Source organism: Cynocephalus volans, chromosome 11, assembly GCF_027409185.1.
Source record: "Cynocephalus volans isolate mCynVol1 chromosome 11, mCynVol1.pri, whole genome shotgun sequence".
In the NCBI taxonomy this organism is placed as follows: Eukaryota; Metazoa; Chordata; class Mammalia; order Dermoptera; family Cynocephalidae; genus Cynocephalus; species Cynocephalus volans.
In genome coordinates, this window is record NC_084470.1 from 103831602 (window position 1) to 103902152 (window position 70551).

General features: G+C 52.4%; 2 pseudogenes; one reads left to right on the top strand and one right to left on the bottom strand.

Moving 5' to 3' along the window:
- Positions 1–22760: 22760 nt before the first annotated feature.
- Positions 22761–58447, top strand: LOC134390532 (ski oncogene-like; annotated as a pseudogene).
- A 10040-nt stretch (positions 58448–68487) lies between these two features.
- LOC134390204 (mortality factor 4-like protein 2) lies at positions 68488–69295 on the bottom strand (annotated as a pseudogene).
- Positions 69296–70551: the final 1256 nt, after the last annotated feature.

Below are 70551 nucleotides of genomic sequence, written 5' to 3' on the forward strand. Positions count from 1 at the left end.
AACACCGGGCTCTTAAGGGCTTGGTTCCGATAAAATGTCACATTTTGGAGGAGCCTAATTGACTTGTCTGGGGATTTCATCTCTACAGGTGAACATGGTTAAACATCTTCCTGTACTAGTTTGATCGTTTTGTGTTTTTGTTTTGATTTTCTTTATGCTGTCCTTAGCTGCTGGTTTTGGAATCCATCCCCTTCTCCCTCCCGGGCTGTTTTGGCCACAAGACCAGGGATTTAGGGCATGACTTAGGTACACAGCCTCCTGGCCTTGTGAAATCTGAAACCTGCTGCCCGTTAATTGATGACATGTTGAGAACTGACCCCTTCATTCATGATGTCCTGACCCCCACGCCCATGTCCTTGGCTGTGTCTCCCAGCAAGAAGGCCTCAGCAGGAGGGTCAACAACTCATGGAACCAGGTGGCCCAGCAAGCCACGAGGTCCACACTCTGGGCATTTGGGTTTAACTTCTTAGCAAAATTGGGTTCTGTCCCCCTTACTTAAAAAAAATATATATATTGGATTTTAAAGCCATTCATTTTGAAAACCTACAACCCACCACCCGGAAGGTGTTTGTGTGGCCACTTAAACAGCAACCGGAGCAGGGAACCCCAGCCTGCCTTGGCACGGCAGGCCATCTCTGGGCCTCGGATGCTGGACACCACCAGCTACCTGGAGTGTCAGGGCGGTCCAGGTTTAGAGCTCCCTGCCCTCCTCCTGTGGGTGTGCTGGCCCCAGATGGTGGAAAGCAGGTAGACCCCCAAACCTGTGACAGCAGGAGCCACCCGGACAATCGCATGGTCAGTGCACTCTGCCAGCTTTCTACATGTGAAATATGACTTTAAAAGTCCAAAGTTGAGCTTGGACACCCTCTTTGCCTTCTACACTCGGATGTATGTGGTTTCCAAACAGGGCTGGGGTGGTTCTGGCACATGGGGCAGCTCTGCAGGGCCGGTGCCCCCTCCTCAGAAGGCTGCTCCTTGGCACTGGGGGTCCCACAGGGATCTAGCATGGGGAGTCGTTCTGGGGACCAGGCAGGGGACCCCGGACACCCCTTGGCCCTGCAGAGTAGCCGGTAAGAACTTCCCATGGTGCCCGGGCCGGTGGAAAAGGCATCCAGGGAAAGGTCTTGGGTCCGACGGTGAAGACCTCAGGGGGCACTGCTGGCTCCTAGCCTCGTCCCGGCTCCTGCGAAGCAGGGGGTCGTAGGGTGGTGCCCAGCAGCACCCCGCTCCTCCCCGGCCTGAAGACCCACCCAGGCCACCCCAGGGGCCCCAGAGGATGCACCTGGCCGGGGAAGGCGGGCAACGGCTGGTCGTCCAGGGTCAGATCTGCGCCCACCAAGCGCAGCAGCCCGGCCCACGGGTGCTCACGCTCGCCGCCGCCCTCCTGGAGGAACCAGGGCCCGCGGCGCCAGGGGACCTGGGGCTGCATGGAGGGATCGAGCCGGGGCGGATGTCAGCAGGGCGGGAGCGCGCTGGGGGGGGGGGGTGTCAGGGCGTCGGGTGCGCGCTCGGGGGCGGAGCGCGCCGGGGCGGTCAGGGAGGCGGGGGCGGGCACGGCGCGCTGCGGGAAGCGGGTGGGAGCGTGAAGCGCTCGGCCGGTGTCGCCTACTCCCCGTACCCGGAGGCCCCTCCAGCGGCGCCGCCGCCCCACCCGGCCCGAGGGCAGCCTCCGGCGGCTCAGCCTCCGCCGCCTGCATCCGCCTGAGCGCGTCCGGCGAAGTGGGGCCCCCGACCCCGCCCGCCACACGCGATGCCATAACCCCGCCCACAGGGGGACCCGCCTCCCGCTTTGGGGACACCGTGTCAGGTGTCCTGACTCCAGCCTTTGGGGAAACTGAGGACGGGGTTTCTTCCTCCTACGCAGAGGTGGACGCGGGTGCGGGAGCCCCATCTTCCAGCTGAGGGGGAGGGTGGTGGGACAGGCCTGAGCCCGCTGTGTCACCTCATTAATCCCGGGTGTTGGGCTCACCCGGCCCTGCTGCCCCTGGCTGCGCTGCACAGTTCCGTGCCTCAGTTTCCAGCTCTGTAGACGGGGCTGTCCTTCCCAGGAGGACTCCACCAGCAGGCAAAGCACCTAAATCACTTAGGGTCGCCTTTGCCACCACATTTCCCTACACAGTTCCTTACACAGTTCCCTTAAATAAGAAAGTAAAGGGACAGAGTGGACGTGACTAACCAGGGCCCAGGGGTCCTGCCTAGGAGAGGGGACGGGACCTTGGGGGCTGGGAAGCGGCTTCCCTGAAATCCCATTTCCTGCCTGGGCCCCAGCGCTCTGCCAAGCCACTTCACAGTCGACCACTTGGTGGCAGCAGATGCCCAGGCACCCTCCTGCAGCTCTGGGCTGTGTCCAGTACCCCAGGGCCCACCATCCCCACTCCCCTGCAGGCACGCTTGGTCCCTGGGTGACCCCCACCCCCACTGGGACTGGGGTCTGCAGGGCACGGATGGTAGCCAGCTCCTCTCCATGGGCCCCCTCACCTCCCTTGCCCCAGCAGCTCCTGCAGGACACCCCACCAACCTTGGCCCCTTTCCCCGCCTCCCTCACCAAGCCCGGGGTCATGCACGCGCGTTCTTTCCAGCACTCTAGCATGGGCCAGACCCTGAGCCAAGGCCTCTTGAGTGGCCCGCCATCCTACAAGGGGCCCCGGCTTGGAGGTGGGAGGTCGGTGTCCAGGGTAGGGGGCAGGGCAGGGTGCGGACTGATGGGGTCGTTTGTTCCCCGGAGACCTCAAGAGTGTGAGCAGGTTTAATCACCAAACATTGCCTGAGTGTCTACCTGTGCTGTGGAGACCCCTAGCAGGATGAGATGGCTTCTCCATCCCCAGAACCCACCCAACTAAGCTCCACCAAGTAAGTGCTGCCCAGGCAGATCAGAAAGGGCTGCCGTGGCCAAGGTGGCCTGGAGGGACCTAGAGGAGGCAACCTGAGACTAGGCCTGCTCCGAGGTGAGGGAAGCCCAGGTGGGGGTCTCCAGGTCCCTGCAGTGTCAGCCCCGTGTCTGGCACATTGTAGGTGCCAGCTGACCAAGGACTCCCCAATGGCCTGTGTCCAGGTTTCCCTACACAACCCCTGCTGGCCCTGGATTCAGCCTCGAAGCTTCAGGGCCTCTCCTGGGAATGTCACCATGCTTCTGCAAGGTGGCCTTGGGACGTCCGAGAGCACTGGCACCCACCTTCCAAGGCAGGAGGAAAGCTCGCAAGGACTGGAGTGTTTGCTCGGCTCCCAGGGCCGTGCTGGGGAGCTGTGTCCTTGCCCCTTGCTCTTCTTTTCTCCCTCTGCTGCCCCCCACCCACTTTCCTGTCCCTCACATGGCCTCATGATCCTGTGCCAGCCCATCAGGCCACAAGATGCAATGCCAGCCTGCCATGGACTGGCCTCTGGAGATGGGCTCCAAGTCCCTGGCCCTGCTCTTGCGCTGTGCTGTGTCTCCCCGGCAGGGCTTGGCAGCCCCTGGAGGAGAGATGGACGGTGCCCAGCAGGAACGTAGGAGGGACACCTCTGTGTGCAGCTGCTGCTCCTGAACAGGGGCTTTTCTGGATGGGAGGACCCAACCCCTTCCCTGCACTGGGAACCTGAACACAGGAGCTTTCCTGGAGTCTTCAGCATCCTGGCCCTTCCCATCCCCCAATCCCCCACACAAGTGTCCCAGCCACTTGGCCCAAGAGGGGCAGAGCGAGGTGGGAGCAGGGAGGAGTCTCAAGTGGCCAGGACCCAGGACGACCAGGCTGACCCGAAGGCTGACCCAGAAAGGCTGAGGGCTCCTTAGGGAGCTCTCACCACAGGGGCCCCGAGGCCAGGGAGGCGGGGCATGGACGGTGGGGCACCCCACTCTCCTTGAGCCTTAGCCACCAGGGGAGAGGGGCCCAGACCCCAGGCCAGGTCTACACCAGCCGGCAGAACAGAAGGCCTGTGGGCCTATGTTCTGGAGACACAGAGCCAGCAAAATGTGTAAAAGTCATCCTTTTGGGAGCTGGTTTCATCTGCTGCTCAGGATTAATCCCCCTTCCTCCCCCATCACCACTGGAGAGAGTGGGGGTGGGGGCCCCTGTAACCTACAGCCTGGAACGCTCACACAGAGAATGGCGCTGGGGTGACCCCTGCTCCAGGCACGAGGCAGGTGCCCACACTTGTCAGGGAGCCTCTGCCCAAGCCCCCCCTGCGGGTGATTTCCATGATGGCTGCCCGCCTGGGTCTGCACAGGACTGTCCACTCTGAGCCCCCCAGGAAGGGGACACAGGAGCACATGGACCTCCGACAAACCCACCGTCTCCCAGTTGTGCTGTGTTATCAGCAAGACAAGGTCACGGTCACGGTGGTGGAGGTTTAAAAGCTGAACTTGCTGAAAGGCCTTGCTCTTTCCAAACTATCTGCTGAGGTGACGGAGCATTTAGCTGTATTGGAAAATACTTTCTGGTTGGGACTGATGCTTGCATTGTGGAAACCAGTTTTTTATGAGCCAAAATTGATGTTTACAAAAGAATATTTCAGCCTTTTGGAGGAGGCACCCCTCGGGCGAAGGTGAAAGTGCTCAGGTGGCCAGGGTGTCAGAGCCCCTGCACCTGCAGACTGGCCCAGCTGCGAGGCCACCTTACTCTCCTCGGTTTCATCCACCATTAGATGTTTGTGGGTGACGAATCGGACCTGCCCCTCCCCCCAAGGACCCAGTTGCAGAAATGAAGTGAGGTCTGCCAGCCAGCAGATCAAGGTCCATCGTCTCCCATACCTTCCACTGCCAGGGAACAACCGTCTCATTAACGGCGTCCTTGGAGTGGTGTTAGTGGGCTCCTCGCTGCCACAGGGGCACGGTTTGTCTCTGTCCAGTGCTGATTCCCTGGGGTCCCTGCGAGGGTCCTGATCGGCCTCCATACAGGGCAAGGGCCGGTCAGTCACCCATCTGGCAAAACCTGTCAGCCAGACTCCAGCCCAGAGCTATCAGAAGTATCAAGCCCCCTGTGGTTTCCCCACATCCTCCTTTGGTTTCCCGGGGCTTGGTTCTGCCATTGGGCCACCCTGCAAATTGGGTCAGGAAAGCAGCGGAGCCCTAAGGCTGGCAGCGCAGACTTCCAGCTTCCACGTGAACCTATGGTGGGCAGGCATGCTCGCAACACTGGGCTACCGCCACTGTCATCCTGTGGCAGAATGGCACAGCATCCATGCGGGGTGCCCTGGTGGTGCCCGCTTGCTGGGCACGACCGGCCTCCGCCAGAGCGGCTCCTGACACAGCCAGACCGTGGGCTGTGCGCAGCCACACCTGCCGCCTGTGTGTGCCAAGCGGAGAGGCTGCCTGGAGCCAGGTGCGGGGGCATTTACAGGGTGTGGGAGTGCCAGGCAGATGGACTGTGTTGAGACAGTTGCCTAGGAGACCACAGCATCCCCCAGGCATCAGAGTGGGCATCCGGGGGCAGGAGTGAGGGCACACTACGGCATCCCCGGGCATCCAAAGCCTCCTCGTGGCCTGGGGGCAGTCGTGGCCTGGACCTGCCAGTGGTCAGCAGGCTAGAGCTAGCAGTGGGGCACAGCCTCCAGCCCCAACTTCAAGAGCCCAGAAGCAAAGGGACAGCCGGGGTGGGTGACTGGCCTGGTAGAGACAGTGGCTCCATTTCCATGCCCCTGTCCCAGCCACAGCACCCCTCCTGGACACATCCCAATGTGACCACCTCTCTCAGTGGTCCTCACACAGTCCAGGAGTCCCATCACTCCTGCTCAGACCCTCCCACACCCATTCTCCATCCCAGTGTCTCCAGCTCAGGACCTCTGTCCTTGTAGCCCCCCCCCACCGAGTGGCAGGCTCTGACCCTCGGCCCTGCTCTGATGTCCACTCCCCAGCCTCTCTCTGCATCTGCTGCCCTGCTGGGTTCTCCTCCAGCACGTGTGGGACCTGCAGGGCTTGGATGTCAGTTTACCTTTCTAGGAGGGCAGTTCCCAGAGCCACATGGGGTTCCTGGCACAGAAAAGCCAGTGGCCAATCCTCGGGGTGAACGGGACAGGGGAGGACATGGAGACCCCTCAGGATGCCTCTCTTGTGGGAAAATAAGTGAAGCAGAAACCAAGCTTTGGTATTGTTGTGGGTTGAATAGTCAAAATGTCAAAACACTTCCCAAAGTTCATGTCCGCCACGCACCTGTGAGAGTGACCATATCCGGAAATAGGGTCTTTCCAGATGTCATCAAATTAAGATGAGGCCATACTGGGATAGGTTTGCCCCTAAATTTAATATGACATTAAAAAATGGAAATTTGGATAGAGAGACATGGTGAGGAGGCCACGTGAAGATGGAGGCAGAGATTGGAGCGATGCGACCACAAGCCAGGAAATGCCACATGCCACCAGAAGCTGGAAGAGGCAGGAAGTGTCCTCCCTTAGAGCCTTTGGAGGGAGCACGGCCCTCCCAACACGTTGAACTCAGACTTCTAGCTACCAGAACTGTGAGAGAATAAATTTCTGTTGCTTTAAGCCCCCCAGGTTGTGGTCACTTGTTACAGCAGCCCCAGGAGACTCATACGGTGGGCCCTTGGGCCTTTCTGAGCTATCCTGCAACTTGAAAACACTGAACAGTTTGGGTGGGTGGAGCTGAGCATCGTGAGCCCTGGGGTCTCATCCTGCTAACCCCCTCATCACCCCCCCCCAAAAAAGCTGAGAAAGCCTCTACCATCACCACAAAGCTCTGGCCTCAGAGCTGGGAGGGGATGGCAGATCCTTGACCATCCAGGAAATCCTCTGTGGGTCAAGAGGGTGGTCAGGAGCCCTCCTCTGGACTTGCTAAGGAAAGTGGTTTCTCGGCTCCAGTGGAGTCAGCTTTGCCCCCAATCCAGTGCCTTTTTACAGGGAATTTTCTGGCTGGAGGAGGCCCTTGAAGTCCTGAGATGCCAGCTGGTCCCTGCACCTTGTAGGCCCCGACCAGCCAGGCAGGGCACAGGTTTCCCACAGCACTTGTAGCAGAAGAACCGTGTGTGGCTTACCATGCAGGTGGCATAGCCGGCTGGGAGCTTCGGGCTCCGTCCCTGCTGCGCTGTGTTCACCTTTTGGAACGTCCTGCAGAGAGCTTCACACAGGAGTTGGCACCGTCAAAACGGCCCCATCACAGCTCCCCGCAAGGCGGGCAGCTGGACTCTGTACATGGCTTGGAGGGTCAGGGACACTCGCACAATCAGCACCCTATCAGGCTTGAAGGCACATTCCAGAAGGATCCAGAACACCCATGGGTAGAGAAGCGAGAAGGCGTGCCTGGGGACTGTGACTTGTGTTTGTTCATCTGGTAGAATTGTTAAGTTTTAGAGAAAATGACCTGAAAGATACCCACTCTGTTTCTCTTTCCCGCCCACGTGCTCCCTTGTGAACTGTCTGGAGAGCCAGGCTCAGGGACGTGTCAGCGAGCCTGGGCCTGCATAAGCCCTTTGACCTTGGCCTGTTCACCCTCCTGCACACCCTCGTCACCTCTTTCTTCCCTGGCGTCGAGAAGGAGGTGCCCTCTGTTCCTCCAGCTATGCCCCTCACCTGTGCCACTCTGGACCCCCATCACCAGAAGCCCAGCAGAGTGTCACCCCCACTTCTGTGTGAGCAATTTCTGACCTTGTGGCAAGCGGGAGGGCTGAAGTGGAAGGCACTCACCCTCTGTCCTGGGGCCATACTCCGGGCTGGCTGGTGACTGGCCCACAGCACTGGGTGTCTCCCTGGAGCGAGACCCTGGGCCTCAAAGCCCTCCCCCAGCCCTTTCCCCCAGGTCAGAGGGCAGCCCAGAGTCCTGAGGCCTTCAGGCCCACTGGAGCAGTGACTGATGCCTGGCCGAATCTCTGAACAGGCCTCATGCTGCTGCCCACCTGCAGCCCAAGGTGGGGCCAATACGTGGATGGAATCAGGACAGGCCAGAGGGCAGTGTCCACCACAGGAAGCTGCCCCAAGTCCCCTCGGGCCACTGCACCTCCCCTCCTGCTGCCTCCTTCTCCCCAGGCTTCTCCTTAGCACAGACTCTCCTAACTCATCTCCCCAGTGAGGCCCACACCACACTCATGGCCGCCCTGCCCAGGCCTGGTCACGGCTGAGCTGGGTGTCCCTGGCAGTGACCATATGTGCAAGTCACCCTGGCTGCAGCCAGCTCGGCCCAGCATGGTCACACTCTCTCTGGTCAGCCTGAGGCTGATCTGTCCACCCCTTCAGGGAGGGTGGGCACCTGGGGTCTGAGCAGCCCCTCACTCCCCAGCTGGCTGGTGCCCCCAATGGCCCTACCAGGGGTAGTGGTGGAAGCAGGTCCCTGATCTCAGAACCACAGCAGATGCAGGCTGTGTCTGCCGCCTGAGCAGCTGGACAATGCCAGGACAGGGCTGGCGGCTGGGCCTGTCCTCTCTGAGCTACCTCCCGAATGCCCTGTCCTGTGGGTAGCCCTGGTGCCAACCATCTGTAGAGAGGCCAGCTGAGGCCCAAGGCACCTGCCCACTTGCCATAAGTCACATGACAGTGAGTGGCCAAGCTGGACTTGAACCCCAGACTTCTGTGTTGCTGCCAGAGCTGGAGGGCTTGCCAACTTAGTGGCAACCAGTGGCCTCCTGCTGGGGATTGGGTCAGAGAGTAAAGTAAGTGCCTGGCTCTCTGAACACGCTGGGGTGACTTCTCCAGCCTGGGAGTCCCAGCCCAAGGTTGGGCAGCTGGTGAGGCCGACTCGTGACATCCAGGGTCCCCATGTACCCCACAGGCTGCCTCCCAAGCTGTGGAAAGGCCCTTGCTGTCCCCTGGAGATCCTTAGGCAGAAAGCTGTCCTCGCCTTTACTCTGCTCCCATGCCTCACCACTCCCACAGACAGCCACCCAGCAACCCCAACTCTCCATGGTCCATCAGCCCTGTGGCCAGCATGTGTGGTCAGTGTCCCTTGGTGTCTCCAGGACTGGGTGTCTGACATGCCACCTGTCCTGCCAGCAGCTCTGGCTGCAGCTGCAGTCCTGGCACAGCCTGAATAGGCTCCCAGAGGCCGCCCTTGAATCTCCCCCACCCACCTCCTTTGAGGGTTCTGTCCCCCTTGTGACCGTGCCCTGGGTACAGTCAGTTCCCCCACATAGCAGCTTCTCTTCTCACACAGCGATCCCCCACATAGCAGCTTCTCTTCTCACACAGTGAAAGTGTCTGGCTGCAGCGGGAGGGGAGGACCAGGAAAAAGCACCCCCCGCCAAATGGACAGGGGCGTGGAGATCCGGGTTCACCCAGGGAGGGCTTCAGTCGGGCCCCCAGCCCCCCACCCCAGCCCAGCGGCTGCCCACCCTCCCGTGCATCAGGGAGGTGCTAGGCACTTGGCAGGGTGACAGCTGGGGTGAGTGCCCTTGTCCGCACTGCCCAGCGCTTCCGGAGCAGTGGGCGATGGACGGTGCTAAACATCCCCGAGGATGCCCTGCGGGGTGGGGTCCTGCGGGAAGGGGCGCTGAGCTGCGCGGCCTCAGCTTTTCCGCGCAGGTCCCCTGCGGGCGCTGCTTTCTGTCAGCTGCTCAGGGTCAGAGCTGCGCCCTGACGCACCCTCCGCCCCGACATGCCCTCACTCCCAGCCTTTGTCCCTTTGCCGCCCCGTCCTCCCGGGCGCCCCCACGCCCCGCCCCCTCCTCCCTGCTGTCCCCCACGCCCCGCCCCCTCCTCCCTGTTGTCCCCCCACTCCCCGCCCCCTCCTCCCTGTTGTCCCCACGCCCCGCCCGTCCTCTCCTCCCTCTGTCCTCGCCCCTGCCGCTCACAACCTCTCCGCCTGCGTCCGGGGCCACCCGCCTGCCTCGCGCCCTTCTCTGCACCCCCCCCCCCGCCCCCGTCCTTGCACCGCGACCTCGGGCCTCTAATCCGTCCAGGTCCCCAGAGCAGAGCCTGACGAGCTCTCTCCCTCTGCGACTTCCATGCGGGAAGTGCTTCTGGGGCGCCGGCCCAGTGGAGGCAGGAAGCCACAGAAGTCGTTTTGAACATATAGCAGCCTCCTAGGAAAGGTGGAGGGAAGGAGGTGAGACTAATCCCAACGATCCGCATTTCGTTTTAACCAGCTTGTCCGACGTGGTACGTCCCTGTGCAAATTTCGAGCGTGTGATCGCGCGCTCTTTGGTTCACACTAGGCCTCTGCGATCCAGTGCGTGTCTTGCAGGGAGAGCACATTTCAGGTCCTCGGTGGCTGTGTGGCCATGAACTGGGTGGTGCTGGGGGACCAGAAAGGACGAGCGGACTCCGGCCTCTGTGTCTCCTGCAGCGCGTTGTCTTCCATGGGGACACTTTCTGCCACATCGAGTCTGCGGAATGCAGGGAGTCTTTCCTTGACTGTCCCAAAAAATGCCACGTTAACGATCATGGGGATTCTGTGAAGGGCAGCAGGAGACCCGGAGGCCTGCCGCCGTCCTACCCTGAGCCCCAGCCTTTTGCGCCTCACCTGTCAGTACACCTGGTCCCTAGGACCTGAAAAGGCTTTCCTGCAGGGACGATGAGAGGCGCCTGGCTCTGGTTTCTCTCTTCCTTTCCATCCTGACCTGAGAGCCAGTGCTCAGAGGCAGGGTCAGAAACTCAGGGCTTGGCCTACAGGTGCTCTGCCAGTCACGCTCCAGTTGGGAGCAGGGTGTCCCTGGATCAGGGCACTTTCATCCCAATTGTCTGTGGAAGGCAATTAATGGCTGATTTTCCCCTTGAGAAACACAGTGTGAGGGGGCAGGAGAGGCCACAAGAGGTATCCCATCCCAGAGACCCTGTCTCTAAAGGGCCACAGTCTGGGGTCCCCCTGAGTCTCCTGCCACACTGCACGGCCCCAATCAAAGGCACCTTTTGGAGGGAATAGACTTACTTTGTCCTGGCCCTTTGCCCAGCCCATGAAAGCATCACTCTTGTGGGTTCATGAATTCAAAAGCTGTGACACAGACACTGCCTGTCCTGGCTGGGAAGTTTAAAATGAAGTTTAACTCTAGAGAAAGAAGAGTTATAGAGCACAGATAGCAGATGTGGGAAAGCCTTCCTCTGAGCATCTTCCATCCAGTGCCTGTGCCTCGGTGAGTCTGAGGCTCTCAAGCCCCGAGTATCCCCTCCCCTGGGTGAGGACCCCCACTCCGCCAGCTGCTGGGCCCCAGGCTCGTACCCGAGAGTCCCAGCTAGCCAACTTCTGCCCTTCCTTCAGTGCAGATGATATGCGCCCCACCTCCCAGCCCAGAAGTGGTGGTAGATTGTTTTGCCCAAGAGCAAATCAGGAAAAACCTGCAAGGTTAGGGGAGGGGTGGGTGGGATTTTTTCCTGGCCTGATGGAGTCGGAGGCACAGGTTCCAGGGCTAGGTTCTGTGCGGTAACTGGGCAGGCTCCAGGTGGCATGGGGACCCAGGGCTGCCTTTCCCCCTTGGTCCTTTAGAGCAGGCCTGCCCCACTGATCCCTTTGGCCTTCTCGGGCGTGGTCTGGTCAACTCCTGGAGCTGGAGGGAGGAGGTGCTGGAAGACAGTCGAAGCTCTCCTCTTATTCCAGAAAGCTGCTCACAGGTCATCCAGGGAGTCAGGGATGGAGGCAGAAGGGCTCAGTGCTCCTGCCTCGGCTCAGCTTCCTCCTCCCTCTGCGCTGCATGGTGGCTGCCCCACCTGGCGCCCACATATGCCAAGATGGGCCAGCACTGGAGATGCCCGGGGAAGCAGACACTGCCCCAGAAGTGGCCGTGCTTCCCACAGTGGGTGAGGCACACTGGCCAGGGCACCGCACAGTAGGCACGTGGTGGTCGACCCTGCAGGCACTGACCCCCTGGGGGGCAGGGGCTTGTGCATCCTACAGCATCTGTGTGGGGACAGCCCTGTTCTGGCTCCAGTCCTGGACTCCCCCCACCCTGCTGGGCTGGGACCTCATCCCTGCTCCAGCCTCATGGGTTTTTCCTGCCTTGGAGCTGCAGGCGGGGCCGTTCAGTTAACAACCATGTGTGTACGTGTGTGTACGCGTGCGTGCGTGTGTATGTGTGTGGGTCGTGTTCTCTGACCCATAGCTGGCTCCCAAGGCTCCTCCTTCACCGAGGGTGGTTCCTGCAGGGGAAACCAAGGCTTGGGGTCTCAGCCACATGCTCGCTGTGTGCCTGCCAGCTGGTCAGCCTAGGGGATCCCTCTCCTGGGATGTGGGAGTCCTGTGGCCCTAGGCCCAGGCTTCTTGGGCATCCAGGAGCTTGGCTACACAGGGACCATGGCCCTGAGGTCCCAGGCCTGATCCATCCCTCGAGCCCCGCCTCTGTGCAGTGCCCCGCCCCACCTTTCTTCCTCTCAACTTTGCCCGCTCCCCCTTCCTCCCCCTGCCCCCCTTCTGGCAAGCAGATTGCAATCCAAGCTCGCTGTGAACTTCTCCCCTGCAGTTGTCCGCCAGCCCTTCCAAGTTAAATATTACTTGTGGAGAGGGAGCCCGTGGCAGCGCCCGGCCCGGAGGTGGACCGTTCTGTGGAAGGTGCGGGCTGGGGGAGGAGGCCGAGCCTGCAGCCACCAAGGATGCTCCCTGTCGTGTCTGTGGGTGCGGGGCAACCTGGGCACCTGGAGCCCAGACGGGGATCCTCCAGCCTCTCCCCTTGTCCTTTGAAGTCGTCACTGTGCCTGTTTACTTAACCCCCATGCTTTGGCCAGAGTGGACAGGGCCGTGGGCAGCAGGTTCCTGGGCAGGGTGGGAAGGGGCCAGCCAGGATCCCCAGAGGGGCTTGGGCTGGGCCAGGTGACGCCCCCCTCAGCCAGTCACTCCAGCCCTGTGCCAGGCTGGGGGCGGGACTGGGAACAAAATGTTCAGAAAAATAGCCTTGTCTGTTTTGAATCGATTCCTCTTATCTGGCTCTCAGTTTTCCTGGCAGGGAAGTGGAGGCATGGGGAAACAGTCTGTGCACCTACCTCAGGGAAGCCCCTACAGCTGGGGGAGGCATGAGGGCCCTGCCTCCACTCGCCCCACCCGGCAGCTGCTCGACTCCAGCCTATCAGCAATGGGCTGAAGCTTATGGGGTTTCTGAGGTTTAGAGCTGTGCCCACCCAAGCCCTGGTCCCCCAGGGGAGCAAAGCTGGGGATTAATGACAAACAGGCCTGTGTCATCTGTCCACCCTCCTGCCACCCCCCCAGCACCTTGTCCCCCACCCCGCTGCATGGGCCCTGAAGGGACCCAGATGTGCTCCTGCCTTAGGAGCTTTGCACCTGTGGTTGGTTCCTTCTGCTGGGAATGCTCACCCCTCACCTATTTTGGGACTTTCCTCAAGTGGACCTTGTAGGGAGATACCCCCCACTCGGCACCCCACCTGCCTCACCCTGGTCTATTCCTCTTAAGAGCACAGACCCCGCACAACATGGAACACGTGAAAATGTAATTTTTCATTGTCTCCTGTGAAACTGTAAGCTCTTAAGAACCGGAACACTTTTCTGCTTCTCTTTGTGCTTGCCGTAGGCAGGCACTCCATAAACTCGGTGGTGGAAATCATGTCCTCATTCATGCCTGCAGTGGGGTGTCACACCCACAGGCACCCACTGCCCCTCAGGCCACAACCCCTCAGCCTGCACCAGGACCCCTGCCTGGTCAGGACACACCTGGCTGACCAGAGCTCAGGCCAGGGGCTTCCTGAGGGGACCAGTGGGGACTTAAGGTCAGGAGGGCAGAGCTAGGCAGGGGCGGGGGCAGTACCAGGAGCCTGAGCCAGCCCACGAAACCCTGGGTAGAAGGGCAGGAGCACAGAGGCACACAGAGTCCAAGGGGGCTGCCTGTAGGTGATGCTGTGCGGCGGCCACCCACTCCCTCTTGGGCTGTGAGCCCATTCATCCATGAACTTCACACCCTCAAGGGGCAGCCTCCCTCCCACTCCCGTTCACAGTACATGGGACCCTGGAGCCTCCCTCCCGCCTTCTGTCCAGACAGAGCTTGTTGGAGTAGGTACTTAATTGGACAAGCCATTTCCACATCCCTGCTATAGCCACATTCACTTCAGGGGGCACAGCCGCCTGCCCTGGGCACCAGACTCTCACAGGGCCTCTGTCCAGCTGGGCCCTCTCTGGAGGGGCCTCTCCCAGCACTTCACACCTGAAACACAGCCTTAGGCCAGGGGGCTCCTGGGGCAGGGCTGGCCAGAAAGGCCCCTTGCACACCTGGTGTGTGGCTGGGTCTGCATGGGGCTCTGGAGATGGGCCGCCCACCTGCCTGCCCCGTGCCCAGACCTGCATGCATGGCTGCCAGTTTCAGACAGGGGCAAGTTGGGGCTTTGTACCTGAAATCAAGTGGGGGGCAGGAATGTGAGCTGCGAAGCCACCTTCATTCCATATCATTTCAGGAGTACAGGCATCGGCCAGTCGGCAGCTAGGGAGGATTGCTGAGCGCCCTCTTTTCCCACATGGGTGCTGACAGGACAGAGTGGGACCTTGGCCTTGTCCCGGCCTGCGCCAGGGGCTGCAGCCCCTCCCAGGGCCCCCACAGCCCTGCCTGTCCCCCTGCTCTCCTACCCCAGTGCCTGTTTTCAGCGCTGAGGCTGGGTGGAGGAGGGGCTAAGGTTTATTTAGTCCCAGGCCCTGCAGGGCGATTGGGAGGAGCAAGCCCTGCTTAGGGAGCAGGACCCAGCATCCTACCAGGCAAGGCGGCAGGTCTCAGCAAGCCCAGGGGCTGGGGGGTGCTGGCTCCAAGGGGCTCCTCAGCTGCCGGCCACAGTGAGGGATGCAGAGTGTTCTAAGCAGCCTTGTCCATCCTGCGAGGCACTGCCAAGTCTCCTTGTTCATTTCGGCACATGTCTGAGTCCACAGCAAAATATGCACTGGGGGTGGGGTACTTTTCCTGGAGGGGGACTCAGGGAGCAGGTAGCTCACCCTCCCTCCCCCTTGTGGTCACAGGTGGCCTTTCAGCCCTGAGTATCCCCATTCTTGGTTTGGGCTGAGGGCAGACCTGAGGCTGCCCTTATGGGAACAGCTGGGTAAAATGTGGTTCCAGTGGAGACACAGGCTGGTGATCACTGCAGGAGGCCTGGACATGGGCTTAGGGGCTACGGCCCCATGTCAGTTCCAGATGCCTCATCAGGACCAAGGTGTGGCACAGGGCCCTGCAGAGACCCCTTGCCCAAGCTGGGGACTAGAGCCACGTGACCTGTGGCAGGCCTAGGCCCTGTGGCTGGGGTGTTCTGACAGCCTCACCTGAGGGGGTTGGGTGCCCACAGCTGCTGCAGCAGGTGCCTAGGCAGACCCCACATCAGCTGCGTCCTCCAGGTCCTTGGGCCCCTTTCACTGTCATTGCCTCTCTTGGGAATGAGTTTCTGATGCGGGGGAAACATGGGGTTTCCCAGGCCAGACAGGTGCTGGCCTGTACCTTCCTTCTCCGGCGCTGTGGTCTGTGGCGGCTCTAAAGGGCCACCGGCATGGCAGGGATCCCGGAGGGGGAGGATGGTCACTTGGCCCCTAGAAACACCGTGTATATAACTGTGTACATGTCCCTTCAGCTGCATCCCATGTGGGTCTTCTGTGTCTTCATGGGTCCCCCCTCAGTTCCAGGCCACAGAAATGGAGCAGGAGATCTGAGGGTCCTGGGCTGCTTTCCCTAGATGGTCAAGTCCTTGGAGGAGCCCCACAGCCAGGAGGGGCCCTCTGGGCTGGTGCCGCTTCTGGGAAACAAGATACTGTTCCAGCATCTGTGGGGGCTCCTCTCCCCCAAGTAGGAACTTCACGGGGAAGGGAGACCTCTGTTCTGACCAGAGTGAGGTCTACTTGCTTCTTTCTCTAGAGAGCACAAGTCCTGAGTGAAATGTCCCCGGGCTCAGGACCCAAGTATGACCCAGGTGCCCTCAGATGGGCCTAGAGCATGGAGGGCAGTGGGGGGGAGCACCAATCAATCCAAGAGGCAATAAAAGCCCATCCAGGGGAGGGCGGCTGTCTCCAGGACAGCAGCAAGCATTGCCTTGGGCAGCATGGGAGCCCCTTACTTCCTTCATGCCTGTGGCAAGGTGGGGCTGGGTCTCTGCTCCTGCTCCCACAGTACTGAGACCTGGGATATCTGCAAAGAGCTGCGGTCCCTCCTCTTCTGCAGACACCATTGTCCTTGGGGCAGGGGGAGCACTGGGGTCTCTCCTCTCGTGCCCAGGCCTCCCTTGGCTTGCGGTGGTCTGTGGTTAAAGAGGGGAAAGGGAGCTCCATGTAAGGGAGCTCACTCCCCCAAGAAATAGCTCTCATGCCTTATGTAATGACTGAGCTCACTCGAGGGCCTGCCAGAAATGACTCGGAGAGCAGGAGGGGGCCTGCTCGGGAAACCAAGTGCGGCTCAGATTTACAAGCCAGCTGGGCCCTGCCTTGAAGCAAGAGGGGCCCGGGGCCGTACAGCGGTGCAAGGCGATCAGAGCACACACCTGGGTCCTCATGGGGGCAGGGGGACAAGGAGGGGCATGAGGGCAGCGAGGGCCGGTGGGGCTGTGCTGTGGCTGAGCCTGGGGAGTGGGCATGGCTGGCTGCTGGGCAGTTCATTCAGCACGCGTGTGTCTGGCCAAGCAGGCCACAGTCCTGGGTCCATCCTTGCCTCCCAAGCCAGGCACCACAGGACCAGGATGCCACAGAAAGGGTCCCCTCCTGAGTCACCCAAGACCCTCTGGGAGCAGCTCTGCGGTGGGCTGGCAGAGCGCCCTTTCCCCGCAGCGCCCACTGCCTGCTGCCCGCTGCCCCTCCATTCACCGGACGCCCAGCTGGGAACCAGACTGAGGCCCGTGGCTGCCTGGACTCCCCTTCCTCTCTTCCTTCATTGGAGACCCAGCCCCAACCACTGCTCCACCTCTGCTTCCCTGGGGCACATGCAGTGTCCCCCGCCACCATGCCAGGCCCCAACCCCAGGGCCAACCCAGAACCCCCGTCTCCTGGGAAGACCACAGGTTCAAAGAGTGGAAGGTGCTCCAGAGAGGCTGTGTCAGGGGCTGCGGGGCAGTTCTTGGGGCCTGAGTGCGCAGTGGGGGGTCCTTAGGGTAGTACCCACAGCCATGTGGGCACCATCCTGCCAATGCTGTGTGGGTGGGCTGCCCAGCCTGAAGATACCTGGCTGGCCAGTGGCTGGGCCTGGGGGATGTGCCTCACCTCGTCCATCTATTCACACAGATTTAATGAGACTCTACTTGGTGCTCGCCACCAGGCAGGCCAGCCCACCCTGACAGGCAGAGTGAGGAGGCCACCAGGCAGGAGGAGGCCAGCCCCATGCCTGGGTCACTGGCCCGGGCAGTGAGCATGGCCAGAGGCCAGATCTGCAGAGGTCAGCAGCCTCTGGGAAGGGTCTTGGACTATGCTCTAAAGGCTCAGGCAGGAGAGAGAGAAGCCCGCTGCCCCTCCATCCACTGGACGCCCAGCCGGGAACTGGATTGAGGCCTGTGGCCACCTGAGGGGGTCAAGCATTGTGCTCGGAGCCCAGCATGGGGCAGACCCTGTGCTCAGGAAGTGTGGCTGGAGGAGCTGTGGGTCCAGGAGAGGGGAGGTGGACCATGTCCTGCTGACAAGGGGGAGGGGTGAGCATGGGAGAGTGGTAGGTAGCAGGGGACGAGGGGCAGAGGCTTCCACAGAGGGCTTGTCTGGGAGTGGAAGGTTGGATTCCCTCCGGATAACAGGAAGGTGGATGTCACTGGCTCCTGAGAGATAAAGTGGGTGTCTGGAGGGCAGGACCTGCATGGAGGGGACCACCAAGCCACTGGGGTCTGGCCCTCACAGCTCACCCTGCCCTGTGCCCTCTCAGCAGAGCCCACCTGTCTGTGCCCTGCAGCAGGTTGTTGGGCCTCACCTGGGCTCCCACTGCCTACCATCCAGTGACGTGGGCAGGTCCCGGGTGCCCTGAGCCTTGGCATGCTCTGGTATGACACAGGGACAGTGATACCACCTGCCTCAGTACCGTGAGGGGGAAATAAGCCCTAGCACTGATGCTCGTGACACACGAATTTCTCCTCTTCTTACCAACAGCGTCACAGCCTCCGGCCTCCGGAAGGTGCTGTGGGCAGTGGCACTCCACTTTTAATGGCGCTGGCTGAAACCCTCATGTGGGCAGGGACAGTGCTGTGCTCAGCGCTGTGTGCTGTGCTTGGAGGATACTAGTGATGACCAGGCCCTGGCTGGGTCCCCAGCTCCCCTCCCCCACTGAAGCCTCCATGGCCCCCCATCCCTTGCGTTTTTCCATGTGATCTCTTTAGCCAAGTCAGGACTAGACCCCATGGGGACGAGGCGGCCTCCCTGTTAAAGGCATGGTATGGCCGCGGCCCCAGGTGGGCCATGGCCAGCACAGTGCACATTCCAGAGCAGCACAGGATGCTTTGGGGGACAGGGTCCGGTGGGCAGGGGTGGGACCTCAGGGCAGGGCGCCCACACAGGCTCTCTTCTCAGCTCAGCATGCAGCTAGCTCCTCCAGGCTGGGCCTGGAGGGAGTGTCCCACCCACCATCTACAGGTGGGGGCAAGTCCTAAGGGACAGACTGTGGGCTGCTCAGGAGGGACCCCTGGGGGGATCAGGGCCATGTGCCCCTCCCTCACTCCTGCTCATTCCTGCTGCTGCGGCACCCTCAGCCCTCAAGGTCCCCTGTGCTGGCAGGGCAGGTGTCTCCTGCAGGGGAAGGGGTCCAAGAGCCAGCCTTGCCTCCCCAGCCTGGGGCCTGGGCCAGGCCACATTGCACCCTGGGAGTGGGCCTGGAGGTAGGGTTGGGTGACCATCTGGCTCCCAGGACTGCCCAATGTGATGCCCAGGCCCTCAGATGCCAGGTGGCTTCATCGCTACCCCACCCAGCTTTGTCCAGCAGCTGAGGCCGGGCCTGGGTCCTTTGGACACATCTTGTCATTCTCTGAGCCCTTCCTTATTTCACGTCCTATACTCTCTCTCCCTGCCCCAGCCCTGGGATCAGCTTTTTCTCCAAAGGTTTCTTTCAGAAGAGAATGGAATTCAGAAGCCAAAATCTGGGTTTTTGCTGTGCTCACTGCTGTTAGGGGTCCCTCCTCTCAGGGCCTCTCTGTGACAGAGCTAGGTACACACATCTGTGCAACACACACATTTACATCTGTAGTTCTGTTTATAAAACCTAACATTTCTGAGATCACATAGGTATTGCTAATTCTAATCCAACACCGCACGGTCCTTTCCATATTTTAAATTCTCACCTCTAACAGTGAGAAACCTGACTCTTGTTGCCCTAAAACACTTCCTGGTTTGGTCAAACCTCCCTCCACGCACCACACACACATAATCCATCTCCCTGCTCCAGTGGATGTCCCCTCACCCCCTTGGGCTCTGACCTCTTGCTCAGGGCTGCCCCCTGGGGATGGCTCTGAGCCTGTCTCCAGGTGCCTGGGGAGGTAAGAGGCTTTGCATCTTACCCCAGAGGGCCTGGCTTCCCTTCCCGTCCCTCCCTCACTCCCTCAGACCCTACCTCTACTTACTGGGACTGCCTCGCAGATAATTTACTTGCACTCAGATCTGTCTCGGTCTGCTTTGCAGGGAACCTAAAACAAGGCAAAAGTCTTTTCTAGGTTTCATCAAGTTTATGTTTCTTGAGTAACTTTTTTTTCAAATTTGAAGTTTTAAAACAGTCACTCAGCACTTTCCTGACAATGGAAGTTCATCCGTGACTGCTACTAGGCTTTTCTTTCTGATCCCCAATGAAGGAGGGGTGGCATGGCAGCGCGGGGACAGCAGGACAGGGTGGAGCAGAGCTGGTCTGCGGTGGGGAAGCTGTGTGTGTTGGGGCTGGTCTGATGCCCATAGTACATTTCTCCAGCTGGGCCTCTGAGCTCCCTGACAAGTAGGGGTACCTCTTTGAGTGCTGGCACCCTCATCTCTCGGTCCTGAGGGCTGTCCATCCCATCTCCAGGCTGCTGGCTTCTTGAGGTTGGAGTCTCAACTACAAGGCCAGCCCCCAGGGGTCCTTCCCTGCCTAAAGCCAGCTCCAGACCACTCTTGCCTCCCCAGGGATGGGATGGTACTGCTCCTACACTAGCGTCATCAGTCTCCCACACAGGAATGGAAGCCGCACAGGGCAGGGCTCGTCTCCTTCTGCTGTTCTGGCGCCCAGCTCAGAGCCTGCAGGGGTAGGAGCTCCACACATGCATGCTTATCCAACAAGGGGACAACCATGCCCAGCTGCCCAACCCATCTGTGTGCCAAGGGCCAGGGAGTGAGCAGGAGGGCCTGGCACGGGGGTCCCTACCCCTGCCTAAATGTGGGGGCTCCTCTGGATAGGCACCAAGCCCATCCCACCCCACTCCCTGAAGTGGCTGTGCCTGTGGCCTGGACCCTCCACGGACTGGCATGGTAGCCTGGCCCAGTGGGCTGGCCCATGGCATGAGTGGGCGACTGGCCAGACCAGCTGTTGGAAGGGGGTGGGAGGGAGGAAGGCCAGCAGGTGGGAACCCCCACTGGGCTCAGGGAGAAAGTAGGGCCCTGCCAGCTCTGCCTAGGCACAGCAGCTCTGGTCTTTGGTGGGGTGGGGTGGCCTACTCTGGAAACTCCATTTTTTGGGGAGGAGGCTTGGAAGTCCAATGAGGGCAGAGGTAGCTTCAGAGGCCAGCCGAAGGCCCTCCCTGCTTCCTAGGGCCCTTCGCCGCCCCTGTCCACAGTACTTTCACCCTCCTTCACACTCCTGCCTGTTTTGCTGGGGAAAGTGTTGTCACCTCATCTGGGCCCTGCAAAGCCAGAGGCACAGATGGAAGCGGAGCATCTGAGTGGACACTGCCCATGCTGGGGGCCATGCTCGGAGCCCTGTCCAGAACTCCTGCTTGGCCAGAAAAGCAAGAGAAATTCCTCCCTTGATTGGAGACACTTCTCAGCTGTCTTAGGTTCTCCAGACACCTTCTTTGGTTGTACAGAATTCAAATCCAGATGGAAGGAAATGACTCCTTCAGGTGCAATCTTACCTTTTTCTGGGTTCCAAAATGTGGGCCAATAAGACCATCTCTAGGAAATCAAATAAGTCCTTTTTCTTTGTTTTTTAAGCATTTGTTTTAAGGTAATACTCTTCTTGGCCTGTCTTCTTACGTGGGAACAAATACAGACGCTCCTGGTGGGGGCTGCCGATGGTGGGGGCCAGCGAGTGAAAGGAAGAGTGGGCGGGACAGCAGGGGCTGTGATCACAAAGAGGGACAACCCCCCAGGGCACTGGCCAGTAGGGACCAGGGAGAGGGCTCACGTGTCTGTGGCGGGAGCAATCATGTTTTCAAACACCCTGAACCTCAAGCCCTTCCTGGGGTGGTCGCTGCCGCTCGACATCTGCCCCTGTCTCGGGGGCGACCCGAGGCCTGCACAGACTGGCTCCCCAGGGCAGGAGCTGTGCACCAGGGGTGCTGGTTTGGGGCCGGTTCCAGCCTCCACTGGGGAAGAAAGGAACAGAAGGTCACGAGATGAAGGTCACCCAGGACAGCTTCAACACCCCTGTCCTGTGAGAAAGTGCCATGCCCAGCTCGCTGGACTGCCCACCTGCATCAGGTTGAGCCAGCTGGGGCTGTGCCCCCCATTTGAGTCCCCACTCCCTGGGCGTCTGCTGAGTGCTGCCTTTCTCTGGGGGCCCCTGGTCTTCTCCCGCCGGCCCTTCCGGGCGCGTGTCTCACCCACAACACAGCCAGTGTCCAAGGGACAGACAGTGGCCTCTCAGTCCGGCCACGAGCCCAGCAGACGTGCAAGCGGCTCCCGGCCCTGGAGACTGCGAGGTGAGGGCACGCCGCCGCGCCCCGGGCTCGCAGGCCTTCCAGCGAGCTGGCCGGTTGGCGGCTCAGAGAGGTGGGGCCGTCAACCCAAGGCCCGAGCCCCCAGCCCGGGCGGCGGGGAGGGTCACGCCGCGAACAGGCCGCGGGGTCACGGTGTGGTCAGTGCTGCCGGTCAGCAGTGCTGGGGCTGGGGGCTGCGCCTCGCTGCGTCCTGTGGGGGTGTCCCAGGTCACCTGCCTGATGTGTGTCTCCTAACGTGTGGAATCCCCTCGCCGTGGTGCGGGGCGCGCCGGCCCCGGGGACCCTGAGCCGTGGGGCGGAGGCTGCGCTGACCGCCCCGCCCGCCGCTCCGCTGGTCTGCGGTTGTGGCGGGGCCCTATGGGTTTCTGGCCTGGGCTGCGGTGGCGGGACGGGCGCCTTCCCAGCCGCGCAGGAAGCGGCCCCCGTCGGAAGGTGGACCCTGGTCGCCGCCGCCGCAGCTGCCGCCTCCGCCAAGCGGCCTTCGGGCGGGCGGGGCCGAGCGGGGCCGAGCCCGGGCGGGGGAGCGCGCGCTGCTGGAGGAGCGGGGCCGGGAGCGGGACACTTTCTTGGCCGGCGCTTGGCTGAGGCGGACGCGCGGCAACAAACGGCTCAGGCACCGGGCGGCGGCGGCGTGAGCTTAGCGCCGGGCGCTCAGTCCGCCGGAGCGAGCCGCCGGGAGGATGTATGCCGAGCGCACCGAGCCCCGCGCCGCCGCCGAGCTCTGAGGGCCGCGGGCCAGAGGCGCCTCCGCCGCTCCGGAAGCTGCGTGGGCGGGCGGGCGCGGAGCTGGCGGAAGCGACCGCGGCCGGCCAGAGCCGCCGGGACGAGCCGGGCGGGCGCCGCGCGGTTGGAGGAGCGGGGCGGCCGCGGCTGCGGCCCCGCGCCCGCGCCCTCGCTCCTCCCGGACCGCTCGGCCTCGGCCACCGGGGAGATTCGCGCCTCGCGGCGCCGGCACCTGCGCGGCACCCCCTCCACCGCGAGTCCCAGGCCCGCGACCGTTGGCGTTGGCCGTTGGCGGCGCGCGCAGGGTCATGTCCCGCGTCTAGAGCGCGGGGGGCGCGCGGGGTCCGGGCGGCGCCGGCGGCAGGCGCGGCGAGGGGCGTGTGGATGTGGGGCCGGCTCGGGCGGCGGCGGGCTCCAGCGGCGGGACCCTTTCGCCCCGCCCGACCTTCCCCTTCGCGCCCCCGGCGAGGCTGAGGGCACGACCGTGATCGGCCGGAAGCCGGCGGCGGGAGGCGGCTAGGATCGGGGTCGCGGGCGCCGCCGGGGGGCGTGGCACGCGGGAGCAGGAGCGGCCCCGGGAACCGGAGCGCACCATGGAGGCGGCGGCGGGCGGTCGCGGCGGCTTCCAACCGCACCCGGGGGTGCAGAAGACGGTGGAGCAGTTCCTCCTAAGCTCCATGAGCTCGCTGGGCGTCCCGGCTGCCTTCTCGGCGCGCTGTGCCCAGGAGGCCTACAAGAAGGAGAGCGCCAAGGAGGCGGCCGCCGAGCCGCCGCCCGTGCTGCACCTGCCCGCAATCCAGCCGCCGCCGCCCGTGCTGCCCGGGCCCTTTTTCATGCCGTCCAACCGCTCCACCGAGCGCTGCGAGACCATGCTGGAGGGCGAGACCATCTCGTGCTTTGTGGAGGGCGGAGAGAAGCGCCTGTGCCTGCTGCAGATGCTCAACTCTGTGCTGCGCGACTTCTCATTGCAGATCAACTCCGTGTGCGATGAGCTGCACATGTACTGCTCGCGCTGCACGGCTGACCAGCTGGAGATCGTCAAAGTCATGGGCATCCTGCTCTTCTCAGCGCCCTCCTGCGGGCTCATCACCAAGACGGACGCTGAGCGCCTGTGCAACGCGCTGCTCTACATTGGCGCCTACCCGCTGCCCTGCAAGAAGGAGCTGGCCGCCAGCCTGGCTCTGGGCCTGGAGCTCAGCGAGCGCAGCGTCCGCGTATACCATGAGTGCTTCGGCAAGTGCAAGGGGCTGCTGGTGCGTGCACCAGCAGCCCAAGCGCCGCCTGCATTCAGTGCCTCGACTGCCGCCTCGTGTACCCGCCGCACAAGTTCGTGGTGCACTCGCACAAGCCTTGGAGAACCGGACCTGCCACTGGGGCTTCGACTTGGCCAAGTGGCGAGCCTACCTCCTGCTGAGCCAGGAGTACACGGGGAAGGAGGAGCAGGCTCGTCTGGGCCGCTGCCGGGACGACGTGAAGGAGAAGTTCGACTATGGCAACAAGTACAAGCGGAGGGTGCCCCGGGTGAGTGTTCCCAGGCCTGGGAGCTGGGCAGGCCACACCCGGTGTGGGGGGCCCTCCTGCGCCAGGGGCTCCAGTCTCCCAAGGCTGGCACCTGTGTTACTTACTGCCTTACCCCACGTCTTAGGGTTTTGTTTTGTTTTAAGGAGATTCAGGGCAGCACCAGTGTCCCCATCAACAGGGCCAGATGGCCTGGTTGGAAGGCCCTCTTGCCTGACCACCATGACAAGCCTGCGTAGGGGCTGGAGGCCTGGCCTGGTGGGTGGAAAAGCCCCTCTGAGGCCCACAGCCATTGCTTGGATAGGCCGGGAGGGTGCTTGAGAGAGAAGCCTGCCCCATACTCAGCAAATTCGATCTGGCTGGACCCACCCAGGCCTCGAGCCACAGCCCAGGCCTTCTTTGGGGTGTCCAGATGGGTTGGGGTGAAGGTTGCTCCCTCACCCCAGAAGGCTCCCAGATTGCAGACAGAGGGGTGCCTGCCCTTGGTCCCCAGGAGACAGTTTTGGCAAGGCGGTGCCGGGTTTCCCTGTTTGTGCCTTGAAGTCTTGGGACACAGACACAAAAATGAAGCCAGGTGTCCGGGCTGCAGGGGCAGGGGGCCGAGACTTGGTGACTCCAGCCCTGGGCCTGCCAGGGAGCAAGTCCCAGAGTCCCTGGGCAGAGTCGAGGGCGAGGGCCACTGGGCTCCCAGCTTGGGGCCTGATCAGCGGGCAGTGTTGGAGTTACTGGCGCCTGCGATTGGTTTTGGACTTGCCCAAATCGTTTCCTTCTCTGCCTTTCTGAAATGCAAAAGGGCGCCAAGTGGAAGGGTCCTGGCCATGGCTCTGTTGTTTGCCAGGCGGAGGATCTGTGGGATCCGGCTTGGACAGCTTGTGGCCCACTAGATGCTGAAACCGGTCACTGGGGGTCCTCAGGGACTTTCTGTTGCACGCTCCCCCAAAGTATTTGTAACTTTTCTTTTACACGTCTAGGTTTATTAAATTGCACACACACAGTGCTGCATTGGCTCAGCTATTTTGGGGAGGCCTGATTAATTCAGCTATTGCATCAAACTTTTTTTTTCTAAATCTGTGAATAGATGCTCCAGCCTGGTTTTCTCTGGGCGCCCCTCCAGTGGAGTGTCAGAGCTGTGGGAGGAGGGGCTGCAGAAGTGAGGGACTGTCGCCTCTGCTTGGAGGGGGCTGCATGCGTGTGTGCATCTGTGTGTGTGCAGTGGTGTTTCTGTCCTGGGCTAGGCCAGTTCCCCAGTGGCCACTGTGTGCAGACCCATGGGGGATGGGTGAGGATGCTGGTGGCCATTTCTTTCAGGTGGGGAGGTGGTTGTGCGTGGACATGATGGGTGCTCCCAGTGAGCCGAGGGCCTTTCTGTTTGGGGTGCCCACACCCTCGCCAACTCCTGTGGCCAGAGGAAGCCAGTGTGCTCCCCAGGGACTGTGGTGAGGAGCCCGGGCGGACCGTGGCACTGGTCGTCGGCGAGGCCCGAGCTGCTGGGAAACGTTCATGTTACCGATCTCCAGCGTGTTGAACAGGGGATCTTGTCTGAGCAGGGTGTGTTTTGTTTTTGTCCGAGTTTGGGTCATGTGTGTGTTTGTGGTCTTTTTGTCTTCCTGGGCTTTGCAGGGGCCCGGTGGAGTGGCCAGCAGAGCCTTTTTGTCATAGCTGCTGTAGAGTGGAGCCCAGGACTGGCCTCTCCTTCCCTTGCAGCAGGCCCTGTGATTCTGGGTGAGGGGTTCTCCGGCTCAGGGTAGGCCTGGCCAGAGCTTGCGGCCCAGGTGCCCCTTGAGGGGAAGGTAGGACGTCCCCAAGCTATGGTCCTAGAGACAGACCAGGCCTCCACTTGGGTCACCTTGGCAGATGGTTTGGAGAGGCCTTTCTCTCTCAGTGCCTTCTCTAGCACGGCTTTGAAATCCAGTTTACTGATTAAAAAGACATTCCCTGAGTGGTGAGTGTGAGTGACTGGGGTGTCGATGCCTGAGTGGCAGTCCCAGCCCTGCCCTCACAATGGTGGCGTGGACTGGGTCCCTGCACATTTGCCAGGTCCTGCATGCTTTCCTGAGGAGGGACCAGAAGGCCACTGTCCACTCCTTGTGGGGTGCTCGGGCTCCCAGCCTCGCCTCTCTTTAAGTTCTCGATGGTGCAGCAGCTGGGCTCCCCTTGCTCAGTGACCATGCCATTGGGAGTTCTGAGCTGCGTGGTCCCCTTTAAATCTCCCTCTACAGCAGTGTGCTTGTCTCTGTAAATGCCAGGGGCATCACGTGAAAAGGGGGTGGCTCTCTCAAGGTGGGTGTGGACCCATGGCTGCCCAGACCCCACTGGTCCTAGGAGGAGTGGCCTGGGAGAACCCCCCGAGCCCCACCCATAGCCCCACTGCTGATCTCCTTTGGGCCCTCCTAGTTGCCTCTTGACAGCTTAATGGGATATGTTTTGATTTCTTCACTTCTTTTGTAGCTTATTTTAATATTTTTGATCTATGGAGGATGAGGGCAGAAGGAACAAAAAACGTCCTGGAACTCTCTTTGCAGGGGACGCTGCTTCCAGCAGGCCTTTGGGCTCTGCTGAGTGGGAGTGAGCCTTCTGGTTGTTTGTGTGAGGCGAGGTGTGGGCTGGGTCTCCTGCTAGGGTGGACTCGGTGATTTTCCCAGTTTCTCTGGAACCCTGATTACCTCTGCCCACCCTGCTTTGCGGGCAGGCCTGGTTGTGGTGCGGTCGTGGTTCCTGTGGTCATCCCAGTGTGGAACTGGGTGGGAGGCAGGGCTCCAGCTTTGAGCCCTGGGGAGGCCCTGTGCAGGCAGGAGGCTGTGCCCGAGGCCTGGCATGTCAGTGGTGCTGTGACAGTGTGAGGGGTTGGCAGTCTTCCTTGGTCGTGTCTCCCTAATGTCATAGGGGGCTCAGAGGAAGTGTTCACTGATGTCCTGGCTTCCTGCTGGTGTAGCTTGGATGACCATGTGCACTACCTGGGAGTGCCGTAAGTCACCTCTTAGAGATTCCTATGGATGTTGTCATTGGGGGCTATCTGCAGTGAGCCAGCCCAGCTCTGGAACCTGGGGTGTTGGTCTCACATCTCCACTCTGTCCCTTGCTGTGTGACCTTGAGCAAGTTGCCTAGCTTCTCTGTGTTTCAGTTTCCTCATGTGTAATCTGGGGACTAATGTTTTATTGATCTTGGGTGTTTAACGTGTTGAGTGTCAGAGGTGGGGTCTGTACGGGTCATTGCTGCTTGGAACACATGGCAAAGAGACAGGAGCCTTTACCTCTCCATCCTTCCCTTTTCTTTGGCCTGGTCAACTCTGTCCCTTTCTCTTGGGTTGTCTGATGGGTGTTGCAGGAAATTGGACTAAATCTTTTCATTGGCATAGATTGCTGTCAGTCAGAAAAGTAGACAAATGGTGGCAGTTTGAGCTGCCGCTTGGCCCGCTGCCTGGGACACGGCTTCTTGTCCCACAGAGCGTCTCGCTGGGTAGCCAAGCACTTCCTTTCAGGCTGACGACAAGGTGGCACGGTGCCTCCCTCGGCCAGAGCAGTCTCCACCGCTTCTGTGTTTGACAAACAGGCTCCTAACTACTGTGTGTGGTTTTGAATGTCCTCGTGAGTGAAGAATATCTGTTGTTACATTATTTCACCTCTGTCTCCAGACGCCTGAGGTCTTCGAGGGGTCTGTTTGAATTGCTCGTATGTGTGACCAATGTCAGTCCGTGGTGCATGGACCCGTGCGCGGCAGGCATGGCGGTGTGGATTGTCTGAGTTCCTGACAATTGGTAACTTTTTCTGGCTAGCCTCAGTGAGCATTGAGTCTTGAAGAGAGCATTGAATGACTGAATCTTTTAGGTACAGAGGCCAGGAAAGGGTTCTGGACGCAGGAGCCCACTCTGAGTAAGTTGTATTTTGCTCTTTTAAGCTGAAATTCCTACAGGAAGCGGTGGTACTGGGAACTGGGAATGCTGGAAATAGCCTGCTTATTCCAGGACCCCTCTTTGGTGCAGTGGCGGACATCCTCAGGTCTGGGGGGTGCTTCAGAGGGTGGGCTGTCCCTTTGCCTCTGGCCTCCTTTTGGAGAAGTGTATTTACTGTGAGGGTGTTTTGCTGCAGGTTTTCGTTGGGTGCAGCGCTGATTTCCCAGCTTCCGATGCTTGGCTTAGACAGCAGGCTGTCTTCTCGGCGATGCTCTGCAGTCTGGCTCCTGGACGAGCCCCCGCCCGTGCACAAGGATGGGGTCCGCGGGTCTGGTCTGATCACCAGGGCAAGGGCTGCAGCACGAAGGCTGGTAGGGTCTTTCCAGACGGGGGAAACGGCAGCCTGAGAGCCAGCTCTGGCTTCTTCCTGTGGCCAGAGCCAGTCCTGCAGTGAGGGGAGCTGGGGGCCCTGCCTGTCCCGCCTGTGCCCTTCGCTGGCCTCTGCTGGGTGCAGAGCCTCACACAGCTCGTTCTCTGGGCACGGTCCATTGCCCCATCCATCTGACTGTCTGTCCTGCTGGTTTCCAGGATCCCCTGGGAGCTGGGCTGGGTGCCTTGCCTTCTGGGGTCAGCAAGATCACTGAGTAGCTCCCCTGCTGCTCCTTGGGTGCCACAGTCAGCATGGGGCTTTGGAGAGTAAGGTCGCTGACTGTGCGGCGTCTGTTTTTCCACCTCCCTGAAGCCAGTTTGTGTAATGTCTGTCTGAAACGTCAGGGAGACAGACAGGGTATGGCGCGTGAGGAAGTTTGGGTGAAATGTAAGCCGAGCCCCACCCTGGAGCCGGGCGTGGGGGGCAGCCCCAGCCCAGGTTGAGCCCTGCACCCAGGGGGGCCTGGGGGAAGGTGGCAGCAGGTCCGGGGCCTGCACCCTGGCCATCTGGAAGGAGGTGTCCGCAGCCTGGCGGCTGGGCTTTCTGCGGCAATGTGTCTCTTTCTAAGGATTGCAAAAGTTTAGGGAGGATTTCTCCACTAGAAGGATTATGCAAGTTTCAAGTGAAATGTTTTTTAAAAGTTTCTTTGTTTTGAGTCAAAATACAGAGGCTGAGTTATTTCCTTAAGATCTGGGACAGCTGAGAAAGAAGAATGTCCCGCTCTTCCTCATCCTCTCGGCACTAGGGCTCGTGGAGCTGGGGACCGACCAGAGACAGGCCTAGGTTTTCACCTTCACACCTCCCTCCCAACTGCTGCTGGGGGTAGTTGTCAGGTGGGGGCTCCATCCCACCCTGGCCATCACCTGTCATGTCCCTGGGGACACTTTATTGCCTGTGTAAGCCTGGCCGAGGTCTACCCCTACCTTTGCACCTGGCCTCAGGGCAGCTTGGTTCCTTGTCTGGTGACTGGGTGCTGCTCTGGCCACCTTTCTCCTTGCTCTCTGTTGTGGGTAACTCAGGTCACCCTCAGGAAGCACTTGGCACATCCTGAGGGCAGGGGCGTAGTAAGGGATAGCTCTTAGTGCTGCTTTTTTGTGCATACGGAGACAGTTCCTGAAGAGCTCTGCTTTCCAGAGCCTGTTTGTTTGTTGCACTGTACGGTACCTGATGCTTTTCCAGGAGGCCTCGCTGGGGGAACGGGGTCTGGGGGTCCCCCAGCTCCAGGCTCATCACCACTTGCATCTGCTTACTTACTGAAATGAAGGACCAAGACTTGGGTGTGAATTTTTCGTGAGACTTGTGGGTGACAGTAGTAAAACCTAGGAGAAGGCCCAGGGTGGACGCAGCACCCATGCCTTTCACACCCTCAGGGGACTTGGTGGCACCCGGCATCTGTAACCTGCAGCATGTCCTACCCTGCCTGGGATGAGTTATTTAATGAGTCACGTGGCATCGGGAGGCTGATTTTTATTATGTCGTGGGTGCGACTTTCCCGGTGGGCACCCCGTGTGTGCTGGGGTCAGGGGCTTCTCTGTGTGGCGCAATGTGCTGGGGCTTCCTGGTGGGGCTGCTGCAGAGTCAGGGCGGCTTGGCCTGGGAAGGTTGCAAGGAATTGCACCTGATCCTTCTCATCCAGAGAGCCTGAGCCTTTCTCGGACAGCAGTTTGTTCTTGCACTCTTGTCAGTGATCCCATGGCCCGAGGCTCCTCAGCATGGCAGTGGGCTGGCACCGTCACTGCCCTGCCACTCACAGCCCACCCTCGGCTCTCTGGCTCTAACAGTTGTGGTGGGTCCCAGCTGACTGGATCGTGTTGGGCCTCTGTGTCCTGGACATGCTTTTCTCTGTGCCACCCTGACAGGTTCGTGGCCCTGCCCACCTCCTGTGCCTCAGCACTGGTTGTGCCCCTGGGCTCCCCCTTCCCTGCCCATCCCTGACACCCAAGGGTGGTGCTCCTTGGTCTGTGGCGTGTCCAGCCCCACAGCTCCCCTCTTCAGAAGTGGCGAGAGCCAGGGTGCCAGGGTGAGGGACTCATGCTTGTTTGTTGAAGGTGAGCATTGGGTCTGGACTCTGACCCCTGGCTTGAGTGTGAGGGGGAGTGTGCCGGACAGGGTGGGGGCAGCCTGGCCCCCTGCACAAGCTGTGGGTAGCACACGCGACCACATGTGGTGCAGAGTTTGTGCATTTCCTGAAGCCCCTTGTGCTTGTTTCCATGCATCCCCCCGGACCGGCAGTAACCAAAAGAGGGTCACGCCTGGAACCTGTGTTGTCAGAATTCGGGGCTGCATCAAGGTCTCTGTGCCAAAGAGGCTGCAGGGGGTCCTGCTGTCTCCCCTTCGTCTCTCCCTCCAAAGGTGTGCCCTGCTGGGGCATTCTGTGTACCTGGGTGGGGGTGGGGGTTTTGCAGAGCCCGCCGCAGGCTAATCAGCCTTTCTGGGGAGGGGGCCTGGGTGGAAGATGCCCAGGACCTCCATCCTGGTGTAACTGGACACTTGGGAGGTGGGGACCCAGGGCCGTTGCCTAGGGCCTGAGGCACTGTTGGCCCCATCTTTACTCTGCCTCACCTGCTGCCTCCCCTTCTCGGAGTTACAACCTGTGTTGCCCAAACCGTTAAAAAAATTATACTCCCAAGTTGAATGATATGCAAATGTAGTCAATTAAGCGAGGGGATTTTAATTAGCAGTTTCAGTTCATGTGTGAAGTGCCTTGCCTTAATTACTTGACAGTTTTGTTGTAAATTTCCTAAGTGTTTTTTTGTAGAACTATCAAAACTGTGATTTTTTTTAAAAAAACATTCTTGTATGCAAAAAGTGTTGCCTAGCTGCCTGACCCTCGTGGATTTTGTCTCAATTTATAAAGCTTTTTGAACTATGAAAACAAGGTGAGCCCCATGGGCTGCCTTGTGGTGGCTCTGTGAGTTCAGCTGCGATCTGTGTTTTGCCGTGCACAGGCTGGTGGGGAGGCTTGCTGGTGGGGGTCTTGGGCTCCCTGCATGGAGAACATGCAGAACTTTCCTCCCAGGTTGGATCTGGGCAGCTACTGGCAGTGCCTTGCCCCAGGGTCGGAAGACCTGCAGAGGAGTCAGGAAGGTGGGGCCCCTGAGGGCCAGCAGTCACAGATGTCAGGCTGGGGGACCTACACGGGTGGGCACGGGCACACCCCTGGCATCCCTGAGGCCTGCTGTTGTGGCTGGATGTTTGTTTGCACTGCCTTGGGGGTTCACGGTTTAGTTTTTGAGAGGCGAGAATTCCTGATCTCGAAGTTCCTTTCCTGATCACCGAGAGCCTTTGTCCCAGTTGGCTTGAACCAGAGGCAGTTTCCACAGCACTGGGGTTGGGTAAGACCTGCCTGTGTCCAGGCTCTGCCCACTGGTGCCCTTTTCAACCACTGGCTGGGCCCCTGCCCTCTCTGCCAGGATGTCCCAGTGTGAACAGGAGGTTGGTGCAAATTGTTATTTCAGCTGGATTCAGAATATGCTTTAATTTGCTTGTTCTTAAAGTTGTCTCCTGTGTGGGGCAGGGGGTCCTGTATGATTTTTAGTGTGCCATGTTTACTTGCCTGATTAAGCTTGATGTCTCTGGTATAGACAAGTTTTTAACAATTTCAACATTTTTATTTGAGTTGTGATTTATTTGGTGACTTACTCAGCTCTGAATGAGGACTGGATCTGTTTTCTCTCAGGCATGTCTGTGATGTCCTGTGCCCTCCTTTTCTCTATGAGGCATGCTCCCCTGGGGCATAGGAAAGAGGCCTAGGACCCAGCAGGATAGCCCCATGAAGTGGACGGCTGTTTCTGGAGTTCCGTCCTGTTTGTCCGGCCCAGGCTTCTGGGATCTCGGCCTTTGGGAGGGTGAAATGGCCATGGGGGTGTGTAACGCACAGGAGGAGAAGTGGATGGAGGGAGTGAGGGAGGGAGGGCAAGCGAGCAAGGTCCTGGAGCAGTGGGGGAGGGGCTGTACCCAGAGCATGCTCATGTCCTGGGGGGAGGTCCCATCTGCGCCTTTCCGAATAGCCTCGAGAAATGTGGGCTTGGTTTCCTTGGCTGGCTAGATGGGAATGTGTTTGCGACACTAAATTTTCAAAAGCAAATGGCAGGTGAAGAGCTGGAGGGGGGTGGCCGCTTTGCTCACCTGCCTAGGCTGATGTGTAGGTGGTGGCTGCAGGGCTGAACTCACAGGCTGTCCCCCAGGCAGGGCTTCCTGGGCTGCTGAGATCCACAGTAAAAGAAACCAAGTGGATTTTAAGATGTGAAGCTCTCTTCAGCCTGAAGGGACTGCTCAGTAGTAAAAGTGCACTTGGGGCTGTGGGATGCGAGGCTGCCCTGACGGCCCCCCCCGCAGCTGTAACCCACCTGAGGAGCCGCAGTGAGACTCTGCATCATGGGGGAGGAGTGTGCCATCTTGTTTCCATGGTCAGGTAAAAGGCAGGAGTGAACCACAACTATTTCCATGGAAACGTTTGAAGCCAGGGTGGAGGCTGCCCACGTGTGTGTTCCAGCCCTGCCACCACAGCTCCCTTCCTGCCCTCCAGCAAGGGCGGCCCTGCCCTGGCCTCGGCGCCTGGGGCTGCAGTGAGGCCTTATGGTCTGGACTCTGTGGTGCCTGGCCACCCCAGGGTCCCACGCAGGGCCTCAGGAGGGCTTTGCGGAGCTCTGTGGCTGTGCTGCACACTTGGCCTCTCTGTTTTCTGCTGAGACTTCAAAGCTCATGGGAACAGAAGACCAGGAGGCCGTGAGTCTGGAGAGGCAGGGCTAGCCAGGTCCCTCTCCACTCCCCGCACTTCCCCACGGGCCGGTAGGGAACGTTTCCTTTCACTGTCTTTGTGACTGTGGGTCTTAAACTTGTCCGTGCACTTATATAAAAACAGTTTTATGTGGAAGATTTCAAGCTTACCCCAAAGTAGAGAGACTAGCTTAGTGCACCCCATGTACCCAGTTCCGCAGTTATCAGCACTCTTACTAATTTGTTTCATCTGTCTTCCTCCTTTTTTTTTTTTTTTTTTTTTGCAAAGGGTCTAGGTTTTTAAAGCAAATCCCAGGCATCATCTGATTTCATATTTAAGTGTTTTAATATCTATGTTAATGGATATGGAATTAGAAAAATTCATAACCATGACACCATTAAGATGCCCGACAACATGAGTGGAATTCCTTAGCGACAGCCTGCGTTCAGGTCCCTCCTGTCTCAGAAAGGGTCTGTGCTACTGCTTTTCAGAATCCAGGGACAACATCGCGTGTGGTTGACGGATCTACTGTGTTTGCATCTGTGTGCATGTCTGTGTGTGTCTTTCTGTGTGTGTTTGCATGTGTGTCCGTGTGCATGTCTGTGAGTACTTGCCTGTGCATGTATGCGTGTACTTTTATCTGTGTGAACATATCTGTGTGTACATGTCTGTATGCATGTATGTCTGCATTCATGTTTGCGTGTGTATGTGTGTGCATGTCTGTGTGTGTCTGCCTGTGTATATGTGCGTGTACTTGTTTGCACATATCTGTGTGCATGTATGTCTGCATTCATATGTGTGCTTGTGTGTCTGTGTGTGTGCATCTGCCTGTGTGTGTACTTGTGTCAGTGTGCACTTCTCTGTGCATGCATTCACTAGTGCCTTTGTGCATGTGTGTGTCTGTGTGCATGTCTGCCTGTGTACATATGTGTGTACCTATGTCTGTGTGCACGTGTGCCTGCATTCACATGCATTTGTGCATGTGTGTGCACATGTGTCTGTGTGCATGTCTATGTATATGTGTACTTGTGTCTGTGTGCGCACATCTGTGCGCATGTGTCTGTGTGCACACTTCTGCGTGCATGCATGTCTTCATTCACACATTTATGTGTGTGGCTATGTGCTTGTCTGCCTCTGTGTGTGTGTGTGTGTGTGTGTGTGTGTGTGTGTGTGTTTGTGTGTGGTGCTGTGATGGACTTGTATGGACAGTCCCAAGTGCTGTCCTGAACATGGCAGAGGTGACATTTTTTCCTGTTGAGAGGCAGCAGGGGTGGGAGAGGGCAGAGTATGGTCATCAGATCTGCTGGCCTTGGAGCCAGATTCTCCCCCTTGTGGAGGGACAGCCTCCTCGCCTGGTGTTGGGACCAGGTGTGCCCATCAGCGCAGCCACCAGCACCCACCAGGTTCTCTGGAAGTGGAAGTGGTGAGCCCTTGTAAATGTATGAGCTTTTCCCTGTACACGTGTCATCAGAAAAGCAGTTGGCACGTGGTTCGCTGAAGGATCCTCAAATGGTAGAGAAAAGGGCAGAGTAGAGTGGCCAGTCCCTGTGGTACTGCCCTCACCTTAATCTCCACCACACTGACTGGAAGTGTTTTTCTTGACTGGGTTTTCCCTTACTTACCCCATTTTACAGTCTGCCTTTCCCCTGAGTGCAATATTGAAAGTACTTTCCTCTCTTGCTAGGTTTTCTATAGGAATATTGTTCTTTCTTCAGGAGATAAGCGAAAATAGCACATGATGACAGCATTCAAGTGGTACAGAAGGCCATGAGAGAAAAACGGAGATGCAGCACGGGTGATGTTGTTCTTGGTTACTGCAGGTGGATGCGGCATGCTGTTCTGTGCCTGTCCTTCCTGCTTCCTGTCTTTTGGGGTATCAGTGGCGCTGGGTGCTGCCTTTGGCTGTCCACATGGTATTTCTGAGTGTTTGCTGGTGTTGAGGGTTCTGGAGTTTATCTAGTGTCTAGGGCATATGCTATTTTTTGTTACTGTAAGTGGTGCTTCAGGGCTTGTCTTAACAAACGTGCACCATAGGAGCTTCCTTATGCAACACGCACCAGCAGGAAATGTCATGTACTCTGCAGATCAGCTGCTTTGTCCCTGCCCTGTTAAGAGAGGCAGCATACCCCTGTTTCTGTCTTCCTGTGCCCCTGCAGGATCTCCATCCCAGGAGCCTCCCTTCCCTGTGTCTGCCCTGTGGGGCAGCAGGGTGGTCGCCAAGCTGTGTCCCAGGATCCCTAGTCTTTGGTGCTTGTCTGTGCAGGGCCCTCTTACTCGGCGCTGTCATCAGTCTGGCTGGATCCCTGTCATTGCTGTGTGGCTTTGCTGCATCCCTGTTCTTGTGTAGGTGGACATTTGGGCTTCCAGTGTGGGTGGCTCAGTATAAGTGTGTAGAGGGTTGTTGGGTACATCTTGGTGCATGCGTGTGCACGAGCTGCATGTGTATGTGGACCATGGGACTAGGAGTAAAATGGCTTGATCAGAGGGTGTGTAGATCACACCAGGCTGTCTTCGGAAATGTCCCTGTCCTGCCTTCCCCTTTGTCATGTGACACCGGGCATGGTGAGTTTCTTGCAGATCTGGCAGGTCAGAGGGATGCCCGCTTGTCACCCTTCTGTTTGTTTACGTTGGACGCGCACTTACACAGACACAACTTACGCCTGGATGGATTTCTTTTGCATCTTAAATCATGTGGGTTGACCACGTTTGTGCTTAAGTCTTTGTGCACATTCTGATCACTTATATAATAGGTCCTGAGGTCCCCAAGAGGCAGGGCCATTTCAAAGACTGTCAGTTTTACGTATTACCAAAACTTTTTTCTAAATGGTGTGCCAATTTACACACCCACAGAACTGTAAAGAAACTACCCATTTTCCCACCTCCTTAAGGTCCTGTTATTTAGAATAGCTTTGTTAGTTTGGCAGGTGGAAAGTCACATTGAGTTGTATTTCTTTGCTTTCTAGTGGGATCGACCATTTTGTTATTTTTAGTGCTCTTTTCTGTAATTTGCCTTGTGCATGTTATTTTGTTGTTGTTGTTGTGGCAAAATAGACATAATGTAAAATTTACCATTTTAACCATTTTTAAATACACTTCAGTGGCATTAAGCACATTCACTCTGCTGTGCAACCATCACTGCCATCCATCTCCAGAACTCTTCGTCTTCCCAAACACGATCTCCGACTGCATTGAACAACAGCTCCCTGTCTCCCTCCCCGAGTCCTGGCAACCTCTTTCTGCTGTCAGTCTCTGTGGATTTGACTCCTCTTGGGACCTCACATGAGTAGTATCATATGGTACTTGTTGCTTTGTTTCTGGCTTATTTCACTGAGCATAGCATCCTCAAGATTCACCCGTGTTGTAGCATGTGTCAGAATTTCCTCCTTTTTTGAGTCTGAATAATAATTCCGTTGTATGTGTGGTGCACATCTTGCTTACCCACTCATCTGTGGGTGGACACTGGGCCGCTTCCATGTTGTAGCTGCTGTGAATATGCTCCTGAGAGCACGGGTGCGCAAATAGCTCCTTGAGACCCTGCTTTCAGTTCTTTTGAGTATAGACCCAGAAGTGAATTGCTGGATAATGTGGTAGTTCTATTTTTAACTTTTTGAGAAACTGCCAGACTGTTTTCTGCAGCGGCACCCTGTTTTGCACTCCTGCCAGCCGTGCACGGGGCTCTCACTCCTCCACGTCCTGCCCATGTCGTTATCTTCTGTCTTCCTGATGGTAGCTATCCTGTGGGTATGAGGTGGTGTCTCCCTGTGGCTTTGATATGCATTTCCCTGTTGAGCATCTTTCCATGTGCTCATGGGCCATCTGTGCATCTTCTTTGGGAGCTCTGTCCAAGTCCTTTGCCCATTTTGAATTGGGCTATGTGGATCCATTTTTTTGGTTGTAGTTCTCTCTGTTCTGGGCATTCATCGCTTCTCACTGTCATAAGTGAGTGTCTCCACTGTTGTAAGTGACCTTCTCCTGGTGCATCTGCTGAACGTACTTGGTTTGGCTGCTCTCTGTTACTGGTGGGCTGCCCGCAGGTCTCTGCTGTGGTATGTTGGGAGGCCGAAACGTCTTGGTGCCAGAATCTTCTTCATAAGAGGAGACCCTGCACATGATAGTGCCCAGGGCTGCCTGTGAGTTTTCTGTCCCCCTGTGCTGGGCAGGGACTGTGCCTGGAATTGCCAGGTGCTCAGCGAGAGGGTTCCTGCCCCATGCAGAGGTGACAGCAGCCTGCTGGGATGGAGGCTGTGAGAGTCATGGTGGGAGTGAGTCTCTGAGTGGAAGTGTGGCCTTGAAGCACAGCAACAAGCAGGCCTGGGTATGGACACTGTTTTCTTTCAGAGCTCCTGCTGTGTGCCTGGCCTGTGACAGCCACGAGAGAGAACGTGCTGGTGGGCCTGGGGTCCAGTCTGGTGGTCTGGAGACCCTGCCTTGCCCACTGTGCCTGGACTGCCTTTGCCTCTTGGGGAGGCCTGTGTCAAAGCTGTGTGTGTGTGTGTGTGTGTGCGTGCGCGTGTGCGCGTGTGCGCGTGTGCGCACATGTGTGTGCAGGTGTGCACAGCTGGAGAGGGCAGGGCCTGGACAGATGGCTGTCTCAGCCTGGGGCCAGGGAAAGGCGGCAGGAGGGCTTCAGGTTCCAGGTGGGCCTGGTACGGATTTCACTTCTCACTGTTCAGTCTGCCTTCTGCCAGACTTGGAGAAAGTTCTTCAGGAAGAGATGGGCTCACCGAGAGTGAGACTTCTCGCCACATGGAGGCCTGCACTCCTTCCTCCTCCTTAATCTCTCTGCCAAAGGTGGGCTGCGTTTACCCAAGGCAAGGTGTTGGTGTCCTGGTAGCTCCTTGAAATGTCTCCCTGGCATGGGGTGCAGCTGCCAGGCAGGAGGGACATCCCTTCCCTGGCCACTCAGAGTGGGGACAACCCACTGGCTAGACCTCGACATTCTGTGGAGAGTGGGAAGAGGGGAGCCCCGGGGCCTGCTCCCTGCCCCAGCACTGCGCTTTCTCCTTCCTGGACTCCAGAGGTGCTTGGGGCGTGCACAACTGACCTATGGCCAAGTCCAGTCTTTCTGTGGGAAAGAGGTGACCACAACCCTGGCCCCCCTACCCACCCCCTGCCGCTGCCTGGTGTTTGTGTTGGCATCTCCCTGATGGTCTAGCTTGCCTCCGTCACCTGGGCCTGTAGGCTAGGGCCCTTTTTCATCATGTGTTCAGCTGTATGACTCTGTTGGTTCCCGGGAGGCTGTTGGTGAGCATGTTGTGTGAGTGACTGTGGATCTGAGACTTGTAGAGTATGCTTGTGGGACCTTGTGTGGAACAGCCACGTCCCTTCCCTGCAGCCCAACAGGCTAGGCCAGCTCCCTGTCCAGGCAATGAGGCCTCGAGGATTGGGGGGTGGAACCTGGGGCCTGGACAGTCACCTCGGCCAGAATGGGCGGTGCCCATGCTGCCCGCTTCCCCGTCCTCGGGGTTACACTGAGAGCAAGGCGGTGTGTGGAGAACCAGCTTGGAGACCCCTGATTCCGTCTGCTGTTGCTGGGGCTGAAAGCTTGGGAGAGACAGAGTCAGTGGGAAAGGTTATGGCACCAGCATTGTAGATGGACTCTGAGCTGCAGTATCCCTGGAGCCTTCCCATCCTTCTGCCACTGTTGTCCAGGCCCACAGGCACTTTGTATTTGTCCATTACTGCACTAGAGAGTTGACCTGGAATTTGAGATCTGTTTATAGTGGGCCAGGGTTTGTTGCAGTTGAGAGAATTTGGAATTTTGGGAGTTGAATGTCATAATGCTGTTTTGGTCTGCGTGAGTTTTGGCTGCTTGTTTCAGAGAAACCGCTAAACACAGCTTGGATGTTAATGGCGCTCATTGTCCTGTACAAGCTGAAACAGGCTTGGGGCAGCCTCGAGTTACACCGGGGCTGTCCCTGGGGCCTGACGTCCACTCAGAGGTGTGCCTTGCCACCCCAGGTGTGCTGCGGTCAATGGCTGATGGGGGAGCAGAAATGAACCTGTGTGCAAGCCTGCTGCCTCTCCTTGGGTTAGGACTTGATGTTTGGAGAAATCTTCAGATGTATGGTAACGTGAGAATCAAGCAGCGTGGCGGCCCTGTTCACCGTGATGCACCATCGCCGATGCTTGCCATGTTGGCTTCCTGTCTCCATGTGAGAGGTCTTGTAGTTTTTTGCAGATCCTTTGAGAACATGTTTCGGTTCTTCTCTCAAGCTCTTGTGAGTGAATCTCTTAAAAGCTAGGGCATTGTGGTCACCATATCTGTTAAGCTGACCCCATGACCACCTGTGGCTGGGCTGCAGCCATCAGCCTGCTTGCCTGCTGTCCCAGTCCTTTTCCACTGCTTACTTCTGCCCAAGCCCTGCCTTGCAGTGCAGCCGATGACTCTCCTGAGCCCTGTTGTACCTGGGCAGTCCCTCAGCTGCCCTTTGTCCTTCACGATGCTGGCACATTTGAAGGGCACCGGGGGCCGTCGTGTGGAGCACCTCCAGCCTGGCTGTGCCCAGTGGTCCTTGGTTGGATGCACGGGAGGCGTTTTGGGTAGGAGCCTGGCATCCATGCATTGTCTTCAGGAGCCTTATCCCTCGGTAATTAATGAGTAATCCACAGGAAGACTTTAGAACCTGTAATGTTTCTGGCCCTGTGAACTTGCTCCCTGTGGGTTCAGGGTCCTCTGGCGATTCTGCCGGGCTCGGCCTTGGAGACTGTGGTGTTTTCCTCTTTGGCTGTAGAGCGCTTCCTCTCCTCTCCTGCCTCTTGCTGGTTGGTATCACTGTGGACCCTTCTTTTTAAAGCATCACCAGTACGATCTGTTCTTGTCATTATTTTGATGCCTAAATTGTCATTTTGGCTGTTTGCTGGTGTCAGTCCTCGCTGGTGTCTTTTTTGAGAGCGAGCAGAGCTTTCCCTGCAGTCCCTCGGGCGCCCTCACGTCTCATGGCAGTGCCGTGTGGCTTGTTGTTCCTGACCCGCAGGACCTGGTATGTAGATTTGTGGACACCCTTCAGCCAGAGCTGTGTGATGAGCAGATACCCACCGGCAAGTGGACGGCATGTGTGTCTATGGTGCCAGGCAGCTGAGGTGCCACATGTCACTGGCAAAGCCCAGTTTATCTGACAGATTCTCAAGTCTCAATCACAAAGTTGTGCCTGCACAAGACGGCTTTTCTAGAAAAATGAGCAGCAAGGCATTTTTCTGCACATGAACATTGGCCATTTTTCCAGGCCTCATTGTCATTGATCATTTACAACCGAACACCTTCCTCTCTTTGCTGGACTCCCTCTCTGCTCCTTGGCTGTGGGCACAGCATGGCGAGTGCAGCTTATCTGGCCCTTTCTCCGGAGGCCTCCCTGCTGTTGTGCCCCATTGACATTTCACTGTCCCTGGCAGTGTCTGTGCCCAGACAGGCCGAGGCACGCGGGGACTCATGCTCCTCTTGCTGTGCTTTGCGCACCTGACTGCGAGGCCTCCCGAGGTCCTCCCCCAGGGTTGTGTGGCCCCATCTGGGTGAGTGGGGTCAGAGGGAGAAAAGCGGACTGGGGTGGATGGTGGCTCCTTCAGATACTGAGGACTGAAAACTCTCCTTTCTTGTCCAGTTTTAAACCTTATCCTACCTTTAATTTTTGGAAGTCCTATGAGGTAATGACTAGCTCAGTTCATTTCCAGCTGCTCTAGGAAAAGCAGGAAAGTCTTGACTGGAGTGGCTGTTGTTGTACGATGGGGCTCAACTTTGGCAAAGCTGATGGGTCCTTTAGGCCCCACAGGGCTCCTGAGCTGGTGCCTGTGGCAGCTGGGGGCTGCCCATGTCCCGGAGGTCCTGGTGCTGGGCTGCACTCCCCTTTCTGGGATCATCCTGGGCCCGTGGTCCTATCTGGCATTCCCTGAAGGGTCCCCCATGGTTCTGTGTTTTCTCCCTACTGCAGGCTTTTGTCTGCTCGAGCTGCTGACCTCAAAGCAAAGCCATGACTTTAAACCTCAAGTGACTCAGTGATCAGGGCCAAAGAGAGGATGGAGCTTGGAGAAGTGAATGGCTGTCTAATGTGGTCCTCCAGAGAGTCAGGCCGGCATCCCCACAACCGTTCCTGAGCTCGGGTGTGGGCTCTTCCTTTGGACCAGCGCCAGGCAGGTGTCAGCTTGTCTGGAAGAGCCTCCAGGGGTTCCAGTTCATCAACAGAAGGCTGGAAATTTTGAGCATTACACAAAGGAAGTGAGGATTACTGATGTGGAATCAATATTTTGTGACGTGAGTCACGCCTTGTGAATATAGCTCTCCACACACTGCCTCCGTGATCTGAATCCAAAACACTTGGGCTGGAACCACCATCTCTAACACCAGCCACCACATTTAACAAAAGTGGGTGTCATGGGGGAGAAGCCTGGAGGCTCCAAAGGTCTGGGGAGTCTGGAGTCATCCTTAAAGAGGTGTCCTGAGAGTCATCTTTTTATTTTAATTTTGATGTATCCCTTTGTTTGTTTACACCCAGGGAGCAGCCCGTCCAGGCCTTCTTGGGGGTAAAGGAGCATGTGAGCCCTGGTCTGTCCTCAGAGAGGCACTGTGAGGAAACAGTGTACAGAGCACACACGTGTTCTCTCAATACCCCCCCCCATGTACATGCACGTCCCAGAGGCTGCTGGCGTCCCCGGGGCTTCGCTTCTCTTCTTGAGGACATGTTCCCTGCACAGGTGCATTTATTTGTAAATTAGCCACATGCTCCCTACTGCTAGCAGTTAGAAATGGTACGAAGCAAAGGAAAAAACATCACTTTGAGAGGACTAGGAGGCAAGAACTGGCTGATGCTTTCTAGTGAGTCTGTGTGCCGCTTCTGATGTCCCTGTCCACTGTATCTGCAGAGGCCTGGGGAGGCAAGGCCACGCACCCCTCCGTACGGACCTGGCACGAGGCCCACGTGTAGGTATGCTCTTTGTGCTCCATGCAGGAGCAGAGGAGGTTGTGTGATTCTGAGACCTGTCTGAAGACATCCATGTTGATGGATATGGTGAGGAGTCTGCTGGGGTGGCAGCGTAAGCAAAGGCCTTGCTGGGGGTTCAGCTCTGGTGGCTCATGGACACCTAGGTACAGGGTGCTGCCCATGGAGCTCTCATTGCAGGAGTAGAAAGTTCTGTGTTCTAGATGCTCATCTCATGAGATAAAAAACCTCATGACAGCATGCCTATCATCTTCCTGCGGGCACCCTGCTGAGCTGTCAGCGTCTGCTTTGGTGGAAGAACTGTTCCCTGGCTGCAGCCTTGCCCTTGTAGCAGGAGGAGGAGGCGAGGGCCGTGCAGCCTTTCAAGGCCGTGGTTCTCAGCCAGTGTTCAGGGCTCAAGTGCTCGAGTGTCCTTATGGGTGCTCAGGTGTCCCAAGCTGCACCACATTGTTCTCTGTCAGAATCGTTGCTGCAGGTGCTCCTGGCAGGTTCACAGTTATGACAGTCTGGGCTGGTGCTGCCCCTGCGAAGTGTTGGGCACACATAGGAATTGCTGTTCACCTGGAGACATTGATTCTGAAGGGTCTAGGAGGCCTCTGTGTGGAGGAGGTGATGGCCTGCCTGGGTGCACCTGCTGGAAATGCTGGCCTGGGCCTGCGTCCCCCACATTGGAGCTGACCAAGGGGCAGGATGACTTGGCTCTGCCCTCCTCCCTGTGGCCTCCCGTGTTGTTATGCCCTGTCCCTTGAGCAGCCCTGCAGCTGCCTCAGTTCTGCCTGATTCTAGGAATTGCTGACTGTGAAAGCTGAAGATCCTATTTTGATGTTGATTTGGCTGCATTTCCTCTTCATTTACTCAGAATTCACTCTGGACATATTGAAATTGCAGCCCACTGGCTGTTGGTCTGTCCTCATGCACATGTGATCGGTATGTTGCCTGCCTGGTGCGGTGCCTGTGCATAGGTGAAGTGGAACTGGCTGTGGGAGCTGACTTGGAATCTTATTTATTCTTGACGACATCACAGTTGGCTAGGCTGTTTGGATGTGACTCTGGGCATTTGCGATAGGACAGTACAGTCCATCAACACATTCACTTGATGCATGTGGCCCCTCTGCTGCATACCTGTGGGGTCCCTACGGTCTCAGTGAGCTCTAGGTGGTTTTTGAGAATGGAGACAAGAGACCAAGATGGTAGTTCTTTTCCTCTAGATGCCTGTGCCATCCAGTTGGGCACAGGGGGCCTTCAGGTGATGGCAGCCTGGTGCTGCCCAGCAGTGTCACCTCTCAGTTGTGTGATGCTTGGTTCGGACTGGCTGCCCCACCCTGCATACCCAGTAGTCAAGTTCAGGCCACTTCTCCTTTTGTTTGGTCTGTCATACCATTATACAGGGTTTCTTCTTCTCTTTTGTAGTCATTTAAGGAATCCATGGACAGTAGCTAGAGTCAGAGTGCCAGAAGTCAAATGAAAACATGCAGGTGTCCCCATCCTGTCCTCCCCAAGTCAGCTACAGGCAGGTACTTTTCCATTCTTGCTGAGTATTCTTCTGTCAACCCCATGTCACTGAGGGACCAGCACGGTGCTGTTTGACCTTCAGTTCAGCTGTTCAGAGCTCCCACATGCCAACATCACTGCATCTCCAGTTTTGATAAATCCATTCTTTCTGCTGATTACTAGGACTCAGTGGCATCTTCTCACATCATTTCCTGTGTGGGCCACTGTGTGTCCTGACCTCATTGCCTTCTGGGCCACTCTGTGTCCTGACTTCATTTCCTGTCTGCACCACGGTGTGTCCTGACCTCATTTCCATCTAGACCATGATGTGTCCTAATCTCATTTCCTGTCTAGACCACTCTGTTCTGACCTCATTTCCTGTCTGGGCCACTGTGTGTCCTGACTTCATTTCCTATGTGGACCGTGATGTGTCCTGATCTCATTTTCCATCTAGACCATGGTGTGTCCTAACCTCATTTCCTGTTGAGACTACTGGGTATTCTGACCTTCTAGACCACTGTGTGTCCTGACCTCATTTCCTTCTGGGCCACTGCACGTCCTGACCTCATTTCCTGTCTGCACCACAGTGTGTCCTGACCTCATTTCCTATCTATGTGTGTCCTAACCTCGTTTCCTTCTGGACCACTGTGTGTCCTGACCTCGTTTCCTGTCCAGAGCAGTGTGTGTCCTGATCTCATTTCCTGTCTAGATACTGCTATATGTCCTGACCTCATTTCCTGTCTAGACACCACTGTGTGTCCTGCCCTCATTTCCTGTTGGGAACACTGTGCCCTGAAGTTGCGTGTCTGACCTTATTTCCTCTCCACTTTGTGTTATGGAGTTGGTCCTCATGCTTTTGCTCACTTGCTTGGCTTTCTCAGGATCTCTGGCTACGTGCTTGCTCTGGCGCTATTCCCTGCCTCTTTGCACAATTGTTTGTGTGATCCAGCAGCCACATGGCCTGCTGGTCCCCTCCGCCTGCCCTCTTGTTGCTAGTTGCTGCTCCTGGGTTTTTCTTTGCCCTGGGTGTCTCTGGGCCTCTGCCCAGTGTGGGGTTCCAGGAGCCCCCCTCCAGGGTTCATTCCCTCATCTGAATGACCACAGCATGTGTGTGAACAGGCGCCTGGGAGGTTGGTACTTTGGATCTTGCACAGCTGAATGTTTAATTTTCCACCCTGTGATTTTTGGTTTAAGAGCAGGATGTTCAGTTGACCTTGCTCTCAGCATTTTGCCTCCAGTGTCCTAGTGGAGAATTCCAATACCCTCTGATTCTGGCCATGGCATGTAACCTGCCTCTGTCCTGTGGGAGCTTTCAGGACCTTCTCTTGATCCCCGTGTCTGACCTTTAGGCCAGGCGATTTTGGTCCTGTGCTGGGCACCCACTGGGCCCAGGGGGCTCATGCCCCCATTTTCAGGATCATGTTAGTGGCGCTTCTTTGCTGTTCTGTTCCTCTGTTTTCCTTTGGAGCCCCTCCTGGCTGGGTTGTGTTCCACTTGGACGGCTGGTCCTCTAGCTGCCATAGCTGCACTGCTTTCTCCCTCTGTGTGTTAGTTTCTGTGATGTCTTTTAGTTTCTAAGATGTCCTTTTTTGTTCTTTGTGTATTTTGTAAAAGCCCCCACCTGTTTTGTTTTTGGATGTGTGTCTTGCCAGTTACTTCCACAGCTATTAATGATGTTTATATTGACAGTGTCTTCTGTTGGTTCTCCTGAATTCTCTTCTCTGGTTGGTTTCAGACCTTGGCTTTAAAGGGGCAGCTTTCCCTGGGTTGGCAATTCTTGACGGGTCACGTCAAAACTGAAATGCTGTTGGGCAGCAGGGGGGCGGCAAGGCCCCAGGGAGCCCCTCCCCCCAACTGTTGCCCATGCAGACTTGCAGACCAGTCCCTGATTTCACTCCCTGGAAACTTCCTTTCCACCTCCTGTGGTAGCTGCGTCTTTGCTCCCTGGACTCTTCTGCATGGTTCTCTGGCCCCTGCCTCTGCAGCGGCTCAGCCCCAGCCTCCTCCCCACTGCCTCCTGCCCTGTGTATGCTACAGGTCAAGACTGTTCCTCCTCCATTGAAGAGCAGGGCTTTTGTGATTTTTGAGAGGAGAAGGGGATTGAAGTGTTTTCGTTCTTCCATCTTGAAACTGCTTTTCTTTCCTCATGATGCTTTTGAGTTATTATATCTTCTTGACATGTTTCACTGGATTTGAAAGTTTTTAGGTAAGTGTTTGCATTTTAAGCATTGAGGAAGAGAGGGCATAAAGAACTGCTTTAAAAAGGAAAATACGCTTTCTCTCTGCTCCACCATATTCACAATGCGATAACCTGCCATCACTGTCACCACCACCAAGACATTCACCAGCTGTGTTTCCCTGGACTTTGGACTTCCTAGCCTCTGAAATTGTAAGCTATAGTTTTTGTATTTTTAAAAATAAAATAAAATTTAAAAGAAGGAAAATACAGTAAGGCCAATTATTTGTGACTTTAGCCAGAAGTAATCCTCAGATCATCAGGTTTTATTTTCTTGGAGTGTCCTACTTATTTCATGCTAGTGTGGGTGTGTGAATGCATTTGTGTGTGTACATGCAGGACTCATCGTCCTTGAATCCTTATATTCAGTGTCTGCAGCATAGTATAGTCTTGACTGATGTTTGAAGGAATGACCAAGATACTCCAATTCTGAGATTTTAAGGTTTAATCATCCCCACGGCATGATTAAACAATGAATTCTGTTGAGTGACACAGAGTCAAGGAAGAACGTGAGGTGAAGCATTTGGGGTTGCTTTTTGCAAAGGTTTGAAACTCTGGTCAGTCCAGAAGTGGAAGGAACACCAGCCGTTAGTAATGGAGGTTGCTCAGTGAGGCTCATCCCCTCCCTCCTTTTTCACTGCCCCCACCCCCACCCCCACCCCCATGAGTGTTCTTGACTTCTGTTTTTTAATCCAGACTTCCCACGGCCCAGTGTTTCTACTGGGAGTGTGGTCTGTAGCTTTTAGCTGCTGAGAGTTTACCTAAGCTTTGTTCATTTTGGGTTTTGGATGAGTCCATCATTCTGCAGGTTTTCTGGACCAGTGAGTCAAACTGGGGCTTTGGAATCATGGGGTACCTTCTTAAACAACATGTTTCTGGGTCCTGTTCCCAGAGCTTTGACTCCCAGGTCTGAGAATGCGCATTTATAACAAAACCCAGGTGATGTGGCTGCTGCTGCTGCTCCAGGAACCCCAGATCTACAGCTCCGCCAACTGTGGCTGTGTGCCAAATCCAGCTCCCACCTGTTTTTGTGAATAAAGTTTTATTGACACACGAATGTGCCCATAATTGCACGTGTTGTCTATGGCTGCTTTTGCACTACAGCAGCAGACTGAGTAGTGAGATCACACGGCCTGAAAAGCCAAAAATATTCATTATTTGGCTCTTCCAAGAAAAGCTTGAAGATTCCTGATCTAGAGAAAGAAATGGTTGTAATGCCGTGCTGCACAATTTTTGTGAAACTTTCTGGGATGGAAAAGGATATATTTGGGGTAACCACAGAAGAAATGGTGGTCTTACGTTGCTAGTTCACATTTGTGTTGACCTGTGGAGATTGTTTAAAGCAAGAGAACAAACAAATCCTAGAATACAAAGGGTGTAGTTGGGATAATTGCTGTATGGTTGTTTTTTAAAGCAGCTTTTTTGAGGTATAATTAACGTACAGTAAACTCATGTATTTAAAGCATACAGTTTGGTAACTTTTGATGTGTGTATGCACTTGTGAAACCATCACTGCTTGGACATCATCAACCTATCCATCATCCAGAAGTGTCTTCAACCCGTAGTGGGCACCCTGCCTGCCCCACCCTTGCTCAGGCAGCCACAGAAACTTCCCTACAGCTTTATGTAAATGAAATCATACAATGTGTTCTTTTTTTGGTCTGGCTTCTCTCACAGTGTAGTTATGTTGAGACTCTCCTGTGTGGTTGCGTGTCGGTAGCTCTTCCTTCTAACGGCTGGGTAGTGCTCCCTCATGTGGATGCCGCACACGATTTATCTGCTCACCCGTTGGGACATTGGGTTATTGCCAGTTCCTGACTATTACACAGAGAGGTGCTATGAACATTCATGTGCAAGTTCTAGTGGTGACATAACAAGTTTTGTTCTCTTGGATAGATACCTAGGTGTGGAATGGCTGGATAATACATTGTGTTCATGATTAACTTTTTAGAAACTGCAGAACTGTCTTCCAAAGTGGTTACACCATTTCACGTTCCCACCGGCAGTGTAGCTCCTCCACATCCTCGCCAGCATGTGGTGTGGTCAGTCTTTGCAATTTAGACATTCTAATAGGTGTGTAGTGGTATCTCCTTGTAGTTTTAATTTGCATTTACCTAACGATGCTGAGCATCTTTTTATGTGCTTATTTGCCATCCATACATCTTTGGTGAAGTGTCTGCTCAAATTTTTACCCACTGATTTAAATTGTGTTGTTGTCTTGTTGAGTTTTACATTCTTTATATATTCTGGATATAAGTCTTTTTTTCACATTTATACTTTGCAAAGACTTTCTCCCTGTCTGGCTGTTTTCTTAACAGTGTCTTATGAAGAATAGAATTTTAAAATTTTTATCTAGTCCAATTTTTCAGTTTGTACTTTTGGATTGGACTTTGGTTTCCTAGCTGAGAAAACCTTCCTTAAATCAAGGTCACAAAGATTATCTCCTGTTTTCTGTTAGAAATTTTATACCTTTAAGCTTTAATTCTGTGACCCATTTTGAGTTAATTATTGTGAATGTTTCAAAGTGTGGATCCAAGTTCATTTATCTTTTGCATAGGGTGTTCAGTGTTTCAGCACCATTTGCTATGAAGGTCATTCCTCCACTGGATTGTCTTTGTGCCTTTGTCAAAACTCAGCTCTCCATGTGTGAGTTCAGTTGATCTATTTGTATCAAAACCCACAGTTTTTAATCCCTGTAGCTTTATATCAGTTCTTAAAGTTAGCTAACATTGGCTCTCTAACTTTTCTTTCTCACAGTTGTTATGGCTATGCTAGGTCCTCTGCATTTCCATATGAATTTTAGAATCAGTTTGTTAATTTTCATGAGAAAAATCTCGCTGAAATTTTGTTTGTGATTGCACTGGCTCTGTAGATCAATTTGGGAAGAACAGACATCTAAACAATATTGAGTTTTGCAAACCATGATTATAGTACTGCTCTCCACTTGGGTTGTTTTAAATTTCTCTCAGTGATGTTTTGTAGTTTTCAGTGCACAGTTCTTTCATATCTTTTGTCAGACTTTTTGATTTATTTGTTTCCTTTTTTTTGTTATTGTAACAGTATTGTTTTAAAAATTCTGTTCCTGATTATAAGTTGCCAGTACAGTTGACTTTTGTGTATTGAACCTGCAGCCTGCAACCTTGCTGAACTCACTTAGTTTTAGTGGTTTGAAGATTCCATCAGATTTCTACATAGATGATTATGTCATCTTCAAATTAAGACAGTTTTGTTTTTTTCTTTTCAATCTGGATGCCTTTTTTCTTGCCTGACTGTACCAGCTGGAACCTCCAGAATGGCGCTAAATAGAATGGGGAGGACATGCAGTCCCCACCACTGATATGATGTTACTTGTTGGGTTTTTGTCAGCCCTTTACTAGGCTGAGGAGGTCCCTAGAATTCTATTTCTAGTAGTTTACTTTAATCAGGAATGGGCTTTGGGTTTTGTCAAATGCTTTTTCTGCATTCATTGAGATGACTAATATGGTGAATATCTTTCTTTTTTGGTTTATTAATATGGTGAATTATATTCACTGATTTTAAGTGTTAAGCCAACCTTTCATTCCTGGGATAAACTCCCTCTTAGTCATGATGAATCGTTCTTTTAGAATATTGTTGAATTTCATTTGCTAAAATGTTGTTTAGAATTTTTGCATTTCTGTTCACGAGGGGCAGTGATTGGTCTGTATCTCCTTTTGCTGTGTTTTGTTTTTCCCCATGTAATGTCTTTGGTTTTGGTATCAGAATAATGCTGGCCTTATAGAATGATTTGGGAAGTATTCCCTCGTCTTAAATTTTCTCAAAGAATTACTATTTCTATTTAAAATGTTTGGTCTAACTTACCATGGAAGCCTACTTGGGCCAAGTGTGTTTTTTGTGGAAGGTTTTTAAGTCTGCTGGCATAGGCTGACAGGTTGTCTGCTGTTTATTGAGTTTGAGTTGCTAGTTTGTGTTACTCAAGTAATTTGCCCAACTTGTCTAAGTTGTTTAATTAATTGGCATAAGGTTGTTCATAGTATTCCTCTATTCATTTAATAGCCTAGAAATCAGTAGTGATGCCACGCCTCACATTCCTGATGCTGGTATTTCTCTCTCTCTTTTTTCCCCCAGATCTATCTGTCTAGAAGTTTATCAATTTTATTATTGTTCTTCTCAAAGAGCCAGCTTTTTGTTTCATTGATTGTCTGTATTATTTTTTATGTTTTCTCTTTTATTTATTTACATCTTGGTCTTTATGATTTCCTTTGGCTTACTTTGGGTTGAATTTTCCCTTTTTCTAGTTAAGTTGGAAGCTGAATCATTTATTTGGAGTCTTTTTTTTCCAATGTAAGCATTCAGTGCTTTGAGTTTTCTCCTAAGTCTTGTTTTATTGGTATCCCACAAATTCTTTTTTTTTTTTTAAAAGATGACCGGTAAGGGGATTTTAACCCTTGACTTGGTGTTGTCAGCACCACGCTCAGCCAGTGAGCGAACCGGCCATCCGTATATGGGATCCGAACCCGGGGCCTTGGCGCTAGCAGCACTGCACTCTACCGAGTGAGCCACGGGTCGGCCCGGTATCCCACAAATTCTGATATGTTGTTTTTATTTTTATTCAGTTCATAATAATTGACTTTTGATCTCTTCTTTCATGTGTGGGTTATTTAAAAGTTTGTTATTTAGTTTTCAAACCTTTGGGATTTTTCCAGAGATATTTCTGTTACTTATTTCTAATTGAATTTCATTGTAGTGAGAGAACTTCCTTTGTATGATATGAGTCTTTTTGAATTTGTTGAGACCTGTTCTATGACCCAAAGCATGGTCTATCTCAGTAAATATTCTGTGTGCACTTGAGAAGAATGTGTATTTTCCCATTGTTGGGGGGAGTGTTATAGAAATGTTGATGAGGTCAAGTTGTTGACAGTGTTTCAAATCTGCTATATCTTTGCTGGTTTTCTGTCTACTGCTCTGTCCGTTACTTAGGGAAGGGTGCTTACATCTATTCCACCTGTAGATTTGTCTCCTTGCTGTTCTGTCAGTTCTTGCTTCATGTGTTCTCTAGCTTTGTTATTAGGTGCATCAGAGTGTATAGTTTTTGTTGTTGTTGTTGTTGTTGTTGTTGTCATTTTCTTTTTTGGTTCTTTGACTCTTATCATAAAATGTCTCCCATTGTCTCTGGTTAATATTTTTTGCTCTGAAATCTACTTTGTCTGATATTAGTATTTTAATAGCTTTGTTTTGACTATTGTTAGCATGGTATTTTTATTCCACTTTTTTACTTTTAATCTGTGTCCTTATATTTAAAATGAGGTTTTTTTTTGTAGGCCACATATGGCTTTTTAAATCCAATCTGACAATCTTTGCCTTTTAATTGGGGTGTTTACTCCAGTCACATTTAATGTGATTATTGATAAGATTCGGTTTGAGTCTTTTGTCTTGTCGGTTATTTTCTGTTTGTCCCATCTGTTCTTCTTTCCTTTTTGAATGATTTCCCTTTTCTTTTGGATTAATCAAATACTTTCTATCTTCGTGATTTCTCTAGGGCTGACTGATAACACCTTTATACTTATTGCGTTTAACTTACCATGGCTTACCTTCAAATGATAGTATAGCACTTCTTCTGTAGTATAGGAACTTTGCTATAGGATATTTCCGTTCTCCCCTCCTTGCTTCCTGTTATCATGCAGTTTACTTTTAAATATGTTATAAGCTTGTAATGCATTGTTATTGTTTATGATTAAGCAACAATCTTTTAAAGGGACTTTAGTGAAAAACAATCTTGTATATTTACCAATTAGTTATCAATTCTGCTACTTTTTATTCCTTTTGTTGATATAGAATGCCATCTGGTATTGTTTTTCTTCTGACTGAAGGATATCCTTTAACGTTCCTTGTAGTGCAAGTCTGCTGGTAATGAATTGTAGCTTTTTTTTTTTTTTTAAAGTTTCAGAACTTTAATTAAAGATGCTGCTCCACTATCTTTTTGCTTGTGTTGTTTCCAAAGAGAAATCTGCTCACGACCTTTTGTTCCTCTTTACATAGCATGTCTTCCCTTAAGATTTTCTCTTTGTCACTTTTTTCAGCCACTTGATCATGATGCACACCGTAGTTTTCTTCATGTTTCATGTGTTTGGGGTTTACTGAACATTTGGGGTTTACAGTTTTTGTTACGTCTGGGAAATTTTTGGCCATGATTTCTAAAGATGTTTTTTCTACTCCCTGTCTCCTCTGGGCCCCCCAGTTACCCATATGTTGGGCCTTTTGAAGTACCGCAGTACCCGGCTCACAGTGCTCTTTTCCACCTTTTGGGTTCTTTTTTGTGTGTTTGTTTTTGGATAGTTTATTACTGTGTATTCAAGTCCACACATCTCTTTTGCTGTGTCTACTTTGCCGTTAATCCTACTTAGTGCATTTTTCATCTCATGCATTGTAGTTTTCATCTCCAGAAGTTTGAATTGGGACTCGATCATATCTTTCACGTCTCTATTCAGCTTTTTAAACATGCAGAATACAGCTGTAATAACAGTTCCAATGTCCTCTGTGAGTTCTTTTGTCTGTGACAGTTCTGGTCAGTTTCAATTGAGCAATGGTTCTCCTCACTACAGTTCGTATTTTCCTGCTTTTTGGATGCCAGACATTTTGAAATTTACCTGTTTGGGTGCTGAATGTTTTTGTGTTTCTTTATATCTTCTTGAGCTTTGTTCTGAGGTGCAGTTAAGTTAGTTGGAGACATTTTGACCCTCCTGGGTCTATCTTTAGCTTTCTTAGGTGGTTCCAGAGCAGGGTTCATTCTAGGGCTAGTTTTTTTTTTTGTCATTTTCGTGACCGGCACTCAGCTAGTGAGTGCACTGGCCATTCCCATATAGGATCTGTACCCTCGGCGGGAGCATCGCTGTGCTCCCAGCGCCGCACTCTCCCGAGAGCGCCACGGGCTCGGCCCTCTAGGGTTAGTTTTTACCCACCACTGAGGCAAGGCTCTTTTGAGTTCTCTACCACTTCCACAGGAATTTTGGGGTTTTCTTGTCTGCCCAATGGGCACTGGGGCCACTGCCAGCTGGATGTGAACCCCAGGCCTATTCCTTGTGGTCCTCTCAGTGACTGGTGGAGTTTCCTCACTCATATGCCCTTATCTGGTTCTGCTGAATTCTCGGGGGGCCCTGTGGACCCGGGGCTCCCCCTGTGCCATGCTTTCCTCTCTGCTGCTCCCTCCTTTGAACTCCGGGGGTCCACTGGGTCCCTTCTAGATCCTCTCACTGCCAGGAAACTCTCTCAGGCAGTGAGCTGGGGGGTGGAGGGCTCAGCGGGGTTGTCTGTCTCTTGGGGATCACCATGCTTTGCCACCTGATGCCCAGATTCTCGAGGGCCGTTGCCTCCTGTATCTTGTCTGGGTTTTCACTGTTCCAGGTGGGAGGGTGGTGGGTGCCCGTAGCTCTAACTTGGCTGCAAGTGGGCCCTCTCATCACAGTGTGGTTTTTGCCACGTCTGTTAATGAGTTCCAGTTTCTCTAACCAGGCACCCTCTTCATAAACTACATCGGAGAGATGGGACAAAAAAAAAAAAAAAAAACAGCGGCGTTGCTGCCGCTTTGTCTGGCCTGACCTGCGGAGCACAGAGGCTTTCCTCCCCAGGCTGCGGCTGTGGTCGTGCGCTTGTTGCTCAGTCACTCTAGGACTGAAAGCTGCAAAAAGTAAGAATAACTTGAGACTTTGAGATGACAGGTCTTTGGGAGTGTCTCGAGTTCAGGGGGAATGTAAGCAAATCGTGCTCTGTGGTGACAGACTTGAAAAGCTGCTGAATTGTGCTGACTGGCATATCCATTGTGAGAAGATGTGTTTCCTTTTGAAATAATTTTGGCTACATTGGGTTCATTTTGTGTGCATCTTCATTACCGCCTTTTCATTTCCATCGGGAGCAACGGCGAACATAGTGCACTGATTTTGACTATTTAGACTTGGGACCGCATCAAGCTGGTGCCGTGCAGCTCTGCAGTGAGGTTGATGTCCCCGCACTCTCAGTAACATCTGTGTGAGTGGGCGATGCTGGCCGTTAGGAAGGGGGACTGCCACGTGCCACTCAGAATTCAGCTTGAGCTGAGAGAAGATTGAATGTTTTGTTTGTCTGCAAAATTTTCAGGCAGTCTGATCCCTTTAAGAGTGAGGAAGGGGCATGTTCATGGTGCTGTTCCGGCTGGAGCAGAGCAGTGAGAACGGCCTGTACCTTCTCATGTTGTCTTGAGAGAAACTCTTCCCTGTTAAATATCCCATTTGTTCTAGGGACTTCCTCTAGGGCAGAAGGCCTGGTGGATGACTTTGGGATTTGGCCAGGTTTGAGGGTAGTGCCGGGGGGTGTGGGCCATGAGGGTTTTGGGGACCATGCATTCAGTGCTGCGTTCCATTGTCATCTAAAGCCAGGTGGTGGCTGGGCACCGGGAGAGGATGGTTCAGAGGAGGGCAGTGCCTGAGAGGCTCTCAGTGTTGCCATTCCCACTCCCGAGCCTGCTTTCTGGGATACAGCCAGCTGCAGAGAACATGGCTGCCCTGGTGGCCTGGTGTCTTGGGTGGTGGGTTGACTCCATGGGCTTTCTGCTTCCAGACCGTTTCAGGACAGAGGTCTGTGGTGATGCTGCCTGTGAGTAGGTTCAAGTGAATGGAAGCACCCTGCATCTCCTGGGAGACATGCTAGAAGGTCCAGGTCACAGCTTGAACCCAAGGCTGGCTCTGATGGGAGGCTGGAGAACTTTCCAGCAGCCTGGAGTCCTTCACTCTGTGGCTGCCCCGGTGGCTGTGGCTGCCTGGGCATCGGACAGAGGTCTTGCAGGACAGGTGGCGGCCACCCCCTGTGAATGTCACATTCCCACGGGCCAGGGCTCAGGACCATTGTGAGAGCCCTACATGGAGCTGGTGCTTGCGTTCTGGAATTGGTCTCACTCCACAGCCTTGGGCCAGATGCCTCCAGGTCATGAAGCTGTGGCATAGAGCATGTCATGTGGCAGGACCCTCACCGATGGGCCTCTGTGTTGCTGCTGTTGTGTGGGGCTTTCCTGGTGGCCATTGAGACCTTTGTGCTGCCGCCCAGTGTGCATGTTTCTCACCCCTCAGATTCCTCCTTGGAGGCCCCTAGACAAGCTGTGGTCAGGTGTGGAGTGAGGGGCTGGGGCTCTGGAGGTGGGCCAGGGGTGGATCGAGCCACGCATCCTTGGCCACAGGATGCACCCAAGTGTGGAATAAAGTGCTTTGAATGTGGGAGTGGAGAGGAGACGGTGGCAGTGTCACTGCTCCTGAGGGGCGTTTTGCTTCCTGCCAAGGTGCTTTGCTGTACTTGTGGTTGACGGACAAGTGGCCTCTCGACACGGGCTTCTTGAAAAGGGTGCTTCTCAGTGTTTCCCCTAGAGCTCACACACCACCTGGCAAGGTGCATCCAGGTGGACAGGGACTCATTGGCCTCCCCAGGCAGTGCTGAGCTAACTGCACGGCAGCCACGGGGCCGTGTTTTGTTTGGTTCTTGGGCTTGCGGTGGGTTTCTTTTCTCTAGCCAAGTGGAGAGTTTTACCTAATTTTCTTCCTTGGCACAGGTGAGACTTCCAGTATCCCTCTGGCTCATGAGGGCTGCGCAGCAGAGGCATGAGAGGCTGTGAGCACAGCTGAAGAGCAGCTGCAGCAGGAGGGGTGTGGAGACTGGTGGGGCAGTGTGGCAGGGCCTGGGAGCCCCTACTGCTGTGTTGTGATCTCGTTCTGCACATTCAGCTCCAGGAGGGAGGGAAGGGCCTTGTCGTGGCCATGCCTTGGGTAGAGTGAGCGGGATGGTGACAGTGGATTTTGCAGGTACACGAGTGTAAACTTAGACCTGGGGGCACGGATGCCCTGCATCCCAGGCCCGGCTCAGCTGTCTGTGGCCTTTCCTCAAGTGAAGCCATGTTGCAGGTGGTGTCGTCTGTGTTTAAAGGATTTGACGATGTCTTGTTCGTTGGTCATGACAATGCGCTTTGCTGCCCTAAAGCATGGCACTCATGAGGGGTGGGGGCCTCGTGGTGGGCTGAAGGTGCTTTGCTGATAAAAATAAGCTCTGGGGAAGCAGCCTCCATGGCCGGTCCTGGACACAGTCCTCCTTCCTTCCTTGTGTGTGGCGCCTGTGCTAGCCCTGGGATGGGCTCGTGTATGGTCCTGTGCACAGAATCCTCATCTTCCAGCTCCCTCCCATGGTGGTCCTGGGGTCTGGGGCAGCCCCAGGATGGTGCCCAAGATGCAGCCCTGCTGACCTGAAGCGTCCTGTGTTGATCCATTGTGGGCCCGGGGGCGTGGCCACAGGTCCTGGGCTTTGTCCTCTTTATGAGAGGTCAGGTGGTCACAGTGGGTGGGCGATGAGGGGCCTGCAGTTCCTGGGGTGCCATCTGGTGATTGTAAAATGGGCAATACACATTTTTGGAGGGGGGAATGGTAGGGGAAAAGCTGCAGATGGTCAGGAGGCTGCCCTACCCTGCTTCCTAGGCAGACACCTCTGTGGCCTTTCTCTGGGTGTCTGTTCCCAAGGTGAAAAGTTCAGGCTGTCCTGTCTCCCCAGAGGGGCCACAGGTGGGACAGGAACACAGGGGCTGTATCTGGCCGGACATTCCTCACTTCCCTTCCTGTTCATATCCTGTCCTGGGGGGCGGGGTACAGACAGTGTGATTGTCGAAGTCCCAGCTGGTATTTTGCAGGACTCTCCAGTTGGGCCAGCCATGGGACAGACAAGTTCGCTGGAGTGCCTCTCCATATCAAGAGCACCTTTCCCCATCCTGGGCTGGTATAGGCTGGATTGGGTGCCCACATCACAGGGTGGGCATTCCCGTGTGAATGAACTGACCTGATGGCCCCAGCAAGCACCTGACCCTGGGCTGGGGCTGTGGGTACACTGCAGGGCCCTTGAGGACTGGAGGGTCATGCCCTTCAGCACACCCAGCACTTGGGTCACCCGATGGGAGTGAGGGCATTTGTGAGCCAAGGCGGGCTTTGTGCTAGCTTGGGTAATGGGGGACTGTGGGTGCCCAGGAAAGTCCCTGAGAAGAACAGACCCCGCACTTTCCAGCCAGGCTGGTCATCACCGCTGCCCCCCCCTGCCCCAGCAGCACCTTCCCCGGTGGCTCCAGGTGCTCAGGAGCATGTATTCTCAGGTGCTTGTTGAACAGAGGAAACTTGGCACCTGTCCACAGAAGTCCATTGTGGTTAGGATCTGTGGGAAGATGGTGGCCTCCCCTGCTGGGAGTTGGCTCTGCCCTGTTGCCCGAGCCTGACGGAGGGGCTGTGTGGCATCTGTCTTGGACTTAGTGAGCATGTGACTGTTGTACGTTCCCTTTTTGAGCTTTCCTTTTAAGAGGACCTATTTAAGGTCCCATCACGCACACAGTTTGCAGTTGCGAGGTTAAAGTCTGAGGTTAATGGCACATTTTGGGAGGAACACCAGAAGGCTGCTCCTCACGGGGGCTTTGTGTGGGCCACCTTGACCCGGGCTGACGCCAGGCGCTCACCATTTATGCTCAGCTGCTCTCGCCCATGAAAACCTTTGTCCCTTTGAGCCCTGCCAGCACCTGGGGCCCCTTGCTGTTCCCGCAGGCCTTCCCTGGGCAGAGATTGTGGCCCTTCTGCCCTAGAGCAGCTTCTAGTGGTCAAGGGCGCCCCTGCCACCCCTTCCCTCACATCCAGGCCAATTGCTGAAGGACCAGGAGGCTTCTGACAACATTTGTGCTGATGGTTCAAGAGGCTGACACCCCGGGGAGGCCCGGCTGGTGGTGTTTCCAGAAAGTGGCTTTTCAAGGCATACCTGGTCCCTTAAACAAGAGGCAGGGTGCTGGGATGGGAAGGGTGGCCCATGTTTGCTGTTTCTTCCTTTTTCTCCACAGGGTGCTCTCTTCCCGGGCAGGTGCAGGGGCTGCTGAGCTGAGGGTCATGGGGCCCCCACCTGCTTGTCACCCTCTCCTGGCTCTTGCCCTGCAAAGGGACCAGTTAAAAAGGTCACTGCTCTGATTTTCATTGCTGCGTCTTGTGTTCTCACGACCTCTTGTCTTGCACACTGACGGGTGGGACTGGAGCTTCAAGGAGGGCCCCGGCCTTTCATGGGATTAAAAAGCTACAGAAAGGTCTGAATGGTGAGCCACCAAGGTTAAATGTTACAGTAGCACAAAATAGTGCTAAAAATCAAGCAAAAATACACATGCATCTCCAAGTTTAAGGTGAACAGGGACCAGAGCTACTGGAGACTGTGCCACCTCCTTAAACAAGTGATTCGGAAAGTAGTGGGAAGAGGGCCTTTTCCACATGACGTCCAAAGGGGCGGCTGTGGCTCTGCATCTGCACTCGCCAGCGGTGTGTGGGTCCCCTTTCCACAGACCCACACAAGGCCCCTTTCCCAGCCGAGGCACGGGGAAGCCCTTTGTGACTTTTTTACATAATAGAGAGTGAGTTGGTTCATATTTTTGCATTGTAATTGGCCAAAAAGCCCTTAAATACAACCATGTCTTGTAAATGTTGTCTTTAATGTAATTGTACGTTTTATCAGAACCCAAACTTTCCTGTTGCTACTCCAGTATTCTGTTGGTGTGCATGTGAATCTAGTTTCTTTTTCCCTTTTCCCTTCTTTGCATGTGCTGGCCTGTTCCTCTGGACCCTGGAGCAGGTAAGATATTTCGCTCCTATGAAGCCCTCCCATGCCCCCACGTGCCGCTGAGCCTTTCTGCCGCTGGAGCTAGATGCTGGGGGTGTGCGTCTACCCAGGGAGATGGTCAGGGGGCAGGAACACCAGGTCTTAAACCAGGAAAACTGTCCTGACAGTAGTAAAAATAACCAGCTGCCCTGAAAGAGCACCCAAAAACACAGGCTCTTTGCCTTCTCCATAAAGACATTTTTTATGTTGCTACCAGTATTCAAAGTGCAAATGTCACAGTGCTCTTTCTTTCTGAGTTGACCCCAAAGCCATTTGGCCCTTCATCTTGGTAACAGATGAGGGAGGTCTGTTTGGTGGTGCTCGAGCCCCACCTGGGGCAGCCTCAGGCACGGGAAGCTCTGCCTCTCCTGTTGTCGGTGCTGCTGCTGGCCTCCCCGCTGTGTCCTGCCTGGCACTGGGTCCTGGGAAGTGTGCATGGGGAGAGTCTCTGTTCTCTGGTCCCACGTCCTGCTTGGCACGTCCCTCTGCAGCTGGCGCCTGGGACCTCAGCAGAAAGGGGGCACTCCTTCCAGGGTCCTTGCGAGCCCAGGGCTGGGGACAGATGGTGCGGCTCCCATCCTCGCTCTTCTGCCTATGGTGGTGACAAAGCCCCAGCCCTGCTTCCTCTCATGAACTTGAGCCCTTGTATGTCCATGACCCCAGTCTTCAGGATGGCGTCTTCAGTGCCTGAGTGGGGTGACACAAATGTGGGGTTCCCAGGTTGGGTCACTGGCAAGCAGACTGTGAGAATATCCAGGGGGAAGTGACAAATCCATGGTGAGATTGCAGGTCCTGGTTGGGGCTTGGCCAGGACAATGGGCCCTCCTGGCTTGCATTAGCGGATCTTGCCCGTGTGGAGGGCCAGGAACCCTGCCGCTGGTCCGTGGAGGCCATGTCCTGCCTGGCACTGCATGGTCAGGGGCCCCGGTGGGCTCACTATGCCTCACTGACCACACCAGTGCGTTTTGCCATGACACTGAGGCTCCTGAAGTCGGGTTTCTAGGCAGTGCTGGCGCCTCGTGCACATGTGGTCACTGGCTGGTTGTGGTTGGGATGCTGCCTTACCTGACCCTCAGCCCACACTCTGGGAGAAAGCCTGCCAGAATCTTGAGCTGGCACCATGGGCTCTGGCCCCTGGTCTCAGTGGCTGCCATGTTCCCTACATGCCACAGCGAGCACCTTTGCACATGCGTGAATCTGATCAGGCTGCGTCCCTGACGTGGGTTTGGGGTCAAGTTGGTGCATGTGCAGGTGGGTAGGGGGCATCCACCTGCACCGGGCAGCATCACCTCTAGAAGATGCCTGTAGAGGTCAAGGGTTTGGACCCCAGTACCCGCCAGGCACAGCTCTTCAAAACCCTGTTACTGTTGTGTTAATTAGGTGACTAATGTTGTCATTCGCTGGAGGTTGTGGGCTGGGTACGTTCCATCTTCCAAGGCCGGCCGTCTTCTTCTGACTGTGGCCTCTCCAAGTGACAGTGACAGTGAGTGAAACTTGTGTCTGCGAATGGAAGGGAAAAGCAAGAGGACTGTCAAAGGTTATCAATGGAGATGACTCCTGATTAATAAAGAAGCCACACCACACACACTGTGATGTCCCTCTAAGGCAGTCACTCCCTCCATTCACCACAGTAGCTCTTCATTTCCATATTTAAAATGCAGAGAATAAAAAGGAATGAAAAATCCATTCTCACTATGTTCACTTCAAACAAAAATGACTGGTTAATGTGCCGAGAAGCTGTCATTACTGCTTTTGTGAAGGGTAGTTGTGAAGTAACGACTCCACAGAGATTTCTCAGCCTACAAATTGTGACTGTACATTTCTGAAATTGTCTGTCAAATAAACAGGGCATTTAGTAAAAAAAAAAAAAAAAAGAAGAAGAAATACTTCTCATGAGTTAGATCGTTTAATTTTCCCAGGCCACTATAAACAGTGATCATACATCTGACAGGGAAGGGAAGACTGCTAGAGCCAAATGCACAAGAGACAAGAGAAACAATAGCTAACATCTTTCTAAAAGTGTAAAAACTAAATCGCCCCCTGAAGACAGCTCTAAATTTACAGCATAATAAAATCCAAGCAGTAACTAATTAAAAAAAAAATACTACTGCATTTCTTTAGAACTCCAAATACATTTCCCCTTTCAAATGTTATAAATGGTGATGGGATTTTCAGACCAGTCCACAAAATCATCCATGGTATCTCATCATTACTACAGTATCTGAACACCACTTACAATAATGCTGTTCCAGGAAAATGCATTCAGAAAATTCCAACATGGAAAGAAATGGCTATTTCTCTACTGTCACAGCCTAGCTAATGAGAGAGTAAGCTTCCATTGCTCCCTTTCACCCAAACTAAAAGTCACATTGGGACCAGGCTTCCAAAAGGCAAATGCTAAGGCTGAGAAGCAACAGGACAAAGAGACTACATAACCTTGTGCAAATCAAAACAGGTGTTAGGGTTTTTATAAATGGGAGAGAGAAAAGTAGGAAATATAAAATGTTTTCACCTTTTCCCCTTCTGTTCACACTTTTATTCTCCCTTTTTCCTTTTATCTGAGGAAAAACCTCATGAGGTTGGAGAATCCAGGCAAAAGAAATCCTTCTTTTAGGAGTGATTTTACAATCAATTGGGCAAGGAGAGGAAACTTATTAACAATAATATGTCCAATGTAATATTATTAAGAAATTAATAAAACAATACAGTACACAGTTTTAGAAAGAATTGCATTCAGTGCTTTTGGACACTTTAACTGTTAAGTTTCAAATGAAAACTTTTCATTTGCACAGTTCATTTACACAGAATAATTTCCCCCAATTATGTGAAACAAGTGTGAAGCAGAACGACATACAGTATGAGAAAATGTATGTAGGAGTATACACACATATACATACATATATATGTCTGAAAGTCAAATTCTGTACAGAAAAAAAGGATAAAAAAATTTAATAGTGTCTGAAAATTATATAATCTGCATTTCCAAATAAGATATTTTCTGAGCACATCATCAAATCAGAAAATCTGGCAAACACTTGTATATGTCAGGGGAAAAAACTGAAAAATTACTTCATCTCGTAGATATGAGAATTTGTATCCTTCTATTGTATTTCCTTGCAGCATTTTTTCTGTGTGTGTGTGTATACATATGTGTTTTATATAACACACAGTTTACGTATACTTTAAAGTCTTGGTTTCTGCTTTTTTCCACTTCACGTTAAATTGAGAGCACTTTCTGTGCTCCAATGTCTTTGAAATATGTAAAGCCACCTTATATCCCATTATATGGATATACAATAATTTAACAATTCCCCTACCATAGGGATCATTTAGGTTGTGACAGGTTTTCAGTCTAATAAGTACTTTTCCACTGAATGCCCTTGTATATGATCTTTAATGCATGATTGGAAGTTTCTTTAGGACAGATAATTAGACATGATATTATACTATATAAAAGGATATGACCATTTGTAAGGCTTCTTATACATATCACTAAACTACTTTTCAGAGTGGCTGTATGAATTCCCAATTCTAATAGTGCATACGTGCACCCTCCTCATTCTTAATCTTTAGGTTTTGATAACAAGGATTCATAAATAGAACTTTTCCAATTGAGTTTATACATGTTATCTTATTCACTTAAGTCTAAAAGACAAATTTTAGAACACTATTTTATGAGGTTAGCTTGAAGTATAATCATTAATTTGCACTTATGTTACTGAAAAAGAAGCAAATAAAAGGGCCAGTGATTATAAAACATCCCTTGCATTTATGAGTTAAAGTATAAATTAATTTACTCACAACAAGGACAGTTCTCCAGAAGAATATACCAAATGAAACAATTCCCAAGAATGCTGTTACAAGTACAGGTTCCCATGACAGTCCAAAGAAATCTGGCGCAGGCTGAACATCATCATGCAATGTAGCAACAACCTGAAATAGACATATTAGAAATAATGGGAAGCCTTAAAGAAATTTGCAATAATGCAGTCAGAAAGAGTCAGCCATAGAAATTCTATTGCAAAATCCACCAGATAACAACCCCCTCAAAAAGCTTCAATAGCTCTTACTGCTTCAAGAAAGACAGGATGTTGGCAGTCTCATTTCTTGTTTGACTCGTAGTGTTTTTAAATATTACCAGTCTAAACGTCTTTAAGTTGGGCATATATTTCCAGTTAACAGAGACCCTGCCACATCATTTTGTCCAACACATAGCTAGAGTCCCTCTGGATCATACTTTTCTCTTGGTTAATTGGATCTTATTACTTTAAAAAAAAAAACGTAAGACAAAAAATTTAAATATAGTATAAGTAATCAAGTTTCATGGCTGCAAATAAAACCAATATGATGGTAATGGATGTCTTATTCCTCTAAAAATTTAAACTTTAATTTTGGTCTACTCTTATGTAACAAGGACACATGCTAAATCAGATAGCTCATGGTAACTGGTCTAGATAATCCCTGAATTTAAGTGTCTTTAAAACTTGGTGCCTTAATTTAAAATGTTTCCTGGGAGATAGTCCATTGAACACCTGCCAGCTGCACACTGTTTTTGCTGCCTTCTACAAGTACCCGAGTTAACTACCATACTGACTCCATCCCTCAACAGTGCCAGGGGCCACTGGGAAAAGACACGCTGGCTCTCAGTGTTTGGATAGTGGCTTTAAAGATAACACAGCACCTGCCACTTCTAACTGTTCTGTAAGAAATGAGCAAGTGATGACACTTCAAGTACATTCCCACTAGCCTCCCTAAACAGCACAGCAACATCCTGCATGCCTCAGGCCTGACATACTCCATTTCCTTGGCCAGGCCGGTCAGGGCACCCACTCCACTCAGAACTCATCCACCCACCTGCCAGAACTGGGGTCCCTCCGTGGGAACGGGGATCGTCATCTCCAGCAGCTTGGCTGTGAGGGCTGTGTACAGCACTGACAGGGGTCCCCAAAGCACCCTGTCCGACGTGGCAACAGAAGGCACAATGGCAGCGACTGCCAACATCACGTATGGACAGGTAGGGGGTGAGACGCTTCCCTGCTGAACGGCACAGGACTTGTCTCCTTCACTGCCTCTTCTCACGGTGACTGTCTCGCTCAAGGCACAGAACTCGTCTTTTTCATCATCTCCTCTCATGGAGACCATCCTTCTTACAGCATAGGACTCATCTCCTTCACCTTCTCCTCTCATGGATACCGTGCAGCCCAAGGCACAGGGCTTGTCTCCTTCACCATCTCCTTTAATGGAGACCATCCGGCTCACAGAGTAGACTGAAATCCGTCTGTCCCCTGGCCAGCTCTTCGGCCACTGAACACTGAGAACACTGTAACCATGGGGATGATAGTGAACAGTGTGCACAAGTCAGATGGCGCTGCGTGGGCGGGGCCTTCGTGGGCAGCCAAGCGGAAGCATTCAAGCAGGGGGAGGTGAAGAATGGGGCTCACTCACCGTAGGAGCTAAGTGAATTTCTATGTCGTATGCGTTGGGACATCCTAATTATGTCTCAAACTCTAGGAGCAACAAGGGAAGAGATTTGTAAAGTTGATTATTTAAATATAGAAAACCTTGCCCAGTCCCCCACCCCAAAAATTGCAAAATAAGCAAAATTTGACGGTGACAACCTGAGAAAATATATTTGTAACAAATTAAAAGGGATTAATATTTCTAAAATATAAAAAGCTTCACAAATAGAGAAGAAAGTGGCCAGCAAACCTATGGAAAAATGGGCTGAAAGAATGAACGGATCTGGGAAAAGAAATATAAATAGCTTGTAGACATATGGAAACACACTCTGCCCTGTTCATAATAAAAGAAATACAAATAAAGCCTACACTGAGACACCATTTCTCACTTACCTTGGCCAGATCCAATTATGTGACCACATGTGAGGATACTTCAAAAAATATGTGGAAAAACAGAATTAAAAGATAATACGAATCTTTCCATAAGCTTTTTGATATACCTTGTACTCTGCTGGTGAGTGAATGTGGTGAAAATAGCCACTGTCATGCATTGCTGATCACTATGCAAAATGATACAACCCCTATGAATGGGAATTTTGCAACATCGCCCTAAGTTAAGTGTGTATTTACACATTGAGTCAACAATCCCAATTCTAAAGCTCTATCTCAAAGATATTGGAGAACAACGGATGTTGAAAACATATATGCACAAAACTATGTTACTCCAGTTTTATTTATAGTAACAAGAGTGGAAATAAAATGTCCATCAATAAAAGAGACATTGAATAAACCAAAGAATACTGTGCAGCTATAAAAAAGAAACAAAATAATTTTTTATACTGCTTTATATAAAATATGGTTTCCAGAATATTAAACAACAAAACAAAACGTGGCACTTGGTATAATCAGTCTTTCAAATTTTAGCTATTCTAATAAATGTGTAGTGGTAACTCATTGTTGTTTAAATTGGACAATTAATGATGCTGAGCATTTTAAAATGTGCTTCTTTGCTACCCACAAATCTTTGGTAAAGTGTTTATTTTACTGGGTTATGTTTTTCTGGGCTTTTTTCTCAAATGTGCTTTAAGAGTTCTTTATATATTTTGGATACAAGTCCTTTATTAAGCAGATGCTCTGTAGTGAATTTTTCCCAGTCTGTGGTTTGTATTTATTGTTTACTTTGAAAAGTGTTTGTTTTGATAAAGTCCAAATTATCAACTTTCACTTTCATGAATCATGCTTCTGATGTCAAATCTAAGAAATCTTTGCCTAACCCAAGTTCAACAGAAATTTTCTCTTGTTTTTCCTACAAGTTTTATAGTTTTAGGTTTTACATTAAAGTCTATAACCCATTTTGAATGAGTTTATGAATATGACACGAGGTATGGGTGATTGTTTGCACAGAAAGAGCCAATAGTTCCATTTGTTGAAAAGACATTCTTTTCTCCATTTAATTTTCTTTCCACCTTTGTCAGAAGTTCATTGCCAGATATGTGTGGATCTATTTCTGGATTCTCTATTCTGTTTCAATGATCTATTTGTCAGCTGTCCTGATTACTTATAAAGTCTTGAAATTATGTAATGTTTGGTCTACTCTAGGACCTTTCTATTTTCCATAAGAACTGTAGAATCAGCTTCACATTTTTTTTGGGTCTTTTTTGTGACCAGTACTCAGCCAGTGAGTTCACTGGCCATTCCTATATAGGATCCAAACCAGCGGCAGGAGCGTCGCTGTGCTCCCAGCGCCGCACTCTCCTGAATGCGCCACGGGCTCGGCCCCACATTTTTTATGAAAAACAACAACAACAAAATCCTGCTGGGATTTTGAATGGGATTATGTTGATTCTAGTGATCAAACTGGATAACTGACAGCTTAACAATATATTTAGTCTTCTGAATTATAAACAAGATATATTTCTCTATAAATTTCGGTCTTCCTTAATTTCAGTAGTATTGTATAACTTTCAATGTATATGTCTTACACGTTTTTTGACATACTTATCTTTAGGTACTGCATTCTTCTTATACTGTTGTACTTGGAAATTTCTTAAAATTTCAGTTCCCAATTGTTTATTGCTAGTATATAGAAATAAAATTGCTTTAGATTTAAATCTTTTTCTGGCAACTTTACAAAACTCCTTTATTAGCTCTAGGAGCTTTTTTATAGGTCACACCAGATTTTATGCATAGATGTTCATGTTTTCTGCAAATAAACAATTCTTCCTTCCCAATCTTGATGCATTTTATTTCTTTTTCTTACCTTAATGTACTGGCTCTTGCCTTACTGAACCTCAGCATGATGTCTAATAGATGTGATGAGAGTAGACATCCATGTTTTGCTTTCTGATTGTGGGGAAAAGCATTCAATCATTCACCATTAAATATGATATTATTGTAAGATTTTCATAGAGCCTATTTAAGTTCTCTTCTATTCCTAGTTTGTTGACTTTCTTTTTCCAGCAGTAATGCATGTTGGATTATTTTTTCAAATTCTTTTTCTGTGTCTATTGAGCTGTACATATGGGTTGTCTTTTCTAAGTTTGTGATCATGGTGAATTACACTGATTTTTTTGTCTTTTTTTTTTTTTTTTTTGCAGCTGCTTGGTACAGGGCTCTGAACCCTTGACCTCAGTTTTATAACAACATGCTTTAACTAACTGAACTAACTGGCTAGCCAGTTTAATTAATTTATTTTTAATTTAGACACATTTGTACATATTTATGGAGCAGTGTGATGTTTAATACATGTATAAAATACGTAATCAAATTATGGTAATTAGCACCTCAGACATTTATCATTTCTTTGAGGTGAGAGCATTCAAATTCTAGCTATTTTGAAATATATAATATATTACTGTTAACTAGAGTCACCCTACTGTGTAATGGAACAGTAGAACTTATTCCTCCTATCTAACTGTAACTTTTGAAATGTTAGATGAAACTTGTATTCTTGGGATAAACCCTATGTGGTCATAATGTATTTTCCTTTTTATATATTGTTAAATTTGATCTGCTAAAATTTTGTTTAGACTTTTTGTTCCTATGTTCATGAGAAATACTAGTCTGTGTTTTTTTTTTCTTGTTTGTCTTGATTTCATATCATAACACTGGTTTCACTTAGATACGAAGTATTTTCTGTTCTTCAATTTTCTAGAAGGGTTTGTGTAGAATTAGTATTATTTCTTCCTTATAGGTTTAATACAATTTACCAGTGAAGCCATATGCGCTGGAGCTTTCTTTGTGGAAAAGTTTTTAAGTAAGAATTCAATTTGTTTTATACTGACAAGTTTACTGAGGACACCTATTTCTACTTGAGTGAGCGTTTGAAGATTGTGTATTAGATGGAATTTCTTCATCTAAATTGTCAAGTTAATTGGCCTAAGTTGTTCGTAGCGTTCCCTTGTTATCATTGAATATCGGTAGAACCTAGGGTGATGCTCCTCAGTGACTGCTGATATTGGTAATCTGTGTCACCTCTCCTTTTCCGGATCACTTTGGCTAGAAGTTGATCAATTTTATTACTCTCAAAGAACCAGCTTTTGGTTTCGTTGATTTTCTCTATTTTCCTTTTGTTTTCTATTCCATTGACTTATGCTCTTATCTGTATTATTTCCTTTCTTCTCCTTACTTGGGAATCACTTTATGCTTCTTTTTCTAGTTTGCTTTGGTGAAAACTGAGGTCACTGATTTGAGACTTTCTTTTTTCCTAATATAGGTAGTGCTATAAATTTCCAAGCAGTGCTTTAGTGGCATTGTACAAATTTGACATGTTGTGTTTTCACTCTCATTCAGCTCAAAATACTAATTTCCCCATTGACTTTAACTCATAAGTTATTTAAAGTGTATCATTTAGTTTCCAAATATTTGAGGATTTTCCAGATTTTCCCACTATTGATTTCTTTTTTTTTTTTCTTTTTTCGTGACCGGCACTCAGCCAGTGAGTGCACCGGCCATTCCTATATAGGATCCGAACCCGCGGCCGCTGGGAGCGTTGCCGCGCTCCCAGCGCAGCACCCTCCTGAGTGCGCCACAGGCTCGGCCCTCCCATTATTGATTTCTAATTTAATTTTGTTATGGTCACAGAACATACTTAGTATGCTTTGAATCCTTTCACATTTATTGAGACCTGTTCTATGGCCAGAATATGGTTTATTTTGGTAAAAGCTCCATGTACACTAAAAAGAATACGCATTCCGGTCTTCTATACATGTCAATAATATTAAGATGTTTGATGATGTTCACACCTTCTAGATCCTTACTCATTTTCTATTTATTTGTTCTATTATTGAGAGGTGAGTATTGAAGTCTCTAATTATAATTGTAAATTTATTTTTTACTGGTAGTTCTATCAATTTTTACTTCATGTATTTTGGTTTTTTGCTGCTTTGAAATTTAGAAACAAATTTTATTTAAGATCTGAAATACAATTGCTAAAATATCAACTTTTCCACAAAAACTTGGTTACACAATGATGCATTGACTCTATCATGTTAGAATGTGCATTAGAATCAAATACAAAAACCATTAAACAAACCACCATCCTTCAGCAACTTAAACAAAGATAGTATACCTAAGAAATAGCATAGATGGACTTGCAGATAGGATGGGCTGTTTCACTTCAAGCACCATTAATAAAAAAGAGCACAATTGCATGGGTTTTCAAGTATATACATTAAGTTGAATCATTTGGCACTAGGAATCAGGGTAGTAACTGGGATTAATCGTGCATTAATTAGCATGATTGATCAGGACATTAAATCAGTAGCATTAACACATATAGGAAATTGTGTAGTGTCAAAGGGATAGAACCACCAGCGTTCAAGGAATATGGTCAACTAGGCTAGGCAACAAAATGTTTTACTGAATGTTTATTCTTTGGCGAATTACTGCATACACTAGCAACTTTGAAATGAGAAAAAAAGCTTGCAATCCTTGTGGAATTCTTTGCCAGATATTTTTGGAATTCATGCAAATAGCCCAACAATAACACAAGGCTCTTCTCATCAAGGGGTGTATATGCCAACATTGCTCCGATTCCTGCAAATAATCTCAGTAGTTGTGGCGCTCTGTAAAAGTATGACATTGGTGCATCAGGGTGAGCTGAGAGGATTGCAGCATACTGGAGCCTCTCAAATTTGTCAAGCAGCTGAGTGCCAACATCACGTTGAAATATTCTTTTATTCCTGCCACATTTCATTAACTGCATATTCCTTACTATTGATGTTTCCCTGTGATTTCTTGCAATTCACATACTCTTCCAGAATGGCATATGTGTTTCTCTTAGGAGTTGAAAGAGCTGCTTCTGCCTCGTAACTAAGTCCCAGTCCTCAACAAGCCATGGTTTTAATTCTTCAAGAATCTTCACTTTAACTTCCACCCTGTTCTTAAATACCAGTTCACTTTCAACAGTATGGTGCACATGGGCCCTTTTCTTCCAAGGGGGCTGAAGTGCTTCACTGGCACTGCCACTATCTCCATTTCCATGAGTCTTCTGTTTTTTTTTTTTTGTCTTCCTAATGGATCCTGAAGGGAGGTTCTGTGCTGAGCGACCCCCACCATCATCCTGGGAGAGCTGGTTCAAGATTCTTCTGCTGTGGACCAGCTGTCTTCTTTCCTGAACAGGCCCCTCTCATCTTACTTCTCTGAGTGTTGCTTCTAGTTGGTTTTTTGAAGTTGTTTTCTTCCACAAATTGTTGTCCATGAGTTTGAGAACCCTGCTTTCTGGAACTCATTCAACCCTGTATTTATTCCAACCAACAATCTTCCTTCTTTTCCTTCCAAGAACGCCTAGTGAGTTCCCAGATGGACTCTTATAGATCTTCTGGGATGGTCTCGAAGGATGAAGTAGGAGACATAACCTGGAAAGGAAAGCAGGTTCTGCAAAGATGAAGAACTTTTGTGAAATCATCCAAGATTCTGCAATCAGGGACGGTTCTGCAATCAAGATCCAATCTGATCCTTACTGTACAGCAAACTTAGCTTTTCTGATGGTGACCTGAAATCCAGTTCTTCCCAGCAGCTGATGTGTGATCTCTGCTGTTCCTACAACTGCCATAGCATGCTTCATGTATTTTGAAGGTCTATTATTAGGAGCACAAACATTTAGAATTGTTATATTGTCTTAATTCACTGACTCCTTAAAGAAATAACTTTCTTTATCCCTGGTAATATACTTTGCTCTGGAATCTCCTTTGTCTGGTTTAATATAGTCACTCCAGCTTTCAATGGACTAGTATGAGTGTGGGATATGTTTTTTTATTTGAAGGGTGATCCTGGTAGACATGTAGTTGGGTCATGCTTCTTTACCCAACCTGACAATCTCTGCCTTTTAATTGGGGTATTTAGACAATTTCCACTTACTGTGATTATTGATATGGTTAAGTTTAAACTCAGCATCACCTTTTCTTCCATTTATCCCATTTGTTCTCTGTTCCCTTTTCCCTCTTATTCTGCCTTCCTTTGGATCAGTTGAGTCTTTTTAAAGATTCTAATTTTTTCCTTTGTGGGCTTATTAGCTATAACTTCCTGTATTGTTATTTTGTGGTTGTTTTAGGTTTTATGGTATATACATCTTTAACTTAATCATAGTCCTCCTTCAAATGACACTGCACTACTTCATGTCTATAATAAGAACTTGATTGTGGAATATACTATATAGAGTATATGTACTTCACAGGGCCTGGTTTTCCAAAGCCTTGCAGTTTCATATATTGACCTTGCAAGGACAGGAAATTTTACTCAGGGTATAATTCTCTGTTGCAAGATAAGGATTGTGGCACAGCAGTTTGCTGTCTCAAAAGACAGACTAGTTACTGATGGTTATGTAAAGATACTGAGAGATTGCTGTTAAGAAGGAATGTTTGCTAAGATCAAACTTGTTGCTAGGACCACTTACTTGTCTACT